This window comes from Carcharodon carcharias, chromosome 3 (assembly GCF_017639515.1).
Source record: "Carcharodon carcharias isolate sCarCar2 chromosome 3, sCarCar2.pri, whole genome shotgun sequence".
In the NCBI taxonomy this organism is placed as follows: Eukaryota; Metazoa; Chordata; class Chondrichthyes; order Lamniformes; family Lamnidae; genus Carcharodon; species Carcharodon carcharias.
Window position 1 is genome coordinate 144,673,788 of NC_054469.1, and position 72,089 is coordinate 144,745,876.

The following is a 72,089-nucleotide window of genomic DNA, read 5'->3' on the forward strand; positions in this document are numbered from 1 at the left end:
GATGGTTAAATGAAAATTCCCCATCTCAATTCTTGTCCTGGCTCCTGTTGATCATTTTAAACTTCTTCTCCCTGCCTGGGTTCTCTCTGATTTTAAAATTAGTGGCAGCAACTTGGACTGAAGTTAGGAGTTAGAGCTGCCATAAAGCTAACACATCACTAATGGAGTGGAGCAACTGCTGACAGTAACACTTGAGAAGAATTCAGGAACATAAGCATCTTGCTGGCCATCTCCAATGTTAAATCAGCAATTGAAACCAGGACCCATTTTTTTTCATTTGTTCATGTGATGTGAGTGTCGCTGGCTAAGCCAGCATTTATTGCCCATCCCTAACTGCCTTTGGGAAGGTAGTGGTGGGCCACCTTCTTGAACTACAGCAATCCATTTGGTGTAGAAACACCCACTGTGCTGTTAAGAAATGTATTCCAGGATTTTGGCCCAGCAACAGCGATATACTTCCAAATCAGGATGGTGTGTGGCTTGGAGGAGAACTTGCAGCTCGTGATGTTTCCATTCATCTGTTGCCCTAGTCCATCTAGTTGGTAGAGGTTGTGGGCTTGGAAGGTGCTGTTGAATGAGCCTTGGTGAGTTGCTGCAGTGCATCTTTTAAATGGTAGCCACTGCTGCCACAGTGCATCGGTGGTAGAGGGAATGAACATTGAAGGTGATGGATGGAGCGCCAATCAAGCGGGCTGCTTTGTCCTGGATGCTGTTGAGCTTCTTGAGCATTGTTGGAGCTGCACTCATCCAGACAAGTGTAGAATCTTCCATAACACTCTGACTTCTGCCTTGTAAATGGTGGACAGTCAAGAGGTGAGTTACTCTCCTCAGAGTTCCTAGCCTCTGACATAGTCTTGTAGCCACAGTATTTGTACGGCTGGACCAAATCAGTTTCTGGTCAATGGTAACCCCTAGGATGTTGATAGTGGGGGATTCAGCGATGGCAATGCTATTGAATGTCATGGGGAGATGGTTAGATTCTCTATTGTTGGAGATGGTTATTGCCTGGCAATTGTGTGGCACAAATGTTACTTGCCATTTATCAGACCAAGAGGGTTGTCCAGGTCTTGCTGCATATGGACATAGTCTGCTTCAGTATCTGAGGTGTCATGGAGGGTGCTGAACATTGTGCAGTCATCAGCGAACGTCCCCACTTCTGACCTTATAATAGAGAGAAGGTCATTGATGAAATAACTGAAGATGGTTGGGCCGAGGATACGACCATGAGGAGCTCCTGCAGCGATGTCCTGGGACTGAAATGATTGACATCCAACAACCACATCCATCTTCCATTGTGTTTGGTATAACGCCAAACAGTGGAGAGTTTTCCTCCTTGATTCCCATTGACTCCAGTTTTACTAGGGCTCCTTGATACCACAATCGGTCAACTGCTGCCTTGATGTCAAGGACAGTCACTCTCACCTTGCCTCTTGAGTTCAGTTCTTTTGTCCATGCTTGGACCAAGGCTGCAATGAGGTCAGGGCCTAAGTGGCCCTGGGCAACCCAAACAGAGCGTTAGTGATCAAGTTATTGCTGAGTAAGTGCCGCTTGATAGCACTGTCGAGGGCATTTTCAATCACTTTTTTGATCGAGAGTAGACTGATGGGGTGGTAATTGGCTGGGTTGGATTTGTCCTGCTTTTTGTGTGCAGGGCATACCTGGGCAATTTTCCACATTGCCAGGTAGATGCCAGTGTTGTAGCTGTACTGGAACAGCTTGGCTAGAGGCACAGCTAATTCTGGAGCACAAGTCTTCAGTACTATTGCTGGAATGTTGTCAGGGCTTATAGCCTTTGCAGTATCCAGTACCTTCAGCCATTTCTTGATATCACATAGAGTGAATTGAATTGGCTGAAGACTGGCATCTGTGATGCTGGGGACCTCTGGAGGAGGGAGAGTTGGTACTTAAATATCTTAGTGCAGAAAAATGAGAACACACTCCTTTCAGTTGTTGACTACTGTGATTTTTAATGATAATTGTCTCCTAACCCATAACACCAGCCCATTCCCCTGTAGCCGATTTTAAAATAGAAGACAGCCAAGCAGAATGAATATTAACCACATCTAATACAATTCATAGGAATTAGGAACAGGAGTAAGCTATTCGACCCCTCACGCTTGCCCTGCCATTCAACTAGGTCAAGGCTGAACTTCTACCCTCTCTGCCATTTTCCCACATTATCCCCATATCCCTTGATAGCTTTAATATCTGAAAACCTATTCATCTCACCCTTGAATATATTCAATGACTGAGTGTCCACAGCCCTCAGGGGTAGAGAATTCCTAAGATTCACCACTCTCTGAATGAAAAGATTCCTCCTCATCTCAGTGCTAAATGGCCTACATCTTATTCTGAGACTGTTTTCCCCAGTTCTAGACCACCTGACCAGGGGAACTATCCTTCCTGCATCTACCCTGTTGAGGCCTATAAGAACTTTGTATGTTTCAATGAGATCACCTGTCAATCTTCTAAACTCTAGAGATTACAGGCCCAGTTTCCTCAATCTGTCCTCACACGACAATCCTGCCATCTCAGAAATCAGCCTAGTGAACCTTTGTTGCACTCTCTCTGTGGCAAGTATATTCTTCCAATGGATAAGGAAACCAAAACTGTACACAATACTCCAGATGCGATCTCACCAAGGCTCTAAACAATTGTAGCAAGACATCTTTACTCCTGTACTCAAATCCTTTTGCAATTAAGGCCAACATACCATTTGCCTTCCTAATTGCTTGCTGCCCTTGCACGTTAGCTTCCAGGGACTTATGAACAAGGACACCCAGGTCCCTCTGGACATCAACACTTCCGAATCTCTCATCATTTAGGAAATACTCTGCATTTATGTTTTCCCTACCAAAGTGGATAACTTCACATTTTCCATATTATATTCCATCTGCCATGTTCTTGTTCACTCACTTAGCCTGTCAAAATCCCCTTGAAACCTTTTTGCATCCTACTCACAACTCAAATCCCCACCAAGTTTTGTGTCATCAGTAAACTTCATAGAATCATGGAAAGTTTATGGCACAGAAAGAGGTCACATGGCCCATCGTATCTGTGCTAGCCAATAAATGAGCCATCCAGTTTCATCTCACTTTCCAGCATTTGGTCCATAACCCTGCAGGTTACAGCACTTGAGATGCATATCCAGACACCTTTTAAGTGAATTGAGAGTTTCTGTCTGTACTACCCTTTCAGGCAGTGAATTCCAGACCCCAAGAACCCTCCGGGTGGAAAACAAAAATCCTCATCTCCGCTCTGATCTTTCAACCAACCTTACAAACTTTTTAAAACTCAAAAAATTCTAAAACTTGGAAATATTACATTTGGTCCCCACACCAAATCATTGATATAGATTATGAATAGCTGTGACCCAAGCACTGATCCTTGCAGTACCCCACTAGTTACAGCCCGCCAACCTGAGAATGACCCTTTATTCCTACTCCCTGTTTTCTGTCCATTAACCAATTCTCAATCCATGTCAGTATATTACCCCTAATCCCTAATTTTGCTTATTAATCTCTTGTGTGGGACCTTATTGAAAGACTTCTGAAAATTCAAATCCACCACATCCACTGGTTTCCCCTTAACTATTCTGCTGGTTGTATCCTCAAAATTTGCCAGCAGGTTTGTCAAACATGATTTCTCTTTCATAAGTCCATGACACTACCATTATTTTCTAAATGTCTAGTTATCACATCCTTTATAATAGGTTCTAGCATTTTCCCTACTACTGATGTCAAGCTAACTGGTCTGCAGTTCATCATTTTTACTCTTCTTCCTTTCTTAAATAACAGGATTTCATTTGCCACCTTCCAATCTGCTGGAACTGTTCCAGAATATATTAAATTTTGGAAGATGACCACCAACGCATCCACTATCTCTACAGCCATCACTTTCAACACTTTGGCACGTAAATCATCAGGTCCAGAGTATTTATCAACATTCAGTCTCATTAATTTCTCCAGTATTACTTTTTTACTAGTACTAATTTATTTCAGTTCCTCATTCTTGCTCGTTCTTGGTTCTCTAATATTTGTGGTAGCTTCCTCTGTGAAGACATACATGAAGTATTTGTTTAGTTTTCCTGTCATTTCCTTATTTTCAATTATAAATTCCCCTGTCTCTGCCTGTAGTGGGCCCACATTTGCCTTTGCTAATCCCTTCCTTTTTACTTATCTATAGAAGCTTTTATAGTCCATTTTTATGTTTCTGGGTATTTTACTTTCATATTCTATTTTACCTTTCTGTATCAGTTTCTTGGCCCTCTTTTGCTGACTTCTAAAATGCTCCCAACCCTCAGGCTTAATAGCTTTTTGGCAAATTTATAAGCCTCTTCCTTTGATATGATACAATTTTTAACGCCTCCTGTTGGCCATGGTTGGATTACTTTTCTTGCTGGGTTTTTGTGCCTCAAAGGAATGTAAAGCTATTGTAAACTTTGCATTTAAAGAATGAATACTAACTACAGCCTGTCCAAAGTCATACTTTTTAGTATAGTTTTCCAATCTACCACAGCCAATTTGCCCCTCATACCTTTATAGTTTCCTTTGTTTAGATTTAAGACCCTAGTTTTGCATTGAACTGCATCACATTCAAGCTTAATGTAAAATTCTATCATATTATGGTCACTCTTTCCTAAAGGCTCCTTTACAATTAGATCATTAATTAGCTCTTTCTCACTGCATTATACTAGTTGAAAATAGCCTATTCCAGAGTTGGTTCCTCAATATGTTGTTCTAGAAAACCATCTCGTCCACACTCCAGGAATTCGTCCTCCACAGCATTAGTGTGAATCAGGTTTACCCAGTTTTTAATTAGATTGACTACTGTATTACCCTTGTTATGCGCACTTCTAATTTCCTGATTTATACCATGCCCTACATTACCACAACTGTTTGGTGGCATATCAACATTTCCTACCAATGTTTGCTGACACTTACTGCTTCTTAGCTCCACCCAAATTGATTCTACATCTTGATCTTCCGATCTATGATCCTCTCTTCCTTTTTATCTATCCTTCCTAAGTGTCAAATACCCTTGAATATTCAATCCCCAGCCTTGGTCACTTTGCAGCCACATTTCCCTAATGGTAATTAGATCATACCTGTTTAAGTCCATTTATACCGTTAATTAATCTATCTTGTAGAAATGCTGTGTGCATTCAGATAGAGTACCTTTAATTCTGCCATTTTCTTATTTTCACAACCTCTAGCCTTATTTGCTGTTGCACCCTTAAGTTTGTACCCTCGGTCCCTTCCTACCACACTCAGGTTATCAATTCCCTTTTTGCTACCTTGCTCTCTTGTCGTGTCCTCTCATGTTCCCTTACTTGATTCCTCACCCTCACTAATTAGATTAAAGCCCTCTCTAATGCCCTAGTTATACGACTTTCCAGAACACTGGTCCCAGCACAGTTCAGGTGAAGGTCATCCTGATGGTTTATCTCCCACTTTCCCCAATACTGGTGCCAGTGCCCCATTGTATAAAACCCATTTTTCCCACACCATTCTTTGAGCTACACGTCTAACTATCTAATTTTATTTCCTCTGCTCTTATTTGTTTGTGGCTCAAGTAATAATCCAGAAATTGTTACCTTTGTGGTTCTGCCTTTTAATTTAACTCCTAGCTGCTCATACTCTCTAAGCACAACCGCTTTCCTAGTTCTACTTACGTCATTGGTACCTATGTGAACCATGACAACTGGATCCTCCCTCTCCCACTGCAAGTTCCCCTCCAACCCAGAGCAGAGGTCCTCAGCCCTGGCACTGGGCAGGCATCATAGCCATCTGCACTCTCATTCTCAGCTGCAGAGAATTGTGTCTATCCCCCTTATATTGTCCTCTACTACTATTATATCTCTGTTTCCTCCCCCTGCTTGAATGGTTCCTTGTACCACGGTGCCATAGTCAGTTTGCTCATCCACCCTTCCACCCCCACTTTTGTCCACAGAAGTTGCAAGAACCTCTAACCTGTTAAACAATTGCAAAGGCTGAGGCACCTCCAGTTCAATCTTCTTGACCCCCCCATACCCACTTCACTCACAGTCACACCCCCCTGGCCATGATCATGAATCAAATCAGACAACTCTATCATAAGGGGTGTTACTGCCTCCTGCAACAAAGTGTCCAGGTAATTTTCCCCCTTCCTGATGTGTTGCAGTGTCTGCAGCTTGGCCTCCAGCTCAATGACTCTGAGCTAAAGATCCTCCACCTGCAGACACCTACTGCAGATGCATTTGCCCTGTATCACACTGTTTTCCACAAGCACCCACATTCTGCAGCCACCTCACCTCACCGGCCCTCCTACTTTTATATTAATTATTTTACTGATTACATTTTAATTAAGGTCTCTAGTCCTGCCTGTGTGTGTATTCTTATTATTTCAATAAATGTTCTACTTACCTTGATTGAAATTCCCTGGTTAAGATAAATGGAATATGCTTACCAGTCAGTCTAATAAGATTTACTACTATTAGTAAACCTTACTACTCCTAATAAAACCTTCCAATCACTAAAATTTTGAATGGAAAATGTGAAAAACACTCAGTAACCAATCAACTTTGATTTTTCTCAGAACGTGGTTGCCCTGGGGCCATGGATTGGATAACTTTTTTAGGTGCTCCTGTTTGTCTCTGGGTTTTCCTCTCCCCAACTCTTTTAGCTGCTGCTTTCTGTCTCCAGGCCCTCCTCATCAAATTCTGGGCACCACACTTTAGGAAGGATGTGAGTACATTAGATGACATTAATAGTTCCAGGAATGAGGATCTTCAGTTACTTAGAAAGGTTGGAAAAGTTGGAATTGTTCTCCTTGGAGAAGAGAAGGTTGAGAAGAGGAGAGGTATGGACAGAGTAGATAGAGAACAACTATTCCCATTGGTGGAAGAATCAAGAGCCAGAGGAAATGGATGGAAATTGGCAAAAGAATCAATGGTGACATGAGGAAACACTTTTCCATGCAGCGAGTGGTTAGGATCTGGAATGCACTGCCTGAGCGTGTGGTGGGAGCAGGGTCAATTGTAGCTTTCAAAAGGGAATTTGATCATTACCTGAAAGGGAAAAATTTGCAGAGCTATGCAAAAAGGCAGGGAGTGGCACTAGGTGAATTGCTCCTTCAGAGGGCCAGTACAGACATGACAGGCCAAATGGCTTTCTTCACTCTATGATTCTCTCCCGACTTTTAGCCTAAACTAAGGGTTTCCATTTCTCTTATTAATTACTTGATGAGTATATGCCACACCTAACTTCTGTAAAGTTTAAATGACATTCCAACGTAGTGGGAGTCTTATCAAGGTGACGAGGTCCAAAGTCGCCTGCTAGAGAGCCGACGAGAAGGGAAGGCTGCATCTTGATCCATGCAAGCATTTGACAGGCCAGCCTTGGGCCTTCTCCTGGAATCAAGGGCCTCTGGAGACAGAGGTCCCATCTACTGAAAACTGCTAGTCAGTCAGAGGCTGGCAGCTCTATTGAATGGCAGCGCCACTGGGGAGCAGTGTTTGCTGCCAGTACGATACCCTCCCGAGCCTGAGGATCATACTCGGATCTCTGGCCAGAGGTGAGTAATGGTGGTGGGGTGTCATGGGGGAGTGAGGAGGGAGGCAGGCCGCAGCAAAGGCAGAAGGCTGGCCCTCAGCGGGGCCTCCCCCTTCCTGATGCTGGGTACCCCGATCAGGCACTGAGTGCCTTTGGCATCCCCTCCTCCAGGAGCCCACAAGCAACCTCACACAGATTTGCTTGTTATGCTCCCCAGAGGTCGAGCCCCCTGCCCGCTGCTGGGTTAATATCAGCGAAGGTAGAATGGGACCCTTAAGTGAGCATTCATTGGCAGTGGGGTGGCAAGGCCATCTTCGGGCCTTCCAGCAAGGGACTTAATTGAGGTGGAGGTGGGGAGTTGGTGGGGTTTCCACTTGCCACCCACACGCCTGATTAAATGCCTGCCACACCAAACTTGCCATAGGGGACGGATAATATTCCACCTGCAGCTGTTACCTCTTTCTCATCCCCTGACAAAATTCCACTTATCCAGTTTATCCGCTTTCCAAACACTTAATCTTGTTGAAATCTTGCTACAAGTGTAATATTTAAAAACGGGCTCTTAGTTCAGACATCAAGGATTCTCAGTTATGGTTGGTTAATTCCCAATGTGCAATTGTTAATCCACTATCAAATTCCACCTGGTGCACTTACTTTTTATGTAAAATATATCTTCCTGCTAATTGCATTCTGGCGTTACCTTTTAAATATAGTGAATGAATAAAACGTGCACCATAACAATTTCCTAGTTGCTTATTTAACCTTGGTACACAAGATTAACCTTGATTCGAGTGTAATATTTATTGACAGCTCTGTCTTTATTAGAATTTTAACTGCTCACCCAATACAATCAGGCCAATCAAACATTTGAAAAGAGGCCATTCATAAAGATCATCAGACTTGTTTGTGTTTTCTCATCAGCCAACTTATTTGTGGAATTGTGATCAATATGGTGATGACCATATAGTAATAAAATGCACTTTGCTTGTCCAAGAGACTCTGAATTGTTTTTTTCATGGTTCCAATTGTACCCACTTTTTGCCACTAGATGGGGTATTGGATGAAAGCAGAATGTGGCATCTCCTGGAGGAGGAAGAACTGAAAAGACCAGTAACATCCTCCAAAGTTTCCTGTCAACTACTGAAACAGTGTTGAAGGCTGCTTGTCGCACTTCTTTGAACTGAAATAGAAAACTCAAAACTGGAAGCTGATAGCAGGCAACTGGGGGCAGTAGCAAGGAAAGAGTTAAAAGAAATTCTTGATAATAAAAATTACTTGATTTGAATGCGCATTAACATTCTATTGAATTTCATTCAGTGGCTGTTCAGAAATCTGTGTGGTTGTAAAAAAAACTTTACATTTTAATGGTATTTTACAATCTGATAACTTTGTGAGGAAGTAGTTGTAACACTTGGAGTTAAAGATGTGATGATTATTAAGTTAGCTGATGCTCACATACTGCACAAGCCTACTGGGATTCAAGAAAAATAGAGAAACACCAGACAAAATATTTCTCAACCTCATAAAGCACATAAATGTGAAGAAGGTCAATGGGATGTGTGGATGTAAGGTATGATTGACAAGCACACAGGAACACAGCTAAGCAACATACATATGCATTGACTTTGAATCCCAGTACGAGTATTTGCAAAGTAAAAGAGTAGATTTATGTGTAAAGTTGAGCTACAATATGTATGTGAAGTGCGGAACTTCAACTCCCCAAAGTGACCTCCTCTAAGGTTAAAAAATGATTTATACATGATTTCACAGAAATATGTCCCTGGGCCTCTTATTAAGACTTGAAACCAGTCAGTCTGTGCCATTCCCCAGCTCCTTTTATTTCCACATGAAAGTGATTAGAGATGTTTATCTGGGCCAGAAAGCTGGGGGCTGGAGCTGCTTTCATCACTGAAACCATGGAGATGTCAAATACATCAGAAACTACCAGAGACTCAAGCCATTAACCTGCCTCCATTTCACTTGGTACAATTGCATGCATTTGTGAGACAGGAAATAAAACTTCCAGATTAAAACATTATAAAAAACAGGAAACTCATTAACTCATAATTTGTAGCTACAGGCCAAAATATGAGTAAACTCCATTGACGTTGACCATGTTCTCACACTTGTATCCTGTTAGTTGTTATGAATGATCACGGTCAAATCATAAGATCCTATAGTGATGGTTCACAGCCATTGGATACTATAGGCAAGAATAGCTTTAAAAGAACCTGTGAAAGAGACCCCTTGGGTAATCAAATCAATGGTACCCACTGGCCTTCTGGACTTCCTTCAACTGTCAAAGACTTTGAAATCTAAACGGCACAGCCTAAATCTTACTCCTACCTTCTAACTCATAAATAACAAAAGAATATATTTATGCTTGCAAGTCTTTTGATGTTTGCTTTCTAATATGAAAAATCACTGACCAATCAGTGATAAATATCCTCAGCCTGAATCAACTCCCTCTGTCCATCCATTCCTTCTGCCCTTTTCCTTTTGAAGTACTTACTCAATAAAGGTGCCAGTGCTACCATGTTGAGTCGCAGATATTTCTTTTGGTACTCATTACGGCTACTACTGCCATCTTGAGGGAAAACTGAAAACCCAACGGTCTCAAGTTGTCAGCTGGGATCTATGAATAATCAATTATATTCTCGAAGATGCCATCAATCTCTCAAGTGGCTCTGCAACCATGATATTGAAAGCAGTTTGTTCACCACCCCCCAACATTTTAGTATCTTGAGCATATAAAGCTTGAATTTAAAAAGATGGAGCATCCATTCAAAGTAAAATATGAATTCTTATTAAATTTTATAAATGAATCAGCAGCGTAGCATAGTCTAATAGTGTCATATAATAGATTATTAAGTTTCATTGCAATTAACCAAACTTGACAAATTAAGCTTCATGATGAATTATGATTTGATAAACCCTTCTCATTTAAATGTATGAAAAATCATTATTATCTAAATAGATGTTTTAAATGTATGGTATTATATGAGGCATGCACACATACACAGCTTCACTTTCCAATTAAAAAAGCTGATGTGATGAGAATAAAAAATGAACCACCCCTTTGCTGCTTCTTGATATCTTCACAGTGGCATGAGGGAAAATGTGTTAAAAAGATATGGATCAGACAAGAATCACCCAACTGACGAAAAATGAATGTGCACTTAACTAGGCTTCCTCAATGCTTGTGGGTGAATTACAGAAAGAAACACTTGTTATCACAGAGGTAAAATATGGTCCTACAGTGTGGCTAGTGCCTTTTATAAGAGAGAGACAAAGTATCACATTTACTGCTTCATGGAGTAGGCATTATCCACACTCCTCCAGTTCAGGCCTTTTAAGCCTCCCCAATTTTAATTGCTCCACCTTTGGCAGTCATGCCTTCAGCTACCAAGAGCTGAATATTCTGGGAGATGGAGTTGCTGGGGCTGACCCCCGCTCCACCCCACAAACATAAAGCGTTATGGCCAGGTTAAACAACGGCCGAGTGGGACTTCCAGTTCTCACTGGGATGGAGGTCCTACTCTCAGGAACTGCAGTCCAATCCGATTGGCTGGGAGCTCCATTAATCACAGGACTACAAGAGGAGGGGGAAGAAAGCCCAAGGGTTCCCAGTAGCAGGTAGGTCTGGGGTCTTGGACAGGGACAGTTTGAGAAAGTCAGGGTAAGGGGGATTGGTTTTAAGGCTGTGGGCAGGTAGGAAGAAAGTGGGGGTTCTATCTTAGGTGGGCGGGGTGCACCCCCGATTGGCAAAGGGCAGTCCCTGAAGATGGAATCCCCCCCTTCCTTCCTGCCCTTTGAAGAGGTTATTTAAAAAAACAGACATTCCACTCCTGTCCAACTGTCCATGAAACATTTTATGGCGTGGGCAGTGTATTACCAGGGTCAATTGGCTTGGTAACAAGCCTAATTAACCCTTGGTTATCTATTTAAATATGGCAGGCAGGCCACCGATTTCTGTGCCTGCCCACTCCCTGTATTATGGGTGTGAGCTTGGGTGGAAAGGTGATGGGATAGGCACCCGCCCTATTTTACGTACCAGCCCCCCTCCAGCCCCCACTCAAAACAGGCCCAGCAGAGGCATGTAAAATGCAGCCCCAAGACCCTAAGCTCTGGAATTCTCTCTCTAAACCTCTTTGCATCTCTTCCCTCCTCAGCCCTTAAACCTTAACTCTTTGATTAAGTTTTTAGTCAGCTGTCCCAATATCTCCTTGTCAAATTTTGTTTGATAATGCTTGTAACATGTTTTTTGAATATTTTACTATGTTAGTGTTGTGTATAAACGCAAGTTGTTATTGTAGTTGACTGTGATGACTTCTTCCCCTGACTGATACATAGGCCTGAATTTGCTGAAGATTTGTACTGTAGCGTGCTTATCACATGTGCCATTATTATTATGCAGAAATGTTTGGTGATTATGGTGTGGGTGACTTATGCCATTTCGTGCACTATGCTGCAATTTTCTGGCACTTTGGCACTGCTCCAGGTCTCCAGGGTGACCATTGCCCAAAATATTAAACAACTAATTTTTATGACTTTTCTCACTATTAAAGTCAATGGAGAGATCGAGTTCACTAAATTAATGCCACTGTGATCACTATAGCCACTTAGACCATTGTAGAATGACACTGGAAAACTCAGAATCAGTAAAGCATTCAATCATTCATCAGGTTGCCACAGGGTAACCTATTCACTGACTTGTTCTGGGAACTTCATTGAGAACTTGAAACTTAATTAAGTAATAAATTAGGTGTTTCGACAGCCAGGCATTTTCTGATTTTCCCCAACTGATATTTTTATATTAATATTTATTGAGCTCAAGCACTAAGCATGAATTGCAACTGTAATGAAATATGGATAGAGATCCCACAGAGTTTGGGAGACAACCCTATGCATGTGGGTCTCTTCTTAAAGCCGAGTTATATATTAATACATTGGTTTCAGTACAACCTCATTATTCAAATGAAATCTGACCTCGACATTCTGTTCGTCCATACTGCGACTCATTCCAGCAATATAAGATAGGAACCTTTGCCCTAAATGCATCTCTGTTTTTTATTTAACTTGTTCTGCTACAATAAGGAATATTCTCGTTGGAAACTGGAGGACTTCTGCATCAGTTACAACATCGGGGCATCAAGATCAGGTATGACATGAAGTAAAAGGGAAATTCTGCAAGTGTTAAAAATATGAAATGGGAACAGAAAATACTGAAATCTGAATCTGACCATTCTTTTCTCATTACTGATGCTGACTAAACTGCTGCTTATTCCTAGTATTGTCTGTTTACATGGCGTGAGACATGTGTGATGTAAAGCTTCTTCAACATTATCATGACAGTATATTCATCTCAGAACAATACACCAGAAGATGTTTCCCATTCAGCACTGTATATTATTATTGTTGGGTGAAGTAGATGATCAGTGCTTTTTGTGATGGTGGCTTTGTGCTAAAGGCCCATGGACTAAGAGAGCCCAAATTTACTTAACACGTTTAATATGTATTGGAGAGGAGACTGTCATGAGGCATTAATATTGGATTTTAACCTAGCTTTGGAAACTGTGCAAACAAGCCCAGTCTCTCACACAAATTTCTAAATAATCTTTCATAAATGTACAGTACTAAACTATTTACAGCAGTATCTCCATATATTTCAAGGCTGCTACTGCTTCTTGAAGTCTATTTTGCCCTCCACCAAGTGGAATCAATCCTTAATATGGTATGCACTGTTACACTATTGAGATTTCCCCTGAGCAGATCCCTAAAGAAAGCAGGAGTGTTTTTAAATAGATATTTACATTGATTGGAATCTATTGATAGATGTAGTGGACAACAAGATAAACAGATTCTCAGTAGCCTTTCTAATTGCAGCTGGAGTCTGTGTGCATTAGGGGAGTTGAGATAGATTTATTGTTGGCTTACATTCCCGATAAAAGCCTATGGTGTTACAATTGCATTCTTCCAAATTCGTACTGCTGTAAAGGTTACTGCACGTTTTCTTTCATTTCAAAGTTGTTAGTTGCCTTTACTCTTGGAAGCTAGCTTAAATAGTTGATTCAAACTGCTAACAAGTCCAATGCTTTCAATGTGTGAACAGAACAGACTGTGAATTCATAAACTCCACCCATAATCTCTCATGACACTATTCATGTTCTCCTAGGCCTGGACCTTTGCAATGGGAAGAGCCTCTCCATTGTTGTGAAAATGGTGGAAGAGTCCCGAATCTGGAAATCCTGCCCCCAAACACGACACCTGTCAATTTCGTGGGAATGTGCCCTGATCAGGATTCGTGCACACGTATTTTGTGAAGGCAGCTGCTCATAGAAATCAGCAGATGCCTCCAGAAAATGGTGTGAGAGGTGTCTGAAACCAGACATGCACAGATTAAGCTGATAGGAGCAGGTCTGAACTTCGTCAATTTTTTTGGATAGCTTCTTGGAGAGGTAAGGCACCCCTTTGGATATGGACCTGGGTCACCTTTGGGAGAGGTCAGGTGCCCTTTGGGAGAGGCTGGTTTCCTTTTGTAAAGGCAGGTGCCCTTTGAGATTTCTAGAAGTAGGAATGAATGTGTGTAATAAGTGCATAAACTTATTGGAACTGTGAAACTCATTGGTCCTGTCAAAAACAACTGTCAATAGTGTCAAGATGAACTGATGACAGCAACTGTCAAGCTGTCAAGACATTTAAAACTTATGTCCTTTAAATCTTTAAAAGAACTTCCTGGAGTGTTAAAAATAAATAATTGCTTGCTATTTCACTCTATTTCTTGATAAAAAGTCTTAGGGCTACCATTACCGCTCACAGGTGTCATCAGCCACAGCCTCTGTGGGTAGCCCTTGTCCCCGAGGAGCCAACCCTGCAGCCTCTCTGGACCCTGGAAGATGTCTGGGATCTGAGGCCTGCTAAGGATGTAGGAGTCATGGACACTCCCTAGGAATTGTGTGCAGACCTGTAAGATCGGTTTGTGGTGGTCACACACCAGTTGAACATTCAGCAAGTGGAAGCCCTTATGCTTGATGTAGTTGACTGTTGTTGCCATGGAGATCTAACTGCCACATGAATGCAGTCAGTGGCACTCTGCATCTGTGGGAAACCTGAGGTCTGCGCAAATCCCAGCGCTCTTGCTTCCTGGCTTTCCTGATCCCAGTGAAATGCACAGAGATCTGTGCCTTTGTGAAGATGGCATCCGGGGCCTCCTGGATGCACCTGTGTGTGGAGGCTTGCGAAATCCTGCACAGGTCACCTATGGAGCCCTGGAAAGAGCCACTGGCATAAAAATTGAGCACCACGGTCACTTTCATGGCCACTGGTAGTAAACACCCTCCTTGTCCCCATGGCGCCAAATCCTGCAACAGGTGGCATATGTGAGTGACCAGTTCCCTAGACATGCGCAGTCTTCGGTGACACTCGTTCTCGGTCATCTGCAGGAATGACAGACGCAGTCTATAGATCCTGGGTCTAGTGAGGCACCAATGAGCGATGGCTCATTGTGGATCTTCAGCTGTGCGTGCAGCAGGCCCTGTCACCCCTTCATCTTGAGGGAGATGCCCCTCTCTTTGCCAGGCCAGATGCCTCCACCGGTCCCTTCTTCTTCTCTGGTCTCTATAAGCCATAAGGCAGACCACTAAATCTCCAGGCTCCAATGATCCTGATGCTCTCCTCCTGCAGAATCAAAAAGAGAACATCTTTTAGTTAAGTCTGAAGGCCTCTTCACACATGCAGGAGAGTGTTGGCCACTGCTTGGATGGCCAGTGTGTAGGCTGTTCGAAACCCCACTCCACTTGATCTTTTGGCGGCAGCTTTGGTCACTGGACTGTGCTCTCAGCTCAGGCCCAGGCATTCTCCTAACCCGCACTGCAAGGCTGCACTGTTAGCTTGAAGCATAACAGATACTGGACAAAACCTTAATAAAGACATTGCAAGAGACTGTGAGGCCTCCACCAGTGACTGCGCCATGGCCTCCTCTCACAACTTGCTCAGTTGTTCACTTGCTCTGCTGCCCTCTAAAACGCACATTAATTTGCAGTGTGCGCCCGAGGGGTGAAAAGTTCTGGAGCATTTAGCGGCATTTTCATGCTTTTGCGTTGCCTGAGTGGGCAGAAAAGCTTCAGGGGCCCAACTCCAAGCATGTCAATGGAGCTGCAGCTGAACAGTCTCAGCTTGGGAAGTATGCTCATATTTGACCAGCTTTTCCAAGTGCAATGCCACTTCCCGCACCAATGCGATGCCAACTGTGCCAGAAAATTCTGACTGATAACTCTATTTCTCTATCCACAGATGCTGCCAGCCCAGCTGAGTTTTTCTTGTATTTTCTGTTTTTATTTCAGATTTCCAGCATGCACAGCATTTTGCTCTTATTTTAGGGCTGTATGTTTTCTGTTTTGTTTAAAAACTTTGATCAGTGCCGGAGCACTGTGCTTGAGTATTTTCTTCAGCCTGTGGTGCCTTGCCCTGCACCCCCCCTCCCCCGCCACCCCCACCTCATGGCCTGACCTCCCACTGGAACCCTTGTCCCAGCTCTGTACTGAAAGCCAGACGGGAAAAACCGACTTGCCTGTGCTCCCCATGAATGCACGTCACCTCTTGATGTCCTATGCGTGATGCTTACAAGCAATGTGCAATGTTGTGTGCACTCTCCAACTGCATGCCTTTTAAAGGCAGTCATGAAGCACACCATTCTGAAGTCACACCAACATGAGCGGTAAATTTGACATGGGGGGGTTGGTTCTGGCAAGTAGGGCTTATAATTTGATGCAAGTAATATTAAGATGATGTTCCCGATGTGTGACAGTGGGAAATGTGGCCCGCCATTAGCAGGTGGAGCAGACGATCATGATGGCGTAAAACCAATTTTTTGGCCTTAACACCATATTGGCCCCCCCACTCCACCACCCTCCACCAGCCATGACATCCGATGCCAACTGTGCCAGAAAATTCTGACTGATAACTCTATTTCTCTATCCACAGATGCTGCCAGCCCAGCTGAGTTTTTCTTGTATTTTCTGTTTTTATTTCAGATTTCCAGCATGCACAGCATTTTGCTCTTATTTTAGGGCTGTATGTTTTCTGTTTTGTTTAAAAACTTTGATCAGTGCCGGAGCACTGAGGTAGGCCTAGCGCCCAGCCTGCCTCTGCACTTGTTCCAGGGTCACCTGGTCTGAATCCCAGCGAACCCTAAAATCCCAGAATGAGAAGGTACCTTTCCAGGCCACTCTTTCTCGGGTTGGGTTTGTAGAGCCAGGACGTGATCCAGCTCTGTGCTCCCGATCCAGGAACAAAAATCCAGGCCCTAGTGTCTTGGCTGCCATTCCACCCTCAACTACCAGATACAAATCAACAACTCAAACACCTTATTGTTGCTTGTGGGATAATGCTTTGTTCAAAGTGGCTGCTGTGTTTGCTTATAAAACAGTCACTGTACTACATAATTAATTGTTGTGCAGAAATTAATAAAGTGCTTTATAAGTGCAGGCCATTCTCTCTTTCTCGGCTCCATGCATAATAATTCTGTTAATCTGAATAGGCTGAAGATATCGGCTTCATTCCTAGTTCAAGTTGGCCAAGTGTCCAGCAAAAAGGAGAATAGAGTCCAACACCACCCAGACCCCTTGTCCCAGCCCAGGCTACAAGTTTTTGATGCAGCCTGTTTGGGTGGAACCTCCATTCACCTTGAACATGATCCATGATGTCACAGAGAGCAAGGCAATGGTGAAGATATTTCCACAACAAGCATTTCCTTGACAGCAGCATCTCTAACACTGAGCAACCTGGACGCTGGGATGACTCCAGGTTACAAATTCCTTCAGTGATGGAAGTGGGGGTTACCTGAAAGTTCAAGTCTAGACCATCCTAAAAACCCTTCAACATTATAAATGGGGCCAAATGGGGCAATTAACCACGTAGTATCATCACTAGGCGAAAGAGCCAATGCTACCTTTCCTGCAGTTCCCTGACCCTCCCCAGCAAACACCCAAAATATAGTGATGTTAGTGATCACTACCATTTAAATTAAGTGGCTTCACCCTGAACCCAGATCTGCCAGCCTAGTTAGAAGGCCAACAGCACCTTCTCTGCTGCGCTTTATCTGGTGGAGCTGGGCCAAGGATTTCTGAGGCCTGTATTGACAGCCTTTATAAATTTCAGTAAGTTCTTCCTCACAAATGGGAAAATTATTCTTGCTTGGGTTCATACAATATACGGAAGCTTATAAGATGGAAATTTAGGATTGGAAGGAGTGGGGTCCACTTATAGAAACTGTAATTAAATTGTTGAAGGTAAAAATAAGGCAGAAGAATACCTGAAGAGCAGATATCAAAGAGGCATATTTGTATTAGCAAGCAATTTCCAGCTGGCTCCTTCTAGGAACTCTCAACTCATCAGTAGATTCAGTTCTTTACTTGTATCTGAGCAAGCATTACATTTATAATAAATTTCAGTAATTTGACCAAGAATTAGCTTTTGATTCCTAATTCTTTTTGAGCTTTAAGTATCATTCCAGATTTTCCAGTCCTTGGTCTCTTATTTTAATTACATTTAAAGACTTGAAGAGAACCACGTTTCTGCTAAACATTTGAGATCTATCATGTGTCTTGCCTTGCACAATCCACACCTGAAAAGCATTGATTGTCTGACAGTCATAACAATACACTTGCTGAACACTTTTGCAATCTTACTGTGTGTATTGGATGCATAACCATCAATTTTTTGGGGGGAGGTTGAATTTCTACAGGAATTCTCCCACTTGATGGTCTGGACTTTCACCAAGTCACGATGGCTCAGGAACCCTTGAAAATGGTGGGCAAGGCCTGATTCCAGGATTTCCGATCTCATTCCCAAGCTGTGCGATTTTCTGCAGATCCTTTAAATTATGCAGGCTGGATCTGGTCATGAGCCTGCACCCAGCACTCTCGACCCGGCCAGTTCCATTGTGGGGATAGGGATGACCTGTTCCTCCACAACATTCATAGAATTAGGCCAGGGTTTTAAACAGCTGCAGTTCATAGCACCTCAGAGTAGCCGTGAACCATAGTTTGCATGAGTGCACCTTTTAAAAGGTGAGTTAAAAAGGTCCTCCTCATGCTCCCTATGCCAAGTTATGGCCCTCCACCAACACCCATGGTCATTCATACCCCTATGCCAAGCTATGGCTCTTCCATGCCCATTCACTTACTGTACACTGTATAGAACCAGTGAACCCAAAAGTGATAATAGGATGTGTAATACATTTTATTTTTTAAAACAACAGCTATTAATTTATTACTTTTCACTATGTTAAAAAAGTCCTTTCACTACAGTCCAATTAAAGTGTCAATCATCCAGACCTTTTAAAGCATCAATAACAGAACTTTAAACCTCTTAGCCTGTGTAAATAAACATTGTGAAATTGACAGAAAAGATCAAAGAGCTGGAGCTGTCAATCTCATAATGTTTTTCTGGGGCTCAGGTGTTTCATCTGAATAATGGATTCCAGCCAAGCCTCATTATTTATGCTTGGCTGAAAGCCCTGAAACTCATTGCTCTGATGAAACACCTGAGCTCCAGAGAAACATTGTGAGATTGACAGCTCCGGCTCTCTGATCTCTTCTGTCAATGTCACAATGTTTTCCCTGGGGCTCAGGTGTTTTATCAGAGCAAAGAATTTCTGGGCATTCAGCCAAGCATACTGTGAATTTTGTGCTTAACTTTTATGATCTTTTGTAGAAGGACATTTTAGTTAAAAAGAAGTGTTATATAAAAAACCTGCCAGTAGGGTGTGCTAAGTCCTGGATGTATTGCCCTCTGGTGTCGAAAGAGGAACAAAGGAACCTTCTGTTTTTTACACAGGAAGCTGGGGTTCAGAAGCAGATAGCTGTGTATGTATTCTTAATTGTTTAGAAGTGACAAAACACTTCAAATGATGACAAGGGTGGGATCATCATTATTTGATGCTTTAGAGGCTTTTGATTCAGTTACTATGGATTTTGTAGTTTATGTTGAGCAAATGGAACAGTTTTTCTTTGCAAATGCGATTGAAGAGGAAAAGTAGTCCCCGCAGTCATCGGAATGAAAAATTTCACTTTACTGGGAAATCTCATTGCTCATGACAAGCCAGCAGATAAAAACTTTAAAGAGCTTATGAACATTTAGAAAAAAGCCCCTTGATCCCAGGCCTGCAATTATTGCCGAGAGATTCAAGTTTCACTGAAGAGAGCAGCATGACAATTGAGTCAGTTCCCCAGTTCCTGGCCAAGTTGAGGAAATTAGTGGAACGCTGTGACTTTAAAGGTTACCTGGAAGAAGCGTTGCATAATCGCTTGGTTTGTGGACTAAGAAATGAATGAATTCAGCATAGATTGTTAGTGGAGCAAGAGTTGACACTGAAGAAAGTCTTCAAGATTGCACAAAGCATAGAAATGGCAGAGAAACAAGCTGGAGATTTGAAAGTACATTCGAACAATGCCAAAGTTAAAATAGTAAAGTCAGGGTATACTTGCTTTCAAACATGCTACTGCTGTAATGGAATAGGGCATAATGAAGAAGCCTATAAATGGAAAATTGCTGATTGTCACTACTGTGGAGAAAAAGGACACATACAGCATGCATGTAGATCAAAGACTGATCACAGTAAAGCAGTACCACCAAGAAAAGGGCATCATGAGGAGTACACAGACAAGTCACGCTTGAAAATAAACAGGCAGTTTAAAAAGACGCACCACTTGGAAACAAAATACAAAAGTAATGTGAGTCCAGATGAGACAGAAAGTGAATCTAACAGCGACAATGCAGAAAAGCAATTGTATTGTACTCAGTCTGACCTGAAACTCGGTAAAGGACTAAAAGTTGGCATCGCCTTATATGGTAAAATGGTTGAAATGGAGGTTGACACTGGAGCATCTGTTTCTATTGCTTCATAGAAGACATGGGAGAAAATTTTCAAGAAATGCCCATTGGAGAAAACCTTCCTCCAGCTTAGCACCTACACTGGTGAGCCTGTGAATATATTTGGAAAAATATCTGTTCAAGCTAAATATGGAGATCAAATAGCAAGATTGCCAATTATCATTGTGAAAGGGGATCATCCATCGCTTATGGACAGAAACTGGCTAAAAGAAATTCGGCTAGACCGGAATAAAATAAATAAAAGTGCATTGCAACCTTATGTTGCAGTGCTTGTTAGACAAGCACACTGATGTCTTCAAAGGTCGTGGAGTTATTAAAGAGATTGAAGGCAAACTTATTGTGAAGGCTGAAGCCTCTCCAAGGTTCTTCAAACCACATTCAGCTTCTTACTCAATGCGACAGAAAATCAAGCAGGAACTAGAGCAACTTGAAATCTTTCAGATAACTGAGAAAGTTGATTGTGCAGAGTGGGCAGCTCCAATAGTCCCAGTAGTGATGGATGATGAGTCTATCGGAATATGTGGTGACTATAAAATCACCATTAACCCTTTCCTTGGAGTGCATCAGTACCCACTACTGAAAATTGTGGACCTGTTTGCTGTTCTGAATGGAGGTGAATTATTCACAAAGCTTGACCTATCACAGGCATTTTTTCTAATACAGCTGAGTGAAGATTCCAAAAAGTATACAAGTATCAGCACACACAGAGGTCTATGTCAATACAAACAACTAGCATTTTTCATCACGTCATCACCAGCCTTATTCCAGCAGGCCATGGACAAAATACTGCAAGGCCTCCCTGGTGTAACCTGCTTCCAAGACAACATGCTTATCACCGGGAGAAACCACCCAACTCATTTAGAGAACCTAGGAAGGGTCCTGCGTTAACTTGAAAAATATGGCATCTGCTGTAAGAAGTCCAAATGCTCGTTTTTGAGGCCCTCAGTGGAGTACCTGGGACATGTGATCGATGAAACTGGTTGCTCAACCTCACCCAGAAAGGTGAAGGCAGTGATGAATGCACCTCAGCCCAAAAATGTTGAGGAGCTTTGTTCATTTTTGGGACATGTGAATTACTATCGCAAGTTCATTTCCAGTTTGGCTGCCAAGGCAGCACCACTGAATAATCGGCTGAAGAGGAATGCAAAATGGGATTGATCCCAAGCCTGTCAGGAAAATTTTAAGGAACTCAAGCAAGAGCCCACTTCTGCTAAAGTCCTGGCACTTTTCGATGAAGCTTGTCAGCTTGGCTTGTGATATTTCTGGATATGACGTTAGAGCTGTCATTTCCCACACATTTCCTGCTGGCAGTGAAAGGCCCATTGCATATGCCTCACACACATTGTCCAAGGCAGAACAAAATTGTGCCCAAATTGCAAAGGAAGCTCTTGGACTAATCTATGGAATAGAGAAATTCCACTAATATTTGTATGGGTGTAAATTCACATTAATTGCAGACCACAAGCCTTTGACCTGGTTGCTTAGCCTGAAGTCACAAACCCCGACACTTGCCATTGCACACCTACAAAGGTGGGCACTGATCTTATCTGCTTACCAGTACAAAATTACATTTCACTCTACTAGGAATCATGGAAATGCAGATGCATTTTCCAGACTTCCATTACACCACAGCTCTACAACCCAAAGTGAAGTCAACACTGCTTTCAGTGTGAACCAGATAGACATGTTACCTGCTGAAGTGGATCAAATTCAACTTGAAACACAGAAGGATGCTATGCTGTCCAAAGTTTACCTGTACACACAGAAAGGTTGGTGTGTACCTCAAGAAGTAACTACTGAGCTTAAGCCTTACTGCATGCATAGATTGAGCGGAATCTGCAAGACAGTTGTTTGTTATGTGGAATCAGAGTTGTTATTCCTCCAAAATTCCAAACATAAGTGTTAGAAGAACTTCACCTCAGTCACAAGGGAATTGTCAAAAAGAAAGCATTGGCTCATCTACATGTGTGGTGGCTGCACCAGGATAAAGACATTGAAGGCATGGTCAGTGGTTGCCTTCCATGCTGAAAAATAAAGTCTTCTCCTGCACCCGCCACATTACATCTGTGAGCTTGGCCTGACTACCTAGGTCAGAGACTTCATGTGGGCTTTGCCGGAGCACTTCTCGGACACTCCTGATTATGGTGGATGCCCGCACAAAGTGGCCTCATGTTATATCCTTGAAGTCAACTGCTTCAGCAAAGAGTATTGATGCTCTCCGGAATGTATTCACTACTTTTGGATTGCCGGAGCAGATTGTGTCTGACAATGGCACACATTTCATAATATGTGAATTTCAAACATTCCTGAAAAACAAGGGGATAATCTCGCCTTACCACTCATCCTCAAATTGTGAAGCGGAGTGCTTTGTCCGTGCATTCAAAACAGCCATATTGAAGAGGAGGATGCAAACAGGTTGGAAGTTGAAGCTGAAGAGCTTTTTGATGATGTATTGTCACACTCCACATTCAACAACAGGCATATCTCCTGCTAAGCTGATGTTTGGAAGACAGCTGCGTACCAGAATGGATTTGCTGTGTCCGGATTTGAAAGGGAAGATTGGTTCAAGGAACCTGATTAGAAAAAGGTCACATGACACAAGTAAACCAGCTTGTGAGTTTAATCTGGATCAGTCTGTTTGGGTCCGAAATTACTGTGGGACACCAAAGTGACTCCTGGGAAGAATCATCAAGCATCAAGGACAACTGACCTATGATATTGAATCTTCCTGTGGAATTTGGAAGAGACACACTAACCAGATTAACGAAGCCAAATCCAAGGAACCAAATTCCCAGGGATCTCCAGTCACAGTGGAAAATTTCTGAGAAACATCTGCTCCAATTGGTGAAATCCGACTTGATTCAGCTGATAAACCTGTAGCATCTGTAGCTGCAACTGTTGAACCTGAACAGAAACAAATGGAACAACAGAACCTTCCATTTCTAAGCAAACAAACTGAGGTATCTGAGCCAAAACTCCTCTCTAGACCAAAGACAATCTGCAAACTGCCTACCTGATTTGTTCCTGGCTAAAGGGGAAGGAGATGTGATGTTTGTGCTTAACTTTTATGATTTTTTTGTAAAAGGGCATTTTCGTTAAAAAGAAGTGTTATATAAAAAACCTGCCAATAGGGTGTACTGAGTCCCAGATGTATTGCCCTCTAGTGTAGAATAAGGAATAAAGGAATCTTCTGTTTTTTTATACAGGAAGCTGGGGTTCAGAAGCAGATAGTTCTGTATGTGTGTGTGTGTGTGTGTGTGTGTGTGTGTGTGTGTGTGTGTATTCTTAATTGTTAAGAAGTGATAAAACACTGCACATACACAATGAGTCTTGGCTGGAATCCATTAGTCAGATGAAACACCTGAGCCCCAGGGAAAACATTGCTTTATTGTCAGCTCTAGCTCTCTGATTTCTGCTGTCACTTGCACAATATTTATTTAGCTTGGCATGGGGGATATGAGGGGATATGGGGTGTGGGGGCATAGCCTGACATGGGACCATGAGCGGCCTGAATGGGGCATGGGGGGTTTGTGGCCTTTGAGGAGATGTGAGGGCCTTTCTGTTTTTATTTTAACTGGGACAAATTCCCACAACACTGCGTTGTGCCTTTTAAACATCCTGCCTCCACACCTGGCAGCCTCCAACCTCTTTCCTGGGTCGGCAAGCCCGACAGAAGCCCGCAAACTGCCCACTTTGTTAATGAAGATCCCGCCTTTGCAGGTACATTCTCCCGAGGCAGGCGGGCTACCGCTACCCACCACAGTGATGATAACATAGGCCTTTATGCCTAGCTTCAGCAGAAGAACTTTGGAAACCCTGGCTAAACCATGTTCACACAGTCTTTCTGGTGTTTGTGTGGCTCTTCAGCCAAAGTGATGTCAGACAAGTGGGAGAGTTCCAATGGAAATGCACCACTAGGTTTGAATATTTAAGTGGATTTGGCTTCTGGAGATCTAAAAATCTGAACATTCCACTTCACAAATCCAAAAAGCAGCAATGAAGCAAACAAGAAAAGTAGAAAGGGGAGGAGAGTTCATCCAATCAAGCCCACTTCATTCCATGGATTATATACAATCGTAGTACTTTTTCTTTTTCACAATTTAAAATATCTGGGTCTCCAGTCAATCCATTCTCTATTAAAACCAACACCAATTCCTCACATCTCTCCTGATAGTATAAAGCCGCCAATATGTTCTCTTCAAGTATGCTTATACTGCATATTTTTAAAATTCTTACCCAGCCAACAAAGTGCCACATCAGGAACATGAATTTTCAAAATTTACTCTCGTTTAAAAGGAAGTAATTAAAATGAAAATAATACAAGTTGAAATTTTAGTTGTAAATGAAAGCTAAATCCACATGTGGAATGCAAAGCAGTTCCGGTCAGTTTGCAAACTAATTTTTCTCACAGGAACATCTGTTCACCATTGTGGCATTGTCATATTTTGGGATTTTTGACCATTTCTCCACAAAATGAAAACTGGGACATAGAATTACTTTAATGCTGCGCTTTCAGAAGTCATGATCAGCAAGTTTATAAAAAAGGCTTGGATCTTAGGCAGTTAAGGTTCTCATCATCTAGTTTTGATGAAGGAAAAACACTTCACAGAGAGAGAAATCACAGGTCCACTCTTGGACGTGAACATACAATGAGAGCTTTATGGAATTACCGGTTAAGTGCCTTCCTTGTCTTCATTTTATAAACATATTACTAAACTGCAACAAAATGTTTTTTTGAGGCAAAAGGAAACCATAAAAAGGTAGCTGGAAAATATTTCTTAGATCATATTTTTAATCACTATTCTTTTTTGCATCTGCTCCCTTAAATGCTTCTTAAGAATATTTAATAGGGCAGAATGAACCCCTTGTCCCGGGTGGAATTTGGAACTGGTAAACCAGACACCCATTGCCTACATCCCCCAGCTGGGCTGAAGGCAGTGCAGAGAGAACATCACAAGAAGCGAAAAAGGTCAGATTCCTATCCTTAAAATAAAAATAATTTATAAAATAAAGATCTGAGAAGTGAAACTCATGGGCATGAATCTTGCACCCATCAGGTGCACGCAATCAGGAGCGGACACGAAATGCGCTTCCGGCCATGATCGGCTCCCAAACGCAATTTCATGCTGGCTGCCCAATTAACAGGCAGCCAGAGTGAAAAACCCACTGAGAAAGGTTCGGTGCTCCTGGGGGTGGGGGAGGTGGCAACAGGAGGAGCGCGGGTGCCATCAAAAGTGAGGGTGTGAGTGAGCACTTCTAATGAGCTCCCTGAAGGCTGACAGCTGCTGCAGAGCTGCCTCAGGGAGCTGCAGACCTGTACAAATTAAAGAAGAAGAAAGAAATGCAGCAAACTGTGTCTATGTAGCACATTCAAGCACCTGACAGCAGAACTCAAAAAACCTCAGTCACTAGATGTCTTGTTTTATTACCTTTCAACTCAGACATTTCATCCAGCCCTGATTGAGGTTGTAGCAAAAACATGAAGCCTACCAGGCCAATTGGCCCGTGCGCCAACCATAAAAGTGGGCAGGCCGCATAAAATCATTTTTATTGACTCCTTAACTGATGAGGTAGAGCTGTCCTGTTGGTGCAATTGTACTGCAAGTTCATGTATATGGCTTAATAATTCTATGATATGCTTAAGGATCTATAAGGAAATCAAGTAAAATGTAAATAAACAAGGCCTAAGTATGTCAGAAGCATCTGAATCTAAACTTTGGATTTGATTTTTTTTTCCCGAAATGGATTTGTATTTCTTGATGATAGTTTCGCAGTATAATTTATCTGCTATTTGTTATGGCATCTCTCCCTGAGCTTAAGTGGGATGGGCAGAAATGGTATCCAAATTGAGTCAAAATGGGAAAACAAAAGCAACATAAAAATAAATTGGCCTAACATATTCATGGGCCAGATTTTCACTGAGTCAGGCCCACTCCAGAGGTCTTTGAAATTGGCAGGAGGGATCCAATTCCAAGATTGCCACCCCCATTCTCGGCCCGAGCAATTTTCACTGGCACAGGATGAGGGTGTGGTAGCAAGTCCAGACCGTGCACACCTGACCTGACCTGACTGGTTCCATTACGGGGATAGGCATCTCAAACCCCAGACCCACAAACAATTTTCATGAAATCCAGCCACTTCTCAATGACTTGTAGTTCATTGCTTTGCAGAGGATTTGTGAACTATAGTCTGGATTTGGGAACCCTCTGAAATTGATGATTAAAGGTCTTATCATTGCCCCTTCCATTCCCTCGCTATGCCCCTTCCATGCCCCTCATGTCCCCTCCATGCCTCCTGAGGTTATCTGGAGAGACAGATGTCTGGCCATATATTTCCCTTGGTACAATTGCTGGGTGGCCTCATTATGAATGCTTGACTGAGTTCCAAGGCTCACTATTGAATTCGCTTAACAGGGGTTTGTGTAAACAGTCTGAAGTGGAGTTTTAGCCTTGATTGCCCTTTTAAAAAGTTTTCAGAAAATGGCCTGCCACTCTCGCCTGACTGCCCATGCCATACATATTACGGCATTGGCAGTGTATTACTGAGTCAATTGCCTTGTTAACAAGCTCATTTAACCCTTGATTATTTATTTAAATACAGATATAATTAAGTACAGATCGTGGGCTGCCGATGTTGGTGTCCAGCCCCACCACCCCCCACCCTGGTATTATGGGTGTGAGCTCATAGATGGGTGGGAAAGTGGTAGGGTTGGTACCTGCCCTATTTAATGCTCCCCCCCCTCCACTCCAAAAAACACCAGGCAGAGGCATGTAAAATCCAGCCCATTGTATGCAGGGGCCATTTAAATGGAGACGGGTTTGTCAAGTCAGGAAATATTTCAAACCGAACTTCCCACCTCATTATTGAAGGTCTGGCTACATGTCTCTCTCAAATAAGCAAGATGGCAATTTTACATTTATATATAAGATAAGCAACACCAGAGGAAACTGACCACCTTCATAAATAAGCCCATTCACTCACTTAGAAGCATGTCCAAATGCAGAAAGACATGGACAATATCCAGGCTTGGGCTGCCAAGTGGCAAGTAACATTCGCGCCACACAAGTGCCAGGTAATGACCATCTCCAATAAGAGATAATTCAACCATCGCCCCTTGATGTTCAATGCATTACCATCACTGAATCCCCCACTATCAACATCCGGGGGTTACCATTGACCAGAAACTGAACTGGACTAGCCATATAAATACTGTGGCTACAACAGCAGGTCAGAGGTTAGGAATTGTGCAATGAGTAACTCACCTCCTGACTCCCCAAAGCCTGTCCACCATCTACAAGGCACAAGTCAGGAGTGTGATGGAATAATCCCCAATTGCCTGATGAGTGCAGCACTCAAGAAGCCTGACACTGTCCAGGACAAAGCAGCCCACTTGATTAGCAACACATCCACAAACATTCACTCTCTCCACCACCGATGCATAGTAGCAGCAGTGTGTACCATCTACTGGTACTGCAGGAATTCACCAAGACTACTTCAACAGCACCTTCCAAACCCACGAGCATTACCATCTAGAAGGACAAAGGCAGCAGATAGATGGGAACATCACTACCTGGAAGTTACCCTCCAAGTCATTCACCATCCTGACTTGGAAATATATCGCCATTCTTTCACTGTCACTGGGTCAAAATCCTGGAACTCTCTTCTTAACCGCACTGTGGGTGTGCCTACACTACATGGACTACAGCGGTTCAAGAAGGCAGATCATCACCACCTTCTCAAGGGCAGCTAGGGGTGAGCAATAAATTCTGGCCTAGACAGCGACACCCGCATCCCGTGAATGAATAAAAAAAAACAAATTAATGTACCTGCTTGAAACTTTTGAGGAGGTAACTAGATTGGTGGTTGAACGTAGCCTTGTTGATTTTGTGGTGTGGATTTTAATGTGCAGATGCAGAGAACACAATGGAAAGGCAGAGAACGGAGATGGTCCTCCTATCTTTTCTCATTCAATGTCTGCAAAGGAGAAGGTGTTAGAACTCAATGGAGCCATGGCATGACTGGCTGTCAGAGATGGGAGCATGCCAACTACCACGTGACAGAATTAAATATCAGGCAGTAACATGGCGGCCAACACTCAGGCATGTTGAGCAGATATCAATGCCGACTGAAATGTGATCATGTGCACAATGAATAAGCATTCTTATTTCACAGTATTCATTAATTTTTATTTTAACCAGGACCCTCACATACTTAGTAATCCAAGTCGCCACGACAATGGCTTCTCAAAGGAGTTCACTCCCTTAGAGGGTGCACCATCACAGGCCTTAAGCAGTTCAGGTACTTGCACTTCCCTTTGAAGATTTATGGAGAAAGTTGCATTTTTACATGGTAACTTTCATTTCATGACTGAGGAAGAGCATAAATTGGAGTAAGGGATAGCAGTGGAGCATATGGTCTGGATTTTCTCAATGATAGAGAGCCTCTCCGTCATTTGAAAAATGGTGGAAGAAGCTGAAACCCAGAAGTCCGGCCCCTGAACACAGCACCTACCATTTTCGCTGGGGGTGGGGGGGTGGGAGTGGGCCTGAATCGAAATTCGCATAGGCGCATTTCGTGGAGGCAGCTGCCCACGTAAAACAACAGCTGCCTCCACTCATGTCTGATTGTAATTAGCCGGGAGTGGGAAACATGACATGTGCAGGTTAGAACTGGTAGGAGCAGGTCTAAACTTTGAGGAGCTCTCTGAAGAGGTAAGGTATCATTTTGAAAAGGTGGGGTATCTCTTTGGATATGATCCCGGGATACTTTTGGGGCAGATCAAGCATCCTTTGCAGGATGTGAGGTTCCCCTTGGGAGAGGCAAGGTTCTCCTTTGGATTGTTAAAAGTAGGCATGTAAAAAGTACATTAACTTATTAACTGTCAAGCTCATTAGAACTGTCAAAAGTAACTGTCAGAAGCAACTACAAAAAGTGTCAAAATGAACAGTCGAAGGCAACTGTCACACCGTCACATCATTTAAAAATCCTGCCCTTTAAATCTTTGAAAAAATTCTGGTGTATTTAAAAAAATAATTGCTTGCTATTTCACGGCATGGATTTGTGCTGCATGACTGATTTTACAACCTTCCATTATCACAGTAGGGTGCCTTCCATTTCATAGTTGACTGACATCTCCAAGTGGTTATAGACCTTTTGAAGTGGGAGTATGAATTCCAATATTTGTTTTGATAAGGGATTAAGCACTTGAATCAAATGTTTATTTTTATAAGGATGTGGTTGAGGAATCTAAATGTAGTGAATGGGGTTTTATGAATGACAATGTTTTTTAAAGTAAAATCTGCAATAGACACTTAGAACTTTATTTTATCTCAGCATGGTCCTGAGGTCTGCCCATGGTGGAAACTTGGATGGTATATGTAAAGGCAAAGAACGATGGGTGAGGTCATGAGTTGGTATAATTTGGTACCTAGTTGGCATCGATGCTTTGAAGGACCCATTGGGGCTGGGTAGAGGGGCATAGGTTGGTATGGAGGGTATGGGGAGGCCATGGAGCAGTGAAGGAGCATAATGTGCCATGGGTTGGTATGGATGGGGCATGGGGAGCATATGGGAGTGAGGAGGTGTGAGGGCTGAGGACTGGGAGGCTGTTTATTGTTTTATTTCATTTTTCAAAATACTGGATGCAGTGCCGGAACACAAAGGCAGGCCTTCCGCCTAGGCTGCCTCCATACATGGCAGCCTCTGCACTCATTCCAGGGTTGTGGCGGTGGGGGGAAGGGAGATGCGGGGGGTGGGGTGCGGCAGGCCTGACTCCCAGAGAACTCCACCACCCCAGAACAAAAATCTCAACTTCCGGAGCACTTTGTCCCAGGTTGAGTTTGCAGAGCCGGGAATTGTCACAACTCTGTCTCCCAACTCAAGCGTGAAAATCCAGGCTTATGTGTCAGAGGGTGAAGTCCTCTCCAAGCTCTGCTCATCTAGATACAGGTGCTGTACCGCAAAGAGGAAGCTTCTTGCTCAGAAACAGAGCATGTGCAATGTACTGACAGGCATTCCAAGTGCAGGATACCAGAGATATTGGAGGAGCTCACCTCAAGCCTGAATGGAGTCCAGCCACAGGACTTTGTCTGCTTCCATGACTTGAGTCAAACGTGGCGATGACATGATTGCATGCAGGATTTCACAAACAACTTGGCCACTCAGAATATCATCTTAAAAAGGATGGATAAAGTTCTAGCCCCATTGACTTGTATCAACGTGTGCACTATTACATTGCAAGCATGGAAGTGTGGTTGGGCCATGAGAGGGATAATGCTGAAAGGGGATGTGGGAGTGGGGACTCAACTCAAAGCACTTTCACTTCTCACCCATTGACCCCACCTCTAGTTCCACATGCTGCCTTGTGTCTCAATGGCTGAGTCTGCCCCTGCACAAGTGCAAGTGGAGCAGTCTTTGTTGGGGCTCTCATGGGGTCCAAAACCCATGTTTTATTATGTATCTTCAGTTTGTTTGATCACACATCTGGTGATCATTGGGCATTTATATGAAGCTCCTGAGGTTCATTCATCAGGTTTCTGAGATGTCAACAGCCCACTTTTAAGTCAGTACTCTTTGTCTTCAAGCAGCCACTCAGTAACTCTGCTTTGAGGTGGGAAAAGATGAGGGAGGCTGGACTGCTGCAGAATAAAAGTATCATAACTGCTGGCTGAGAATCTTGCACACACTTACATAAAGATCGTTTTGTGGTTGCACACCAAGTCCGCATTGATGGAGTGGAAGTCCTTGAGATTGACAAACACTCCTGGGTGAACTGGGGGTGCCTTTATTGTCACATAAGTGCAGTTGCTGATGCTCTGCATCTGTGGTAAGCCAGGCAGGGCCACAGACCAGAGTGCTCATTCATTCTGACTGGTATCATTGCAGGTAATATTGGCAAAATAGGCAAATAAGCCATCAGTGTCTTGTCTTATGCATTAGTAGGCTGCCAACAATGAGAACCTGCACAGCCCTGGAAAAATTCAAAGGCAAACAGGTTGCTTGTGGTGTTGAGTTTGACAGCCACTGGTAAAGATTAGCCACCAAGCCCAGTTGGCAGTAGGTCCTGTTCCACCTGATGTGAAAACCTTAGCTGGCTGAGACACTGGTGTTCAGGTATGTTGAGGAAGCTTATTCTCTACCTGCGGAAGCTGTGTGCTGGGTATGGCCTTCTGTGAGCTGCACTTCTCTGCTGATTCCCTCTCTCCCGTGAAGTGCATAAGCAGCAGGCTGCTGCTGGTGTGGTTACTCCTGCTGCTGCTGGCATCTTGGTTTGTCATCTGAAGTCCAACCTAACACAACATAAGTGACACCCACGCTGATCTGATAGGTCAGAGCTCCAAAGTGCAGATTGGAATTCAAACCTCCAGAATATAGATGTCACCTCCAGGGGCAGCGAAAAATCTCTCAGCACAGGAACTGTGAACAAACCCTTTCACACAAGCAGCTGTTACCTAGTATTTATTGGCTTCAGACCCTCAATTGCCACTGTCTTCTGGCTTTGTTTTCACTGGTGAGTTGCAGGAAGCCAGGGAAAATTGTGAATCCAAAGTTAAATTGCAAAACGCATGAGAGCTTTACTCCACTGAATGATTAACATGTTGAAATTGGCAATCTGTGTCTCCTGAGGGAGTTGTACGCATATGCAGCCTAACACACTGGAGTAAAATATGGAAGCCGAAGAGTTGGAGCCTGCTCTCCGATGCGCTCATATTTTTGACGGATTTTATCCGCCATCTGCACCCAACCCACTCACACTTCCAGGTTAAAATCTGCAAATTTATGACAGGTTGCTGCAAAGCAAGTTATGTTAAAAGGTAATGACCAATGGGATTGGAGGGCAAATCTGGGATTTTGTAGGGAATTAATTGTGTTCTCATTAGTTACTACTGGTGGAAATGGTTCTGTGCGGAGATGGGTTACTAACCATGTCCAGCAGAGATCCTCATTCAGGTTGTTGCTCTTTACAATCATATTCATTATATAAATGAAGATGTTGCAAGTACTGCCCAAAAGCTTGCAGATGGCATCAAGAAGTGTGTTAATGTTATGACCTTCTTTGAAGAACGAAAAGAGTACAATCTGATCTTGATCTAATGGGTAAATAGAACTGCACCTGGCAGAAGCTATTTAATGTAAATAAATATAGTGTTACAGAATCACAGAATTGTTGCAGCACAGAAGAAGAACATTCGGTCCATCGTTTATGCACTGGCTTTCCAAATGATGAATTCACCTAGTGCCATTTCCCTGGCTTCTCCACGTAAACCTGCACATTCTTCAAATAGTAGGACAGAATGAGAATCTCTGAACTACCTACCCTAATTACAGAGTTACACAACTTAGAGCAGGATCTGAGGTATGGGCCATGGGAAGTTGGAGAGATCCATTCTGTCACATTTTGTGCTCCAGGGCCTGAATTTGCGCTCCCAGTTTGGGACCACAGAGTCAGGTCATTTCCCAATTCCACAAACCCGACCCATGAAAATGTGCCCTGGAAGTTGAGATTTTCATTCCAGGGTGAAGGAATTCTTTAGGATTCGGGCCAAGCAATCCAGGAATGAATGTGGAGAATGCTGGTTGAGGAGGCAGGCTGGGCGGAAGACGAGCCTCAGTGCACCAGCATTTTGATAAAGATTTTTAGAAAAGCATTAAAACAAAAAATCAGCCCTCCAGTCCTCATCCTTTACACCCCCTCACAGACCCCTTGCCCCATCTATGCAAATCCATGCCACCTCATCCCCTCTACCAACTGCCAATGTCCCTCATACCCTCCCTGCCACCTTATGCCCTCTACCCAACCCCTTGGCCCATCATACTCTTCATGGCAATCTATGTCCCTCCACCCACACCAATAACCTCTCATACCTTCCATGACAACCTATGTCCCTCCTCCCAACCATAACCTCTCATACCCTACATGCCAACCTAAGCCCTCCACCCACTCCCATGGCTCTTTATAGCTCCTATGCCAACTTAGTGCCTACTCATGTTAATCCATGCCTTAAACCCACCAACATTTACCCTTACACCTTCAATGCCAAACTCACCCAGTTTTCATCATGGGCAGGCCTAAGTAGCCATGCTGAGATTAAATAAAATAAAGTTCTAATTCTCTATTGCAGAATATATTTTTTAAAAACGATCTCTTTCATAAAATCCAATTCGCTATGTTTGCGTTTGTTTAAATGCATAATCCTATATAAGAACAAACATTTCATTGAATTGCTTAATCCCTTATGAAAAACATTTGAATTCATATTCCCACTGCAAAGAGTCTATAACCACTTGGAGCTGTCAATCAAGCTATGAAATGGAAGGCACCCCAGTATGATAATGGAAGGTTGTGAAATCAGTCATGTAGCACAAAGATAGTGCTGCTTATGTTAACAGACAGTGAAATAGCAAACAATGATTTTTTTTTAATGCTCCATGTAGTTTTTTTCCAAAGATTTCAAGGGCAGGAGTTTTAATACTTTGACAGCTTGACAGTTGCTTTCAACAATTGGTTTTGACACCTTTGACACTTCCACCTGACAGTTGCTTTTGACACTTTTGGTAAATGCTTTTAACACTTTTGACCATTCCTCTTGATAGTTGCTTTTGATAGTTCCTCTTCACAGTTCCAGCAAGTTTATACACATTCATGTCCACTTTAAACAATCACAAAAGGCATCTTACCTCTCCCAAGGTCAGCTGACCTCCCCCAAAGGTGCCCCGGGACCATATCCAAAGGAGTAACCTACCTCTCCAAAAGCAGCCCCACCTTTCCAAAGGGCTCCAGAAAGTTTGGACCTGCTCTTACCAGGTCTAATCTGCATACATCTTGTTTCATGCACCTAGGTCACAAAAATCAGACATAAGCGGAGGCAGCTGCTGACTTATATGGGCAGCTGCCTCTGCAAAATGCACATGTGCAAAATGGGACCTGCCCCTACTCCCGCCTCCACAAAACAGATTTCGGCCTCTTCCACCATTTTCGCAATGACAGAGAAGTTCTCCATCAATACAAAAATCTGGACCCAGGTGAATATGGATTCTGAAGCTTCAGGCCAATGTCACAATCTTTTGTTATTTCTCTTTTGCTTTTTAACCTTAACAACAGGGTGACAGGAAGCTGATGAAATGTTAACATCATTCTATTATATTATTGGATTATATGCAAACCTGAATTATTGCCTTGCTAGAAAAAAAAAATTCTCAGCTGAAAAATGCCAACCAGCCTGCTGTGCATTTCCAGCAAGTCTGTTTAAGTGTTTCCCACAAGATTTAACAGGAGAATGTGTCTCTATACTTTTTGAGTGTCATAGTAACACAATCTGACTTTACGATACTATCTTGCCCTCCTTGTTCAACTGCCATATTTCCTTTGATTCAGAGCCACTTCTGATTTTGTTGTGCAAACAATGACCTGTTGAGTAATTCTTCTGAAAACTTGCAGTATATGCCATGGTTTGAATAAAAGGATGGAGGCTTGAGTTACCTCAACTCTAACACTGGGGGGCTCGTACCTGGAAACTGTCAGCTTGTGTAGCTACAGAATGCCATGTCCATTACTCAAGTGAAGGACCTTTAGACCAGCAGTTACAGATTGTTATGATTAATTATTCTTGCATCACAATCATTTTGTTTGAATTGAACAGTATTCAAAATAGGTTCCAGCTGTTCTCCTTGGCCATTGTTGTGATGGAAATGATTAATTGTGGTGTGATTTAGGCCATGTGTGTGTGTGTGATTTTAAATGTTATACAAAAAAAATACAGATTTCGGGTCACAATATAATTGAGGCATTTTGACCAAACATGGTGAAGGAATTGTGCAACTAACATTTAGCAAACCCAAGTGTGATTAACTCTCATCTGGGAATGGGATTAGTTTCTGCTCTATGTGCAGGGTCACAGTGCTTGATGTCTTTCAGTGTTCAGTTTACGTACAGTCCATATAAATAAATGTATTCAGGAGCTGAGCACAATCGAGCCTTTCTGTGCTAAAGTGTTCACTTGTCATTAATTATTTCTGTCTGTGCCTAATGGCCAATAGATATTAATACAGCTGCCTTCAGAACAGATAAATATGAGAGAAAAGTTATTTTAGTTTTTAATTTGTTTAAATAGAATATAGCATGTATGCAGGTTTATATATACAAATAGTATATGCATGTTTTATATATATATGTGTGATATTTTAGCAAATTTTATATTGAAGACAAAAAGATTAATATAGAACATAAAATAGATTCACACTATGTATTTTATATATAGATAGCTACTAAATTTATCTTTTGTAACTGTTGATATATTAATTTCTAATGGATGTTACAAATGGACAAATTCAATTATTTCATGATTTAGATGAGAAAGGTTCAATTCTGAATAGAGCACAGAATGTCAATGCGTAAAATCAAGAAGCCATTTGTACTTCAGGGCTCTAAAATAGTTATTGATCCCTAATGTAACATGTAAGCAGCACATACCACAACTGATCTCGTACGCACGGACATTTATCTTAAAAAATTTATGGTTGATTTTTTTCGGTTGAGAACCATTAGGACTATTTTTCTGGCAAATTCAGGATAATCCCCTGCATTTACAAACCAAATGCTACTGTGGTCATTTAGCACTTTTCATGTATTAATTTAAGGCCGATGCTTAGTTAAGCTATGCAATGCAATATTTGATATAAATATGCAAATTGTACAGCTTAGCACCCATAAATTAATTACTTGACCTTGGCTAACAAGCTAGATTTCTTTCCTGCCGGCAATAACTGGAGCAAACAGCACTCAAGACCTGACTGAGGCACAAGGCCCGTTTCAGAGAATCAGCTTTATATTCTAGTGAATGTTTTCAAAGGAGATGAAAAAAGAACACCTGTCTACAGCAAATGGGCAACCAAAAGTTGGAAGTAAAATAGTTCCAAAAATAACATTTCCAAAACAAAAATGAATGCAGAGGGCTGCTGGATGTAGTTTAATGACTTTAAAGGGTGTCAGAGGTTGTGGTGACCCATTAGAAAAGGCTTTGAAGCAAGAGCAAGATTGGAGCTATGCCACCAAGAAAAAAACAGAAAGGGTAGAAATTTGTCTTGAGCAGTAGGGCAAAATGGGTGACACCACATGGATCACCTGTTATTGAAGCGTTGGTTGGTGACCAAAGTGATACCATCCGTTTTGTACTACCCTTTATGATGAATCCCTGCCACATACTGTTCTGAAACTTTTCTTTTCATGAAAGAGGAAAGAAACCTCTATACAGACTTCTGAGCCATCTAAGACATTTCTAGAACCTTCCAATCCCTCCTGCAGTGGGAAGCTTGGTGGGCGGGAACATTATTTGGCAGGAGGCCAAAAATCAGTTTTCCGATGGCGGAATGAACTTCGCAGGTTCTTGGGACTTTAAAGGTGGGTCAAGCTTCCCGGCAAGCAGTGAGAGGAAACCCTTTTGCATGCATTAGCATGTCACACATGCTCATTAAAAGGCTAGTTCACCGGAATTAAGATCTCCCTCAAAATTAAGTTCTTCGTCAGCAAGAAATTAGAACGTTCACATTTACGAATGCATATAAGTAGCATGTACCTGGTGAGGCTGAATTCTTCCAGAATTTTGAAGTGAGTAGCTGCTCTCTTGGCCTTCTTGGGGACCACTCAGAAATGTCAGCTCTTGATGGAGATCGGATGCCATTAGGCCAAGCTGCATGAAGGCTGGAGATGGGAGGCAGGACAAATGGGGAAGGTTGGAGCGGAGGCTGGAGATGGAAGGCAGGATCAGGGAGAAGGGTGGAGCAGAGGCTGGACAGGGGAGGCAGACTAAGAGGGGAAAGGGAGGGTGGGTGGGTGTCCAGGGAAGAAAGCCAGACTCTCCGAGTCAAGTTAGGAGGGTGTCCAGAAGGAAGCCAGATTGTCTTGGGCATGTTAGAAGGGTAAGCATGTCACGCATGCCTTGGTCCCATTGTAGGGCAGTGGAAGACATCTCTAGACAGTGACCATCATAGAGCAATGAGGCTAATGGGCATAGTCCATTCAAGTCTTAGGATGTCCTGGAATGTGGCTGCACACATCTGCCAGCTTCTCCATGAAGACCTGTGTCCAGCCTTGGAGGCACTCCCATGCTGGTGGGATTAAAGGTCATTGCTGCCCTAAACTATTTTTCCAGTGGCTTCTTCCAGGGCTCCACTGGGGTCCTGTGTGGCATTTCCCAGTCAGTGATGCATAAGGCAATCTGGGAGCTGGCAGATGCCCTGTTCAGGACGGTGTATCAATTTATTCAATTCTGCCTGGATCCTGAAAGCCAGGCTGAAAGACTGCTAAATTTTACAGAAATTGTGGATTCCTGCAAGTGAAAGGGGCTATTGACTGCAAACATGTAGCCTTGAGAGCACCCTTGCATCAGCCAGTCACATTCATCAGTAGAAAAAGTTTCCACTCTTTGAACGTGCTGCTATCTGACCACAGAAGAAAAACCCTGCATGGTTGCACTTGGTTCCCAGGGAGTTTTTGAAAGACCTTGGTGATTGCAAGACTGGTTTATTGGGAACAAGGGACACCCCTGAAGGCCTGGCTGATGACACCAGTTCACTGTAGGCAGAGTGCTGCTGAGGAGAGCTACAATGCTGCACATGCCTCCAGAAGGGTCATGATTGAGCAGACGATAGGCCTCCTAAAGATGAAGTTCAGATGCTCTGACTGCTGAAGCAGAGCATTCCAATACTCCCCACAGAAAGTGTCCAGGATTATTGTTGTCTGCTGTGCCCTGTACAACCTTGCACAACAAAGGGAGGATGTCTTGGCTGAGGGAGACATGAAGGACCGAGATGTCCCCTCTAACAATGAGGACATTGAGGGGGATAGTGCTGATGAGGGCCAGGGTGTCAAGGAGGCACATGTTCAGCTGCATATGTAAGTAGAAATTAGATATTTCTCATGATCTCACAAAGACCGTAGGCATGGCACATTAAAAGCGACATGAATCTTACCTCAGCAAGGATGCACTCATGTCACCCTCAGACCTGCTCCCAACGTGGGGGGCAGGCCTTGCAGACAGGTCTTTCCGGCAGAACCAGAAATATGGCTGCACAGTGAAGAACAACATGAGTAGACCATTTGCCCCTTGAGACCACTCCTCCATGCAGCTTGATCAGGGAAGTCCTTGTTACTGGTGCTTGATCACCAATTTCCCTCAGCAACTCCATATCCTTTGACATCTTTATCATCCCAAAAAGTTTAGAAGTTACTTTGGACTCCACTCAATAACAATGCCTTACTGCACTATGGGATGTTGAGTACCAACTACTCATGACCTTCCAATTGCAGAGACTCCTACACACCTCAGCCCTAGATGCCCTTACTATTACTGCAAGACCGTGATCCGTCACTCTGGACACCCTAGCCGAGTTAAACATCTTTCCTGCATGTTCCCTGCAGAGCTCTGTAAGAGCTCTTGATGCGTCTCATGAATAGTCTCACAGCCCTCTGCCCCATTCTATTCACTCTCACCTGATGGGATAATTCCCCGGTCCTTCAATGAGGTCCAGTGCACTTTGGTTGCAAATCCTTTATGCAAGGTCTATTCCTACACTTGCCGAGGAGACGAGCAGGCCAAACAATTCTCCATGTGAGGTCTCACAAAGGCTTCTGCCAACTGCACATACTCCTCTGTAATCCTATCCTCAGCACCTTTTGCAGCCAAGGCTAATTTGCCCATTTGCCTTCACCTGCATGTTAGCTCAATATGACAATTGAACAGGCAGGAATGATTGGACATGCACACCCCATCATTCTCCTAACACCTAGGGAAGCCTCTGGTTTTCCATTATTAAGAACACAGTGCAGAACTACACTCTTCCAACCCTCCAACTGCATCTACAATGTTTGTTGCCACTCAATTAGCCTGTTTAACACCCCTGAGGACTCTTTGCACCATCCACAGCTCACATCAGGTCAACAGCAGCAGGAGATGCAATGACCTTGCTGCACACTCTACGTATACATCATTCTCAGAGCTCTGAACCTAGTGAGCTGCAAATCATGGATTGCATAATGCGTGTCCAAGCCGCAAACTCACAAATGATGGTCAGTGCTTAAGCATGCACATGTGGGATTATTGAGCAATCACAATATTGATAATGTGAGAGAATTGACTCTATAGGAGGACATTATCGGACTCTAATGAGGGACCAAATTCCACACCCTAAATGCCTAAGACCATTGAAGCAACAAGCAGTAAGATGAGGATCCAGGACACTTTCAAACTGTGCAATCGAACATATATTTACAAGTGACAAAACTATGTACAATGTGCCACTTGTGCGCCTTCAAACTCCTTTATCTTTCTTTTCCTATTACTACGTCTAGGTGCAGCCCTGACATCCACAGCCGAGATGAATGCAGCCTATTTACTGCTCTGTTCTGTTGACTGTGGTGACTTTGGTAGGCATCCACTTGTAGCCAAAGGCCTGGAGAGCCCTGGCCTTCTGAGGGTCTCTTGCTCAGTAGCAGGTGCCCCTCCTCGGCCTGACCCGCTGAAGGTGAGGTGAAGTTGAGCAGCTGGGCACCCTTGGAGTGTCGTAGGATGAAACCCCCGGGTACCTCACTGGTGCTCCTCCTCCCTGTCATTGCGTGATTGCACCTCCTGTCTCGATGAGGAACAGGGGCACCTGGAGGGAGGTCGAGATGCCCTAACCTCCCTCACCTAGCCACTACTGCACTGAGCCTATGGCTAGAGTGACAGAGTGCAGGTCCGAGTGCATATACAACAGCCATTGTACATTCTGCTGGCCCTGGGTCTCAAAGGCAGCCATCACCCCTTCCGTGGGGGCAGCCAAGCATTCACATGCTGGAGCCACGACATTAGACAGAATGTGGACGGACTCCTCCAGCCTTCGGTCCAGTCTGCGCCTGGCCTCTGCCATCTCTGCCTGATGTTCACCTGCCTGTCTCCGCATCTCCATCAGGTCTCTTAGGGCCGAATCCAGAGGCTCAACAGCTGCAGGGGGCTCAGCAGGTGACTGGCTTCCAGCAGTCCTCCGAGTGTCAGAGAGCTCGGCAGTCATTTCCTCTGCCAGCAGTAGACAGGTGTCTGTGATGTGCTCACCAGCTTGTGACCCCGAGCCTACTCTTCAATGTGTACCCAGCTGAGATGAATGTCTCTGCGCTGGTGGAGGTTGTAGGTGAATGGAGTGACAGTGCATTCTCTGAGGATTCTGAGGCATTATCCTCGGGGGTAAGTTTGGAGCTGGAGCTATGGCTGGTCTCCCTTCTTTGCCTCCTCCTTTATTTTCTGGCGCCTCGAATGGAGAAAATAAAGATTTAGTGGATGCCTGAGCAGGCTCCTTTGTCTAAACAATGGCTAGGATTTTTCAGTGGGTGTGTGGGGGTGGGCCCCACACGCCAATGCATAAAATGATGCGCTATGACACCAGGCATGTGTCCAGACATCATCGCACTGTCTCACGATGTTTCGCTCGGTGGGCACGCGCCTGCTGATATTTGATGGGCCTGTTAAGGCCTTTAACGATGTAATTAATGTAAAGCTTACACTGCCTGTCCAACCTTACGGTTGGCGGGCAGGCAAAAAAGGCCAAGCAGCCTTTACAATTTTAAGAAAACTCATCCACAAATGGGATGAGGTTTCTTAAAGCTTTTACTACTTAAATAAAAAGTTTATATGAGAAATAAAAACATATCCCATCTCATGTGACACAGGCATGCATGAAAGAGCACTGGCCCCTTGGGCCCCTGCCCACACAGGTAGCACACACAACTGCTTGCATATTATGCTGGGCAGGCCTTAATCAGCCCACTCGCGTAAAATGGCGGTGTGGAGCCAATCAAGGGTGGCGGTTGGCTCCGTGACCACCCCTGCCCACTCCTGCCGAGTCTGCATGATGCGGGAAAAAATCAGGCCAATATCTCAGTCTGTGGGCATATCTGACAGCTGCAGACTGGATGCATCATCACTGGTTTGTTGGGAGAGTCCTTCAGCACAGACACAGTCCTGCTCCTCCCCGCTATTTCTTAGGCCTCCCCTTTGAAGGTGCTAAGGATTCTAATATCTGGAAGGCGCCACTGGTCTTGGCCTGCTGCCTCCTGTTGCATACATTCTTGTCCTGCAGACAGATAAAAAGATTGACTGTCATCCCAATGGATGCATGGGCAGTCTAGGAGCAGGCATGCCCACGCCAGTTCCTGAACCCTGCCCAGTAAGTGATTAACAAGCAGGATGCCCTGCAACTGATAGAACAGTGAGAGCTTGAAGCAGCTGGCACACATTCAGTGCACACGTCCCATCTGCTGCGCACTCACACACTTACACTGCCTGATGCCCTTATTAATGTCACTTTGCAGTGAGTAGAGAGTGCCACTTACCTTGATGTAGTGCAGCAAATCATTCATCCTTTTTCAACACAGCTGAGCTATTCTCTTGTGGGACTCACGGGTGCTAACTTCCACTGCAACCTCTGTCCAGGCTGCCATGGTCAGATGGGAGGGCCTCCTTCTGCCATGCCTGGGAAACCTACCATGCCAGGTGACCTGGAAGAGCACTTGCAGGGAGGCTTTGCTGAGCCGTGGGACCACATGTTGTCTGCTTTGCGACATTCTGTTATCCGCAGTAGGTCTCCCCCTCTGGAAGGACAGTCAGACTGATGCTCCTGGCTTGCAGTGAGTGAATAGCTGTCCTGGTGCCCTTTAAATATGGTGCCAGGACCTTCGACGGTAACAGTGAAGATGGCGATTTCCTGCCCGCCTTGCAACAAGATTTGCTGTGCTCTGCACGCATGCATACGTAATGAGCTGAACAGCACGAGATCACGCCTGGCCAGCTATCCCACCCCCAAGTGGAAATCACTCTCATTTCTGCTCCCGCCAACCAACTTATGCTCAAGGACAGAAGATACCATTCATGCTTTACTTCATGCCTTTTATCATATAGCTCTTTGTAAGAAAATAATGCTGATATAACATGGGTGTCTAAAATAGATAACAATGTAACCATACATTTGCCTAGCCCATGGATAACTGCATTTTATAAAGTTAAATGCTTTATATAGCAACCTTTGTAGAAGAAAAAGAGCTCTATGATTGGTATGGAGTCTAAATTCACATCAATCGTGCTTCCACCGAAATGTTTCTCGCAAATTCCAATGAATCTACAATCCACCGCTACAACATAACTGTGACACAGAGTGCCACATCTCGAAAGGATGAAATCATCTTTCACTTGACCTGGGAAACCTGAGGGAAGCGTCAGCTAAATGGGTCTCAAGTTAACTCCCCAACTCCTCCCATACTGCTATTTGATGCAACCACAATAGAAGATAGTACATTGAAAGCTAGGAGCAATAAAAATGTCTTTGTTATGTTGGTTACTGTCAACCAGCTGTATTGGGATATTGTATCCTTACATGACTGCAGGTCAGGGCATATTTAGTTGAGCAGGTAGGCTCCCCTGTCAATGTACTGTCTGTCCATTTGATGACTAGCCCCATGGTATTATCTGCATGCACAAGTAAAATTAATCTGTGTCTTATGCACTTATGATAAATCAAGAAAACAAAGCTCCCTCCAGAGGAGGCTCTCATCACTGTCAGCTCCACTGCATTGCAGACTTATAAAAACAAGCTTCACATTTTATAGCTTTCTGTATTGCAGGTCTGCAATTTACAGGCAACCTGAAAAAATTATGAGATAAAAACAAAAAACTGCGGATACTGGAAATCCAAAACAAAAACAGAATTACCTGGAAAAACTCAGCAGGTCTGGCAGCATCGGCGAAGAAAAGAGTTGATGTTTCAAGTCCTCGGGATCCTTCCACACCATTATCATTTTCACTTTATCATTTGCAAAAATACATTATTTTAAGTTTTCTTCAGTACATTGAATTTTACACATTTATTTCATTTGTATCTTTCCATATTAATTACTTCCTTCAGTGTTACTAGAATGACCTGCCTTTATCTTGGAATCTCTTTGCATCGTCCCTTTAGATTCATTACCCAGTTTCTGATCTGATATTGTGCATGTGAAATTGATTTTCAAGAGCAGTTAAGCATGTATTATGGTCTCAATTGACTACCTCATAGGAAAGTTCATCTTTCAATCATTTATCCTAGTATGTGTTAGTCATAGTGGCAAAATATGGTTCTGATACTGGTTATTCCCTCTCCATCTTTACATTTTTTTCTCATTCTCTTTCTGTTACACAAATTAATGATTTTGATTTCCACTTTCAGATCACAAATTAATGCCTTGGTAGATATCAGGAAGGAAAATTGACTAAGGACTGTGGGGGAAGTGGTGGCAGAGTAGTATTGCCACTGACTAGTATTCTAGAGATCCTGGGTAATCCTCTGAGGACCCAGGTTCAAATCCCACCATGGAAAATGGTAAGAGATTGTTGAAGATGGATAAGGAGGCTGTTGAATTCAGAGAGGTGGTTTAGACACAGATACTAGTTCAGGTCCTATAATGTCAAAAGACCCTAATAGCATTTTAACTGGGGGCTTAAGCAGGACAGCAACTGGTGGGAAGAATAAGGGGGTCCTTGAGGTAAGTCAAAAAAATTCCTGAGGGACAGGAGTGTTCCTTGGGTTCCCCATAAGGACAGTTGCTGCCCCAATCTCCCCTCCCATGCATCCTTCCCAAAATTCCCTCCTCAATGCTCATCTCTGTGTGAAGTTTGGTCCAACTGAATTCTCTTTTAAAATAAATGTGCTCCCATTTACCGACAAAAAGTTTGGTCTCTTTGGTACATTACAAACCGCAGCAAAAGGCTTTCATCCTAGGAGACTGATGCAGTGAGTCAGCATACTGAGAACTGGGCTTGAAACCAGTTCAGTCTGATATCACAGAAGCCTCTTTTCTCTGTTGGCTGTAAGGATCCAGTGTCAAAATAAGTCTGATTGGCCTTATCCCTGCTCCTGGTGGCATATGTCCAAGAATAATTTCTAATCTGGAAATCTTATTCAGCAGGATGATGATGTGGGGGCAGTAGAAAATAGCACATTGTTGCAATAAAAGATGCTCTTCTGATGATGGGCTCAATATTGTGATAAAGTAGAAGGTGATGCTCTACATCTAACCATTTGAACTTCTTTAGTTCATCACCCTTGGTGATGGGACGAGTTACTTGAAATAGAGAAGGACAATACAAAGAGCATAGAAAGTTAGCATGAAGGTATTGTAAGAAATTAGGAAGGCAAATTGTATGTTGGCCTTAATTGAAAGGGGTTTGGAGTACAAGAATAAGGAAGTTTTGCTATAGTTGTATAAGGGCTTTGGTGAGACCACACCTGGAGAAATGTGTACAGCTTTGGTATCCACGTTCAAGGAAGAATGTACTTGCCTTTGAGGCAGTACAGCGAAGGTTGCCTAGATTGATTCCTGGGTTGAGAGGGTTGCCCTATGATAGGAGGCTGAGTAAGCTGTGCCCATAATCTCTGGAGTTTAGAAGAATAGGAGACTGACCTGCCTCCTGAAAGCAGGTTGGGCATCTGGCCCTCATTCTGCTTCTGTTAAAGCTGGAAGTGACCGGGTTTAAGGCAGGTTGTGCTCCTGTTTCAGTTTTTTAGCTTATTAATTTCCTGCCCAGATCAAACCTATCTGTTTTGTGGGTTAAAATTATACCAAAACAGGAAGAAACAGAGATTGGATTAAGAGAGGGCAAAGGAAAAGGTAAAAAGGAAAAGTAAATACAAGATTCTGAAGAAGCTTGACAGGTTAGATACTGAAAGGTTGTTTCCCCTGGCTGGGGAATCCAGAACGTGGGCACAAATGTCAGGATCAGGGATTAGGACTGAGATGAGGTCAAAATTTCTTTACTGAGAGGGTTGTGAATTTTAGGAATTGTCTATCCAAGAGGGCTGTGGATGCTCCATTATTGAATATATTCAAGGCTGAGATTGACAAATTTTGATCTCCCAGCGAATCAAGGCAGTAGATGGGAAGGTAGAGTTGAGGCAGAAGATCAGGCATGATTGTATTGAATGGCAGAGTAGGCTCGAGGACTCCAGCTTCGATTTCTCTTGTTCAATGTTTTTAACTTGTAGGACCTGGAAGAAACCCTTCTGCATTTTCTAGCCCACAAGCAGTGCCATAAAGGCATTTAGCTTATGAGTTCAGCTCTTCTCAATTCCTTTCACCTGCCAGGTGTCCCAAGACATGGGCACCCAGCCAACCACAGTTAAAATGGAACCTTGTAAAACTGGAGACTCACAGCCTCCTTAAAAAATTGCAATGACTGACCTGCCTCCTGAAAGCAGTTTGGACATCTGGCCCTCATTCTTTTTTTTAAGTTCATTCATGGGATTTGGGCTTCATTGGCTGGGCCAACATTTATTGCCTATCCCTAGTTGCCCTTGAGAAGGTGGTGGTGAGCTGCCTTCTTGAACCACTGCAGTCCATGTGGTGTAGGTACATCCAAAGTGCTGTTAGGGAGCGAGTTCCAGGCTTTTGACCCAGCGACAGTGAAGGAATGGCAATATATTTCCAACTCAGGATGGTGAATGACTTGGAAGGGAACCTCCAGGTGGTAGTGTTCCCATCTACCTGCTGCCCTTGACCTTCTAGGTGGTAGTGGTCATGGATTTGGAAGGTGTTGTCGAAGGAGCCTTGGTGAATTCCTGCAGTGCATTTTGTAAATGGTACACACTGCTGCTACTGTGTTTTGGTGGTGGAGGGAGTGAATGTTTGTGGATGTGGTGCCAATCAAATGGGCTGCTTTGTCCTGGATGGTGTCAAGCTTCTTGAGTGTTGTGGGAGCTGCACTCATCCAGGCAAGTGAACAGCATTCCATCACACTCCTGATTTGTGCCTTGTAGATGGTGGACAGGCTTTGGGGAGTCAGGAGGTGAGTTACTCGTCGCACGATTCCTAGACTCCAACCTGCTGTTGTAGCCACAGTATTTATATGGCTTGTTCAGTTCAGTTTCTGGCCAATGGTAATCCCCAGGATGCTGATAGTGGGGGATTCAGTGATGATAATGTCATTGACCGTCAAGGGGCGATGGTTGGATTCTCTCATGTTGGAGATGGTCATTGCCTGGCATCTGTGTGGTGCAAATGTCACTTGCCACTGCTTCTGCTAAAGCCGGAAGTGGCCGGGTTTAAGGCAGGTTGTGCTCCTGTTTCAGTTTTTTAACTTTTTAACTTCCCACCCAAATCAAAGCTATCTATTTTGTGGATTAGGATTGTACCAAAATAGGAAGAAACAACGATTGGATTAAGAGAGAGCAAAGGAAAAGGTAGAAAGGAAAAGTAAGAAAGAAAATTAAATTTAAATTAAATAATCCCTACCAACAGGTTACTTTCTGTCAGAAGGAGGTTGAGTTGTTTCCTTTCTGGGCTGCAGAAGAGATTGAGTGGCATTGCAGGAATATAACTGTCACCATTAAAAACTGGTAAATATCAGCCTTAACTTTGCCTGGTGAAGTTAATAGGAAATTAATGTCCAAATGCAGCAGTTTTTTGAAACTCACAGTGGGATTAAAAGCGATCTCCCACTTTCATAAAGCCAACAGCAGAGTGGCTTAAATCATCCAGCAATTTGTGGTGATTCACAATTCATGAGGCATTTCTTCCTCGTCACAAGTTGCTAGCTGATTGACAAACAAATAATAATGTGTGCATTAAACTTCCCATTACTTTGCCAGCAAAATATGGCCCATGCTTTTATTTTTTTGGAGAGTAAAGGGTAGTTCTGGACTTGCATACACTGTGTTATATTATCTGCAAACAGTAAGTCTACAATGAGAGCCAACCCTCTCACAAGGAATCTTATAGAACACAGCATCAGTGTCCTCATGCAATACCTCCGCTGGTACAGCCAGTACAACTATTCTGCAGATAGATAAATAGGATAAAGGCTACAGTTAAACAAATAAATAAATATCTGCTTATAAGATAGGAGAGCTGCTCCATATTTTTAACATGTATCTATGGTGTGCTTGTTTACGGTGAATATTAAGATAGGGCCCAGAAAGTTGCAGAGAGAGGTGCAGCACACCTCTGCCGCTGACTTCATCAGGCTCTGTAGGTTGGAGAAGTCACCTGTCAGTGCTGGGATTTGAGAGAGGACACTTGCTATTCCATTGGCCAAAGGCCCAAGAAAATTAGATGTATCTGTGCAATTGCTCCCTCATTAGAATTCACCTAACTCTAACAGCAATTGATCTCTCTGGGATTGACTGACATTTGATTTACTTCCACAGAGTGGAAGTAAAACCCCAACACTGCTCACCCCACTGCCACCCCCATTATTATAATTGGCCAATGCCGTTCTGAAGGGAAGGAATTTGTCAGAGACAAATTCCATCCCAATTTGCAGCTTTTCTATTTCCTGGGATAGCTAACTTCCCCTTCAAGTTGGAACAGAAATTTTAGGCTCTTTTTCAAATCTCCACCAAGCTAAATTAAAGAGTGTGCATTAAATAGCACGTTTCAAAAATAAGGACAAAAATGAAGGGAAAATAAGTATGTAAAAAACTGTTTTAATAATAGCAAATCTTACTGCATTGTTCACAGTGAGTCAAAGGCTATGCTGTTGTAATGAGCGATTGCTGGAATATGGAAGTGGGAAAGGATTGATTTTACAAACTAACTCTGACACAGTAATTTATAATACAAAAAGTTTTACTTAAGCATACATGTCTAAATCAGCCTCCAAAATAAACCAACAGTGCAATGCTTCTAGAACTTGTTACTGTTTATATGAACCTTGATTGATTTTATAATTGTAATATTAATAAACAGAAGTAAAAGAGCTGCAGCTAGCATTTAAAATATGTTCAAAATATATCAAAGGTCACCTTTTCTTATTTTTGTGCCTGAACATATTTGGTTGCCTAGGTGTGGCTCGTGGAGAAAAATTATATGGGAAGCAATGCATGCTAGTAATGGTGTCCGCCAAAACATTTAAATTAATGGATGGAAAATTGGGCCTGCACTTCTCACCATTCAACTTTCCTGCTGCACCTAGGTGATCCAGTACTCCCAAGCCTTGCATCTAGCACATGAATACTTCCTGTACCATGATCTATTTACCAGGTTTTTCTGTCAAGCCTGGCAACATGGATGGGTGTGATGCTGATATGACTTTTGACTGTAAGGCATTTGTAGCTGCCTTTCAGTCCTTTCAATCCTGATGGCATTGCTGCTAGTTCAAGGTCAGTCTCCAAATCCATTGTGTTAAGTACATTTAGGTAAGTTTACATTTTTAAATTAAATTTTAACTTCTTTCTCCCTGCAAAAAATATCTACCTTATCAACTGAAGATGGTCTTTGAAGTAATGAGGCCTATAAGGAAAAGTATAGTAGGGATTTCATATGTTCCAATTACACTCACGCACACACACACACACACACACACACACACATGCACACACTCTATTTACTGGAGCCTCATACATAGCAAACTTGCACAACCAGTCTCAGCACGTAAACTTATCATCTACAGCCTGTCTCATGTTCTGCCCCAACATTAGACAGTTCCCCCCTTTTAGTGCATAAATTAAAACTGCTCTGTGCACACTTGTCCAATCTCATGAATTTAGAACATTGTTCACTGATTTTGTCTCTTGTGAATAAGTTTAAACTTTCCTAAATCTTAATAGTAAAAAATGAACTCTATTCAATTCCATGAGCTTGAAGTCAATGCAAAATATAATGGGCAGAATCATCTCAGAATTGCACTAAGTGCAGTACGGAGTGGGAAAAACGATATTTTACCCGCCAGCCACAATGGCGGCTTCTCACGCTGTATTATCCCAATCTCGCCGCATTAATTATGCATTCCCGGGAAGCACACTATTTCGAAGGCGGGTGAACACTGATTCGCCCGCCATGCCCTCACCCTGCTGCTTCATCACACCGTGTGCCATACTTAAAGTATAGCTGCATGCACACCTCTCAGTGCTTTCAGCCCAGTACTGCTGCAAATAAGACATGGCCCTGAAAGGCAAGGAGACTGAAGCCCCCCGGTTTAGTGACACATCCTTCGATGGCCTTTTGGATGCCATGGATGCCTGCTGTGTTGTTCTTTGGCCCTGTTCTGGCTGCAGGAGGGGCAGCAACATTAGCACTCTGGCTTGGTAGGCGATGGCAGCGGTGGTCAGTGCAAAGCTGCACAGAAGAGGTTGGCCATCCAATGCGGATAGAGGATGAATGATTTAATTTATGCTGCCAGGGTATGGCAACCATCTCATCACTCTAAACTCACACACTCAGGCCTATCACACATTTACTGGCATCTCACTCACTGCCAGCTTAAGGGGCATCACACTCACTCTCTCACACTCACCCTCACATCTCCATCTGGCCTCATCTCCTCTGAAGATTGCCTCATCAGCTCTCATCTTGAGGACACTTTCACAGTTCACCATGTGCCCACGCACACCCTGGGATACCCCCTTCCCCGGTACAGACCTCACCCTGCAGCCTCTTCCCTTGCCTGAGGCCACTTCTCCCCTTACCCCCAAGCAAGACCTAGCCCTGCAGCCATTGAAATGCCACCCACACCTTATGGCTGGTCTGGTAGGTAGAGCTGCTCCTGAGCCCCCCTAAAAGTGATGTGGTCCTGTTTGTAAAGCCTGGCACTGATGACTGTGGTGCTGCACGAAGCAAGGTAGGCAAACAAACCTTGAAGTACTGAGTGAAGTGTAGCCCACCATAGCACCACATCACTTTTAGGGGGGCTCAGGAGCTGCTCTACCTACCAGACCAACCTTAAGGTGTGTAATCAAGCCGACATGCTTGGACGATCCAGTGTGGGGGATGATTCTGGCAGGATGGGCATATAATGATATGCAGATGTATTAAAATGAGGTTCCCAATGTCCGATGGTGGGAAACGCAGCCCAACATTGATGGGCAGAGCGGACAACTGCAAACTGGTTTCATGACCTCGTGAAACCGATTTTTGACCTTCTCACCATATTGTCCTCTCATGCTGCCAAACATGCCCAACGCCAACGGGCGTGGAAAATTCCATCCAATGATTCTAACTGTTTGATCTTGCCAACATTGTTCTTAACAAAGGTGAAGGAATTATTTCATCTACAGAAAACTAAGCAGCCAGGTTCAGTCCTGCCTAACCTAGTTAGATAATTGTAGGAAGTGAAGCTTTCTACTTGAATTCACTTCAAGTCTTGGGCTCAATGTGCTGCCGATTGTGAACTGTAGCCTCTACCTTTTGGCACATCAAACAAAGACTTCAACATAATAGAGGATCTATTTCCAGCCACAAGCTCTAATCTGAGCTTGATTCCTTCTTACTGTTGCTTATCTAGTCAATGACAGATTGAATTTGATCAACAGCTGAACGGAAGGGAAAGGCAAAATACATTACTTTGGCTGGTGTGGCAAAAATTGGTTGAACTTGATGTTGATTCTGCTGTTCATATGGAAATTTATTTCACAGCAGGAAGATTAAAATTGGCCTGCAATAGAGGCTGGGAGCCAACCTACTGTCATGTTGCATAACCCGGACAATGGAACACTGGCCCTCCATTTCAGCACTGATAATAGATTGTATTTTACTTTTCCTTCAATGACAAAATAAAGTCTAATTTCTTTATTATTTGTGTAGATATAACGATCATCACATGTGTCCTGATAACTAAGGTCAGGTTGCAGGTGGTTGGGTCAAATGGTGGGCCTTGCACACATTCTGCTTGTATTGTAATATTTTTAATTGTGAAGTTTTATTTTTATTCCTCTTCCTATTTATTGACTTCACCCTCAACCCATTAGGTTTTTGAGTCATTTGTCTTTGTCCAACTAAAAGCAATCTTTAAGGCATGCATCAGAAATCTAAGAATGGTCCTTCTTTCCATTTTCTCATCTTATCCTCTTCATGACACTTCAACGCAATAGATGAGGCAGGGAGCTCACTATGTGGGGAATCGCGTGCAAATATGCTACCTGCAATGCAATACAGACCTTAAACAAATCACTTTTTCAACTGGCATATTGATGGTGGTGGATTGATGGTGGTAAAGCAAAAAGGTTAGAGATTTCACTAACAACAATGACAGTTCTGGCATATCCTGCCTTTAAACTAGAGCACTGTATGTTTCAATCTTTTATGATTACACCGCCCAGTGGATTATTTGTAGAAGATTAATTCGAACATGATATTTACTTTCACTCCTCAAATTGTGCAATTCATCACATCATGTCACACACATATTGTATAAGACGACCCTCCCTACCTTTCAGCTAAAAAACCCTGCAAAATCTATGAACTGCTTATGAAACACCCCATTGTCAAAGAAAGTGGGAAGATTGATTTTAAAGTAGACTTACTGTTCTTTGAGCTGCCACCACTATACACAGAAAGAAGGAAACCAGAGACCTGAGAAAGAGAAGTGGGAGACTGGGAGCTGGAGAAAGATGAACAAGACAATAGGGGAACAGTCTTAGGACCAAGAAGAGATATGCCATCTCCCTCTGATAGACTAGAGCATAATCCATTATAAAGGCTCACAAAACAATCTCCAAACAGTGATTTCACTTTCTCACCCCCTACACGTAGTCATGATAATAGTGCATATATGACAATGACAATGTTTAAAACTGATCTTCATTGTTATAATTTTAAACAATGTGCAATGGTATTGCAGACAGCAAAAGTTTTGCTGGTAAATGCTCTCTAACTTTAAATTTGTTTTTTTCCCCTGCTATTTTCTAAGATGTTGTGCATAGTAGTCAGCCCAGCTCTACTAAAGTAAAAAAGTACCTTGTGATCCAAACAGTGTGCACAGCAGCCTTCTATAACAGTAAATACTAGATTTAAAATGTTCTCTTAATTTTCCTGAAGTAACTGAAATTAACACCCCTCATTCGCCAGATCCTGTACACTTTTGCCATCTTCAATTCACTAAAATCAGAACCGCACGGAATGTAGCACTCTAACTCATTCTTTACCATTATTGCAAACCCAGGGCACTTTCGTCTCCCTCAATATTTCCTTTCTTCTTTTAAAACTCAAAGCTTGACATTAATAACTGGGTATTATTACTTCTTGATTTCTCTCCTACTGTTTTCAATATTGGTGGTTTCTTGTGCTCTGGCCCTTAGCCCTTCCCCTGGGTTTCTTACTTTGAAGGAAAACTGAAATCCACTGCTAGAATTGTTGAAAGTATGGCATAAATAAAATACACAGGAGGGGTTTAGAGTAAGGCCTGCGCAACTTACCCATCAAGCTCTTCAGTTACCATCCTGACATTGTCTGTCGATTTATTTTGCAGTAACACTGTAATTTCCCATGATGCACCCTCAATTTAAAACTTTGGAATCTTCAAGCTAATGCAAAAAGAAAGAAAAATATCGCAAATAATGGGGAGGAAAAAGGTAACATCCACATGTCTCTAAAATGTAGTGCTATTGTGCTATTTTTGATCCTTTACTTAGAAAAGTCATAGAAAGTTGAGCTGTATGTTCTACATTAAAAGATTATTAGTAAATCCCCAGAAAATATTGCAATTTCTAGTTGTGGAAAGTTCTTTCACTACCTTGAGAAAGCAAAGGCCTGAATTGCCCCAGGTAATGCAACATATGTCAAACAGTTGTTGCACAAATCCTTCTTACTATTACCAAAGGAAATGAGAGCCAGTGAAAGTATGTGTAATCCATTCCAACATAATTTTTGCAGCTGCTATGTCAGGTCAAAGGCCAGGATTGAACTTGGAGGCGCAACAGGGACAAGGCTGAAACTGTACCCTTTACAACTGAATTATCTTGTTTACATTAACTGTCTGTGTGCCAATCCTAAATTTAATTATTCTCTAAATATTTGGACATCACTTTTGAGATGAAGTGTTATTATTGGCAATAATTGTGTCAGACCAGAAAATGTATTGTTAAGAAGCCTGACTGACAGCCAACATTACGGAATATAACATTTTGAAACAATTGTTCACCTGGTGTATATAAAATGTCAAACTGAGCAAGATGTTTACTGTGACTGAGTAAATGAACTCTATTTTTCAATTTATTTTTGAGTGAGATTGTACAGATTTGTGCAAGGCCAGCTGCTACTGGGTCAGGTTACACGGTAATAACCACCCCCTCGAATAGAAAAGTGAAATGAAACGCATAAGGAGTTTGTTTACTGTTGATGGGACATATTAGGTACAAAGTGTTGACACTGAGCATATCACATAGTGGATACAGTAATTCAAGGTGTTCTATAAGTTGTCAGTGAATTAACCACAGGGGTTTTCTTCATCCATTGCTGTAAATTTGGCAGATGCCCCAGGTACACTGCATTAAAGGTGTTTCCCCCTATTTATTTACTGATGTTGCAGTGGCAATCAGGAGAAGGAGAACGTATGACAATGATCAAGTAGGGGACAGTAGTAGAGTGATTATGTTACTGGACTAATAAGTCAAAGGCCTGGTCTAATGACCTGGAGACACGAGTTCAAATCCCCCCACAGCAGCTGGAGAATTTACATCCAGTTAATTAAATAAACCTGGACTAAAAACCTAAGCAGCAGTGGTTACCATGAAAGAACTGGAAAAAAAATCCATCTAATTCACCAATATCCTCAAGAAAAAGAAATCTGTCCTCCTTACCCAGTCTAGCCTACACATGACTCCAGGCCCAAAGCAAATTCCCTCTGATGTGGCCTAACAAGCCATTCAGCTGGATTCACAAAGGGGGCTCTCCACCACCTTCTCAAGGGCAATTAGGGATGGGCAATAAATGCTGTTTTTTTTATTCATTCATGGGATGTGGGTGTCACTGGCTAGGCCAGCATTTATTGCCCATCCCTAATTGTCCTTGTTCAGCATTTAAGGATCAACCACATGTAGGCCAGACTGGGTAAGGATGGCAGATTTCCTTCCCTAAAGGACATTAGTGAACAGGGTGAGTTTTTAACAACAATCAGCAATGGTTTTATGGTCATCAGCAGACTTTTAATTCCAAATTTTTATTGAATTCAAATTTCACCATCTGCTGTGGTGAGATTCAAACCCCAGTCCCCAGAGCATTACCCTAGGTCTCTGGATTATGAGTCCAGTGAAAATATGACTATACCACCACCTCCCCTATTCTTACCAGTGATGTCCATATCCTGTGAATAAATAGAAATAATTGTAAAACTTGATTGGGAAGACCTGTGAACCTGAGTGGGAGAGATTATAGGGGATGGTGGTATTGTGTACTGGACTAGAAATCCAAAGGCCCAGAACTAATACTGCTGTGACAGGAGTTCAAATCCCACCAGGCAGCTGAGGAAATGGAAATTCAATTAATTAGTGAACCTGGAATAAAATACTAGCCTCATTAAGGATAATTATGAAACCTATTTGTTTCACTAATGTCCTTCATGGGAGGAAATCTGCTAATGTTTTCTTGTTTGGCCTACATGTGACTCCAGACCCACGGCAATGTGGTTGACTCTTAACTGCATTCTGAAGTGGCCTAGCAAGCCACGCAGTTGTATCAAACCACTACAAAAAATTCAAATAAGAATGTGTACCCAGATTACTTGGGCTGCAGCAGTTCAAGAAAGCCAAGAAATCCTCAAGGGCAATTAGGGATGGATGATAAATGCTGGTCTATGTCACAAGAATGAATAAAACACTCATGGAATGATTATGAAAAATCATGGAAATGAGCGGAAAACTAAATTCATTCTATCTTAAGTCACCATAGACCACAGCACATAAGTCGATCTAGCATATTCGATAACTCCAATTTTTGGTGCCAAAATCCATGCTTTTGCATATACTCAACGTGTAAGCCAAGGCTATGCTCACATTAGTAATTTTTCACGCCAGAAATGCATGTTTTACTTACTTTATACTGTCAGTGCATGGGATCAAGCAGGCAATATGGGCTGTGTTGTGAAAAAGATGTGTAAGACTTTAAGACACACTCAAACAAAGCAGAACACGTATACCATGGCGAGTGACTAGCAGAAATAGTAAAGCTAATAAAATACAAAACTGCTTTCAAGCCAAAAGTTGGAAAATTTGCTAACTCGTCAAATAAATGTGCTGCAGGAATGGTTACCAGAAATGCAATGCTTATGTATGCACTTAATTGGGTCAAATCAAGCCCTGAATCCAGCAAAGATTTCAAACCCATACCTAGCTGGTGTAGCCGCTTTATGGAACAGAACAGCCTAGTGTTGCAGCAGAAGACCAAGATAGCTCAGAGAGTACCAAAGGATCTTGATGCCAAAAGTTTTAGTTTCTAGCGATTCATCATCAGACAGTAGCAAAAACACACATACCCATTAAGTCACATTGACAACATAGATGAAACGCTCATGGAGAACAGCGGGAAGGAGTCAGAGCTGGGTGGGTCTTAAAAACCAGCCGGGGGAATAGAGCCCAAGCAGACTTCAATACATGATGTTACATGCAGGAGGGAATTTAATTTAAACAACCCGGATTTCTTGTCTCACTACCCATCCAATAATAGAAAGAATTTTTAATTTTGATCATCCCCTTTATGAATGGCGGCAAATTTTTCCCCAAACCCTTAGTTTTGATGTGATTCAATTTCGATTAATAACCCCAAAGCAAACTTGAGATAGGGTAAAATCAGAGGGTTAGTTTATTTGCACACACTCAAACACAGGAGGAAGCTGTCCTTGCTTCGTGCCAGGACCTTCTTACAACAAAAGAGGGATAGAGGACGAAAGAGGTACAGGGAAAAGACCACAGAGAAGATAAGGATTATTGTTTCATGTGAGTCCAGAGTCAGAGGCAAAGTCCAATGGTATATTCTTTCTCAAAGTCGGCAGGTTGAAGACTGATGCAGGATAATTCATTCTTCCAGTAGAGATGACTTCCACGATGAGGTGGGAAAGCAAAGGTGAATTTGCCTTGTGGGCAATGATAGAGCAGTTCAGAAATTCTAGTAGAAACAGTATAGGTAGGGACCAGGCATTCACCTTATCCGAGCCTTTGTTCTGAACTGCTGCTTGGTTAATGGAAGTTGGCAGTCTGTGCTTTGAAGCTCCACAAGACAATATTACAGCAATACTACAGGATCCACTTTGGATTGGACAAAGGATGTATATTCCTTAGTCTTAGTTCAAAAGAGGTTTCAGGCTCCTTTGTCCTTGAAGACTGGTTGTCTCTGTTGTCCAGACCTGGCCTTAGTAATGTAAATGGCTTTTGTACAATTCCTTTGGATTTGATCTCTGCAGTCACAGGGGTCATTAGCATCTCTTTAGAGATAATGAGGTGCTAGCTTTTTAGAATGCCAGAACATTCCTTTTATTTGAGCCATGGCCAGTCATGGCCTCAGTCATTTCAAAGCCTTTGTCCAGTTTTTAAAAGATTTTATAAATTACCATGATGATATATAAATAAATATATATATATATAATAAAAATATAGAGTGAGGTCTTAGCCCCCTGACAATGACATCGGGAATAAAAACTGGCATTAGCAAGGGGGAAGCTACTGATTGGTGAGTAGCTGGTGACAAGTTGTACTTTCTGCTTTCTAGTTTCCAGTTTATAATAAATTGTCTGTAAAGTAAAGTTAAGGTATGGCATGTGGGAAATCATGGATGCTTCCTGTGACCTAGACAACCACATGCGCACCAGCTGCAGAAACTTGAGTTCCTGGTTTTGGAACTCGAGCAATGGCTGGAGTCACTGTGGTGCATCCACAAGTTTGAGAATTTTGTGGATAGCACGTTAAGGAAGGTGGTCACGCCACAGGCTAAGACAGTACAGGCAGAGAGGGAATGGGTGACTGTCAAGTAGTATAGAAGGACCAGGCAGGTAGTGCAGAAATCCTCTGAGTCCACCTTGCTCACTAACCGGTTTTCAGTTTTGGATACTGGTGAGGACAACGGTACCTCAGAGGAGTACTGCCAGAGGCAAGTCCATGGCACCATGGGTGACTCAGCTGCACAGGGATAGAGGAAGTCGAGTTGCAAAACAATAGTGGTAGGGTATCCAATAGCTAGGGGAACAGACAGGCATTTCTGCAGCTGTATATGTGACTCCAGGATGGTATGGTGCCTCCTTGATGCTGGGTCAAGGATGTCACTGAATAGTTGCAAGACATTCTTATGAGGGAGGTTGAATAGTCAGAGGTTGTGGTCCATATCATTGCTAACAACAGAGGTAGAAAAAAGGATGAGGTCCTGAAAGCAGATGTGAGAGAGTTAGGGGAATGATTAAAAAGGACTTCAACGGCAGCAATCTCAGGATTACTCCCAGTGCCACTTGCTAGTGAGTACAGAAATAGGAAGATAGAGCAAATGAATGTGTGGCAGGAGAGATGAATCAGGAAGAAGAGCTTTAGATTTCTGAGGCATTGGAGTCAGTTCTGGGGTAGGTGGGAGGAGGAGTTACGCCTTAGCAGGACCAAAATAAATATCTTTGCAGAGAGATTTGCTTGTGCTGTTGGGGAGGGTTTAAACTAGCTTGGCAAGAGATGGGAACCTGAGAGGGAATTCAGATAGGAGACAAACAAAGACAAAGCTAGCAATTGTAGGAAGAAAAGTAGTAAGTGAAATTGGAAAGCAACAGAAACAAAGGCCAGCATCAAGTCGGTTCAAAAAATGGAAGAATGTTAAAAAGACATAGGGCAGAATTTTGCCCTCGCCGGGCAGGCTCGCTGGAGGTGAGCAGGAGCAGCCAGGAAGTCGACAGCCACCTGCGATTGGGCCACGACTGTGATTTCACAATGGTGGGCCAATTAAGGCCTGCCCACTGTGAACACCAGCTGCAGAACACCCAAGGATGGGCGAGCGGGGACAGGGGCCTTTTGGCCACCAGGTCCAATGGTGACCCGGCGGCCGGTTCAAAAACGGCACAGGCAGCCCAGGGAGGCTGCTCGTGTCGGAGTTGCTACAATGACATGGCTACAAATGAAGAAGTAGACACCAGGCAGGAGGTGAAGTTGGCTAAAGTCGTTTTTCCAATGAGTGCCTGGCCACTCTCCTGGATGAGGCGGCTGCCAGAATGGACACCCTTGTCCCTGGAGATGGGAGGAGGATGCCACCGCTCCTCACAAAGAGGGCAATGGGAGGAGGTGGTAGCTTGGGTGAGCAGCCACAGCATGATGTGACTCACCTGGGTGCAGTGCTGGAATGATCTGCTGCACTTAGGAAGGGTGAGTACCGTGTTGGCATGGGTCAGTGTGTTGAATTGCTTTGGGCTTGGCCATCACCCATTGAGCTCAAGGGTGTTATAGTCTGGGTGCCAACTGTCAATGATGCCGAAGTTGGCCAAAGGGGTGAGCCCTGGCTGCTTTAACTGAGTGCCTTGTGCCCTGAGGGCCATGACTCAGATCTGCCCTGCAAGGTGTCCCTCAGGTGGGGTTGGCCAGGCTGCAATGGTGCTGCAGGTAAAGAGTGGACTAATCAATGCTCCTCTGTCCTTTCAGGAGAAGACATCCCATAACAATATTGCAAGGTTGCAGACTGTCAGAGGACCCCCACACCCCCTCATCCTCTCCAGATAGGGAGAGCAGGCCTTGGCACTCAAGAGGCACTATGAACCTCGACCAACTAGCCAAGGAGAGGCTGAGGTGTCAGACGAAGTTATGAGTGCAGCACACTGAGGTGAAAGTTTCGGATGCTGCAAACAATCTTGTGCAGTCTCATCATTATTGGGAGCCTCCAGACTGGATTCCTCATCAATCATTGAAAGACGATGGCATTAAGATGCAGATCTCCATTGTCTCACCAGGGCGCCTGGTATGCACGGTGACAGTGTGATGACTTAAACTAATGACATGTCCTTCTTCTCCCTTAGGTCTGCCACCAAGTAGCCAATGTAAGGGCCTCCATGAGGCTATCCCTGACACCGGAGGACCACCATGCTCCAGAAGCACCGGCGTCACATCTACTCTCAGGCACCAGCACAGATACCAGCACCTCGGTGGGCATTAGTTCAGTGGCTAGTATCTCGATGAATGTTGGTGAGGGCACTTCACACTTGCTTGAGATGCAGGCAGAGGCAGAGAGTCCTCAGGTTGTTGACAGTCGGAGGACTGCTGGAGACCAGGAAGGTACTGAGTCAAAGGCTGATGATGAGCCTCTAGGGAAGTCCATTAGGCAGCAGATGCTGGAAGTTCAATGGAGTGTGTGAGAGGATCTGGCGAGATCCATGAGGGTGTGCATGCCATGGTGCCTGTTGTGGAGGAGTCCCTGCAGAGTATGAGTATTGTGTTGACTCGTGGCCGAGTGCACTGCCTCCTCCATTGAGAGAGTGGCGAATCTCATGAAGAGGCTGCTCTAGGAACAGGATCAGGGGTTCCTGGGGTTATGCTCAGACCTGCAAGCCCTCACACAGGCAATGACCTCAGATGGTCAGTGCCAGTGTGGGAGATGGATGAGGCACCCAGTATCCCAGCTAGGTTCCCCCTCCATCAATGGTGAGCAGGGAGGTCACAGCAACCTCACGCTGGTGCATGAGCTGCCTATCATCTCTATGGGCTCCTCTCAGAGCGCTCTGGGTGATGGCAGCAGCTCCTCTGCCCCTCCACCAGTGAGGCTTTGGCAACTGGGGAAATGCCAGCTGTGGCACTGGCCACTCCCTCCCAGGCGGGGCCAGCACAGGCTCCACTGGCCAGAGAACAACTGCCAAAGTTATCAAGGCCGACAAGACAGCAGAATCAGCAGGCTGTCTCCAATGCTGGTGTGAGGGGGGAATCACCTACATGGAGCACCGTAAATGTAAGTTTAAAGCACCTTAAGCACAAGAGGGACTGGTCATGGGCGATCTTTTGTTCTCTCACATTTTTTAACTTTTTTTAATGGCGTGACCATCAACACCCGATATTGTTCTGTTAAATAATCTATAATTTCCAACATTAAGTTACATTTGCTTGTGTGTTATTAGCATGTGTATATGCTTCATTTGCTTTGTAGGCGCAGGGTACACCAGTCTGTAATGCTGGGCATGGGTGGCTCAAAACTTAATTGCACAGGCACTGAATGTGTCTTGGGGCAAAGGAAAGGGTCATTTCTGCGATCAAGATGGTGACCAGGCAGCCCTGGCATGAGGCGGTAGCTCTTATTTAGCAGAAGGAATGTTGGATCAAGATGTCCCTGCCTCCCTGGAGGCTACCGAGATCTGCCTCCATGCCCTCAGCATTCTCCTCACCAGGCTCCTCTTCTGACTCAATACTGGACTCATCATCTGTGGCCTGTGCAGCTGCGTCAAGATCCTCTTCCTCCAGTGGGTCCCCCCTTGCCAGTGCCAGATTGTGGAGAGCGCAGCAAACAACCACCATCAGTGACACCTACTCTGGGGGGTAATGCAGTGTGCCTCTTAATGGTCCAGGCATCAGAGTGCATCTTGAGAAGACCTCTGCCTCTCTCTACCACAGCCCTTGTGGAGGCATGGCTCCCATTGTACCGATGCTCCGCCTCTGTTCTTGGGTGGCAGAGAGGCATCATGAGCCACCTTTTCAATGAATAGTCCTTGTCACCCAGCAGCCATCCATCCGCTCGGGCTGGGGCACTGAAGATCCTCGGCACTCAGGAGTGTCTCAGAATGTACGCGTCATGGGAGCTGCCACGGTACCTTGCACTAACTTGCAGAATCTGCGTCCTGTGGTCACACACTATCTGCATGTTCATGGAGTGGAAGCCCTTCCTGTTGACGAAAGCACCAAGCTCAGCCGCTGGCGCCTTGATGTCAACCTGAATGCAGAGGAACCCAGCGATCACTGCAAAGCCTTTGGCTCACTCAGCCTGGTTGGCCTCGTCCGTACAGAAATGAAGGAATGTCAACAGTCACCTGAACAGAGCTTGTGTCACCAGCTTGACACAACTATGGGCAGCTGATTGGGAGACTCCACACAGATCCCCCACTGAATCCTGGAAAGAGCCGGAGACATGGAAGTTGAGGGCCACTGTGACCTTCAGAGCCGCTGGCATGGGGTGTCCACCCACACAGTCGGAGCTGATCTCAAGCCTGATCACCTGACAAATGGATGGAGGTCAAGGTCTCCCTGGAGAGACAGTGCCTCCTTTGGCATTGCACATCAGACATATTGAGGTAGCTGCATTGCCACCTGTAAACCCTGGCAGCACGATAGTGGTGTCTTCAATAGCCCTTTCCGCCTTGGACTTCCTACTGGCCCTACGCCCCTTGTGTCTGTGCCTCCCCTCCCACAGGTCCCTCCCCTGGAAGCTGCATTAGGACACGTGGCCTTGTCTCCCTTCTGTCTCTCTCTTCCATTTCAGAGGTGGCGCCACCAGCAGAGAGCACAATCCCAATTACCAGAGTAAGGGAAGGCTGTCTGATACTTGGAAGGGTCCACACCGTCTGAATCCTCAGGGGGCCTTGGAGACACCTTGGAGTCCTGAAGTGACACATGGAAATGCTAAGAATGAAGCCCCGAACAGAGATTAAGCTGTCAAGTACCAATAAGCAACCAGCAGCAAACTATCTCCAAAACTCCTCACTACTCACACTGGCAATGCTGCTGACCTCTTTTATCCCACTCCTGGATGAGGTTTTGCAAATTGTTGGCTACCTGCCTGCTCATTTTGTGAAAAATTGCATGGGCAATGTTAATTCACTGTCAATTGGGTTGTCAAGGGCCTAAGTGGGCCTCTTAATTAATGATGGGCATAGTTCCGGCTCTGTAGCGTGCCTGCCGACCGAAAAATCATGCGAGTATACGATGACATCAGAAAGCTCATTTTATGTTCATTCAGGTCGAGCACGCACCTGCCCGAAGTATGGAAAATACTGCCCATAATTAAGGACACTCTATCTGCATTTACAACAAAGTAGATGAATTGACGGCACAAAAAGAAGTGGATGGGTATGATCTAATTACTATTACGGAGACATGGCTGCAGGGTTTCCAAGGTTGAGAACTGAATATGCAAGGGTATTCAACATTTAGGAAGGATAAGCAAAAAAGAAAAGGAGATGGGGTAGCGCTGTTAATTACAGATGAGATCAATACATTAGTCAAAGAGGACCTGAGATTGAAAGATTGAGATGTTAAATCAGTTTGGGTGGAGCTAAGAAACAAGAAACAGCAAGGAGCAGCAAACATTCGTGGGAGTTATTTATAGGTCGCCAATGAGTAGTGGTAATGTAAGACACAGAATAAATCAGGAAATTAGTGGTGCATGTAACAAGGGTAATACAGTAATCATGAGGGACTTCAATCTACATATAAACCGGGTAAACTTAATTAGCACTAATGCTGTGGAGGGTGAGTTCCTGAAATGTATACAAGATGTTTTTCATGTTTAGGACAGCCAACGAGGGAATGAGTTATTATAGGTCTGGTATTATGCTTGTTGTAAAGTAGTCTTTGGGGAAGAGTGACCATCATATGATAGAGTTTTAAATTAAGTTTGAAAGTGCTATAGTGCAATCAGAAACCAGGGTCTTAAATCTAAACAAAGGAGATTATGAAGGTATGAGGGGCGAGTTGGCTGTGGTAGATTGGGAAACTACATTAAAAGATATGATGGTAAACAGGCAATAGTTAGCAATTAAATAATTAATACATGGTTTACAACAAATATACATTACTTTGAGGCAGAAAATTATAACATGAAACGTGATGCAACCATGGCTAACAAGAGAAGTTAAAGATAGCATTCAATCAAAGGAAGAGGCATATAAAGTTGCCAGAAAAATACTAAGCCTGAGAATTAGGAGCATTTTAGGACTCAGCAAAGGAGGACCAAGAAACTGGTTAACCAGTAAAGTAAACCAGCCAGAAACATAAAATTGGACTGTAAATACTTCGATAGGTATGCAACAAGGGAAAGATTAGCAAAGACAAATGTGGGCCCATTACAGGAAGAGACAGGGGAATTTATAATGGTAATAAGGAAATGGCAGAGAAAGTAAACAAATACTTTATGTCTGTCTTCATGGAGGAGGATACAAAAAACTTCCCCAAAATACTAGAGAACCAAGGGACTAGAGAGAACGAGGAACTGAAAGAAATTAGTATTAGTAAAAAAGTAGTACTAGAGAAATTAATGGGACTGACAGTTGATAAATCCCCTGGATTGACATGTTAGAAGAGGTGGCCATAGGGATAGTGGATGTATTGGTGGTCATCTCCCAAGATTCCATTGATTCTAGGAAAGTTCCTGCAGATTGGAAGATAGCAAATGTAACTCTACTATGTAAGAAAGCACCTTAGGAATTTTGCTGGCCCTCCTGCGGCCAGAGCAGGGGCAGAACTCCCCAGGCGTCCAAAAGGCGCTCAAGGGATATCTCATTAAATCGGCGGGGTGGAGGGTGGTGGAGGTTTGCGGCCGAGAAAAAAGGATGTCCTACCTGTCGGCCACAGTGGCGACTTTTCATGCCATATCATCCCAATCCCGCCTCGTGAATAATGCATTCCTGGGAAAAAGTCCATTTCGATGGCGGGCATACTATCATTCACCTGCCATGCCATCACCTCACCGTTTCATCATGCTGGGTGCCATATTTAAGTGCAGCCGCACTCACACCTCTCAGTGCTTCCAGCCAGGGCTACTGCAAAGCAGACATGGCCCCGAAAGACAAAATGGCTGCAGCAAAGCCCCGCCACCCTCTACCCCACCAAATTAACGAGACATCCCTTGAGAGCCTTTTGGACGCCTGGGGATGCCTGCCCCTGCTCTGGCTGCAGGAGGGCCAGCAACATCACCAATGTAGCTTGGGAGGTTGTGGCAGCAGTGGTCAGTGCCAATGCCCTACAAAAGAGGACAGTCACCCAGGGTAAGTCACTGTTCTCATCACTTCCAACTCACACAGTCACAAACCCATCACACATCCACAGGAATCTCACTCACTGCCAGTTCAAGGGACATCACCATTCACTCACACTTACCTTCATTGTCCTCATCACGTCCATGGGACTACTTACCATCCCCACATGCCAGGCGTACTTTTCATCTGGCCTAGCAGGCATCCCACTTAAACCCTCCCCATCTGTATTCATGCAGGACAGGCTGGCACACAAGTGGGAGAGGTCATAGACTGGTGGAGGAATGCCTGAAACCAAGGTCCTCGTGGACTTTGAAAATTAAGGATCCAGCTGGCCAGCGAAAATCTGGACCATTTCCTGTGCTGACAGTGAGGTCGGCGCTGATCAACCAAGTGACGATCCAGCAGTGCAACATCCATCAGACAACTATGCTGTGAGTCACTTGCCCTGTTCCGCAGTCCCCTGCCATTCACTAACTATCTCCCCTTGCTTTCGCAGGCACATCTGGGAAATAGCTGACGGAGTCCATGACCTAGGGCCTCCAATCAAGCCTCAAAGAAACGTCTGAAGAGGAATCTGATGGCAACTTCATAGAGGACCTGGAACAGTGCTCACCCACACCCTCCACAAGTGCAGACACTTCGATGGGACCTAGCTTTAGAGTAACCTCAGGATCATAATCTAGTGAGCACATTGCACTGCCTGATTCACTACAGTTGGTGTCAGGGACTTCCCAGGTGTCTGGCCCTCAAGGGCCTGCTGGAGACCAAAACTCTGCGGAGTCTGAGTCAGATGATGAGCTTCTGGGCTCAGTCATGTCACAGTTGCTGGAGCTGCAAAGGCAACAACAGGAACATCAGGAAGGGATGTCCGCTGCACTCCTCAGATTGCAAAGCACAATGGAGGATCTGTCTGTCTTCAGTGTGAAGTGATAGTGCCGGCATGCCAACACACCAAGGTCAACACTGGTAGGATGGCAGCTGCCATGGAGACCTTGGTCCAGGGCTTTGCTCCTGCACTGCTGCGCAGGCTGAATTCTATCGCTGACGCCTTGTTGACCTTCAACAGTGTATGCATGAGAGGGGAGCAGGACAGCTCGATCTCACTCCAGCTTCCCCTTCTCCTCAAGGAGTCAGCCAGGGGCCCTTGGGCACCCTTAGGGAGGAGGACCTGCAGCTCAACACTGGACACATTATTGATGCCTGTACCTCCATGGTGCTGGTCATTGCTTCAGAATGTAGTGGGCAGGTATCACAGGGTTCCATCATTCTCTCTGTGTGCTCTCAGCTCCTTTAAGGTAGGGCTGGTCCCCATCCCTTCAGCATCTGTGACCAGTGATATTGTGCACCTGAAGGGGTCATTTGCTGAAGGCGGATAAAGAATCAGGTGCAGTTAAAGTATCACCACTGTGTCTCCAAGATATGACCCTAATCACAGAGCACAAGTGAGCTGCCCTCAGCCAGACAGGAGTCAGAGGTTCACAGACACTATGTGAAGATCTATGACATATCCTCCTGTAATCTAGTGACTATTAGGTCCTTTGCTGTGTATTCATGACTCAAGCCTTATCACAGAGGGTATGTGTGCTGCCGTCAGCCAGACTAGAGTCAAATGTTTGCAGATGCAATGTGAGGATCTATGGTGTCTCCTCATTAGATGTCATCATCATCCTCCACAAATCTAGAAGCTATGAGGGTCTCCTGGGCACGCCTGCCTCATCTGTCCAATGTGATGACCTCATTGCCTTCATAGCTGCAGGACCTTCTCACCCTCATCCTCATTGAGGTCCTCATCATCGAGGAGACGTCCAGCTCCTCCATCTCCTCCTCAGCCAGCTCCTCTCCTTGTTGCAACGCCAGATTGTAAAGGGCACAGCAGATGACGACGATGCGTGGTACCCTCTGTGGACTGTATTGCAGGGCTGAATCAGACTGGTACAGGCACCAGAACCACATTTTCAGCACCCCAATGATTTGGTTTGAGTTGCAACATAAGCATCACGTGTGTCATCAGCCATGGCCTCTGCTGGTAGCCCTTGTCACCGAGGAGCCAACCCAGCAGCCTCTGTGGACCCTGGAAGATGTCAGGGATCTGAGACTGACTGAGAACGTAGGAGTCATGGACAATCCCTGGGAACCATGCACAGACCTGCAGGATGTGTTTGTGGTGGTTGCACACAAGCTGAACATTCAGCGAGTGGAAGCCCTTGTCGTTGACATAGTTGACCGCATATTGCCATGGAGATCAAAGTGCCACATGAGTGCAGTTAGTGGCACCTTGCACCTGTGGGGAACCTGAGATCTGGGCAAATCCTCTTGCATCTTGGTTTTCCTGGTCCTGGGCGAAATGCACAAAGTTTTGTGCCCTCATGAAAATGGCATCCATGAACTCTTGGATGCTTTTTTGGGTGGAGGCTTGTGATATCCCACAAAGGTCACCTGTGGAGCCCTGAAAGGAGCCATTGGCATAAAAATTGAGTGCCGTGGCCACTTTCACAACCACTGGCAGTGGATGCCCTCCATGTCCCTGTGGTACCAAATCCTGCAGCAGGTGGCAGATGTAACTGACCAGTTCCCTAGACATGCGCAGTCTTTGGTGACACTGGTTATCTGCATGAATGAAAGGCAGCATCTATAGACTCTGGGTCTAGCTCGTCCCCGACCAGCAATGGCTCGCTATGGCTTTTCAGCAGAGTGTGCGGGAGCCCTAGCTGCCCTTTCTTCCTGAAGGCGCAGCTCCTCCCTCCGCCCAGCCAGGTGCCTCTGTCACCCTGTTCTAATTTGTCTCTGCTCTCTGTAAGCCACGAGGCATACAGCTAGTTCACCAGGCATCATTCTCCTGATGTACTACTCGTGCAGAATGAAAGGGAGAGACACATGGGTTGACTTGGGTGTACTAAGAACCTCTCTTGGTTATGTCTGAAGACCCCTTAATGCATGCCAGAGAGTGCTGGCCACCACTTGGATGGCCAGAGTTTAATGCGCTGCATGGCTGCCCGAAACCCCACCCACCTCCGTCCCACTCCACCTGACCGATTGGCGGCAGCTTTGCCCACTGGATTGCATGCTGTGGTCTCAGCTCAGTGCAGGCATTCTCCGAACCCACGCTGCAAGGCTGCACTGTTAGTTTGAACCATGGGGTAGACTGATCCAAACTGGGATGCTGAAATTGCAAGGGGCTGTGAGCACCTCCACCAGTGACTGCTCCATGGCCAGCTTTAGCGAGGAGATTGTACAATGTGACCAGTCGTCCAACTGTTCTGCAGTCCACTAAAATACTCATTAGTTTGCAGTCCGTGCCGAAGGGGTGAAAAGTTCAGGAGCGCTTGGTGGCACATTCATGCCTCTGCTTTGCTTGAGTGGGCTGATAAGCCCAGCTTCAAGCATATCAATGCAACTGTGTCTAAACTGTCTCAGCTGCGAAGGAATGGTCACTTTATACAAAGTTTCTCTAATGTGTGGCCACTTCCTGCTCCCCCCTCCCTGTGCGCGCTTGTGCTCTTCTATCTACTTTCCACCCCCCCAAGTCACCTTAATAGCAGTGCAGCCCTTGTCCCCACATCCGTACCAGTGGTTCACATTGTATATTGATTGACACATAAGTCAAATCCCAATTTTGGAAGGATTTTTGAAGGCTTCAAAGGTCGACTTATATGCCGTGATCTACAGTATATGACATCTCTACAGGAGTTTCAAATGCCATGTAAAACATTTTCTTACTATGGAGCGAAAGGCATTCTGGTAACGCCTCAGTTATAATCTCAATAAATACCTTATTTTACAGTTTGTTAACCATTTCCATCAGGTGATAAAGACCCATTTATCTTTTTATAGGGCAGTCTGAAAGTTTGACTCATAACCTCTGCCTAGAACTTGGGAAATACCAGGCAATTTGGATCTCCACTGACTTCTCAGGGATATCTGATAGCGCCAGCAGTTCCCACACCAAAATAAGTAATAGCTCAACACAACCGGTACAGAGAAAGAGATTAACAGCCTCCCTGAGCCTCACATTGTGGCTCAGGCCACTGAAAGGGCTGAATTTGTCTGTGGGCTTGGGAACTCTAATGTCCAGGTCAAACAGGAATCCCGAGCCTCCACTTATTGGCAGCGTGCCAGACAGCGCAATTTTCTCAGGCACGGCCACCTAATTAGATGCCTCCATGTTTGCTATCCTATTTAGGATGCCGAGCAAGCTCTCGATACGCCAGGCCACAGGGACAGGTGGGCGTTTCTGAGGCTGGTTGGGGATTGCAAGGATGCTACAACACGGAGGTTCCCTCAGAGGCATGAATTTCAAGTTAAAATTATTCGAGGCACAGCCTTTAGGTACCAGAAGCAGAGGGGAATCCTCTGGGGAGTTTCCTACGAGCAGGAAGAGACCTGGACTAACTGATGCACCATGGAGGCAGGCATCCGATTAGGCTGATTACTAATCCAATTAGACCTAATTTTGCACCATCCCACTGCCTCCCTCCTGCCCCACCCCCACCACCGCTCCTTCCGGAGGCTGCCATCTCCATGGAGACCTCACCCCTCACACCCTTCACTACACACTATGTACCCCCATGCCCATCCATGTCAACCCATGTACCCCACACTCACCACCTGGCCTTTATAGCCTCTATGCCAACTTATTGCCAATCCATGCATCCCCACACACTATCTTTGCTCTGACACCAACCATGCCAATACACCCAGGATCCACCATGTGTGGACCTCTCAGGAGCTACGCTAAGATGAAATAATATAAAGTTCTCTCTTTTGCAGAAACAATTTGAAAAAATACTCCCATTCATACAAACCCATTGACTACATGTACACTCCTTCAACTACATAATAAATGAAAAAACATTTCATTCAAGTGCATAATCCCTTATAAAATCAAGCTTTGGAGTTCATTGTTCCACCTCAAAGGGTCTATAAGCACTTCAGACTGTCAGTCAAGCTGTGAAATGACAGGCACCATATGTTGATAATGGATGGTTGTGAAATCAGTCAAACAGCACTAATCCAGTAAAGGTAGTCCTAAGGCTTGTGTCAACGGACAGAGTGAAATGTGTTTTTAAAACCTCCAGGTATTTTTCTCAAAGATTTAAAGGGCAGACGTTTTTAATGCCTTGACAGCTTGACAGTTGCCTTTGATAGTTTGTTTTGGCACTATTGACAGTTAATGAGTTTATGCTCTTTTTACACAAATGCTTGCTTACTTTTAACAATCCCAAGGTGCAGCTGACCTCCCCCAAAAGGCATCTGGCCTTTCCAAAAGGTATTCTGGCACCGTATCCCAGTTACTCTACCTCTCCAAAAGGGTACCTCACCACTCCAAAGGGCTCCACAAAGTTCAGACCTGCTCCTACCAAGTGTAACCTGCACACATTGGGCAGAATTTTCCCATTGGCATGTGGGGTTGGGCCTCTCATGCCTACGCATAAACTGATGCACGGTGACGTCAGGCGTGCGTCCCAATGTCACCACGCGCCATCACGATATTTGGGAAGACGGGCACGCAATAAGTTCGAATGCGCACCCGCCATCAATTAATGGGCCAGTTAAGGCCCTCGAGGCAGCCCGAAAAATTTGATTTTTCACAGCCTGTATCTTCAGGGTGTCGCATGGGTGCAACGGTGAGGCGGGTAGGAGACATTTGTATAAACCTCATCCACAGGCAGGATAAGAGAGGTGAGTGGAGTTGCTAATGTGATGTTTGAGGTATTTAAGTGTGAAAGTTACTTATACTTACCTGTGTGAGCAGGAGTACTTCAAAACTCATACCAGCTGCTAGGACAGGAGTAAAAAGCTTGGTCAGGACTGCATAGTAAAGATCATTTTTGGGGCCTGCAGCTTTCAGGAAGTTCTCCCTTAGCCTAGGAATGGGAGCTGAACTCTCCACTGGAGGCAACTTCTTTGAGGAGGAAGGGAGGGCCAGAGGGGGAGGAACCCAGGAGTCCACATTCAGTCTCCAGGGGAGCCATCTTTGGGAGGGGAGGTGCAGGCACAAGGGGCGCAGGGCCAACAGGAAATGCAAGGCGGAAGGGGCCACAGAAGACACCAATATCCTGCTGCCAGGGTTGACAGGTGGCGAAGCAACTACCTCAATATGTCTGAGGTGCAGTGCCAAAGGAGGGTCCATCTCTCAAGGGAGACAGTCATCTCCATCTGTCAGATGGTGGACCCTGAGATCTCCACTAACTGTGTGGATGGACGCCCCATGCCAGTGGCTCTAAAGGCCACAGCTGCCCTCAATTTCTATGCCTCTGGCTCCTTCCAGGGGTCGATGGATGATCTCTGCGGAGTCTTCCAATCAGCTGTCCACACTTGTGTCAAGCAGGTCACAGCTGCTCTGTTCAGGTGTGGATTGATCTCCAACCGCTGGGGCCAGGCAAGCAAGACACTGCGAGCCAGGGGCTTTGCGGTGATTTTTGGCTTCCCCCACGTCCAGGGTGCAATAGACTGTCCACATGTGGCCATCAAGGCGCCAGCAGGTGAACCTGGTGCCTTCGTCAACAGGAAGGGATTCCACTCCATGAACGGGCAGATAGTGAGTGATCACAGGATGCTGATTCTGCAAGTCTGTGCAAGGTACCCAGGCAGCTCCCTTGAAGCCTACATCCTCAGACACTCCCAGGTGCCAGGGCTCTTCACTGCTCCAGCCAGGCCGAATGGATGGCTGCTGGGTGACAGGGACTATCCCCTCAGAAGGTGGTTCATGATGCCTCTCTGTCATCCAAGAACAGAAGCTGAGCAGGGGTACAATGGGTGCCACGGCAACACAAGGGCTGTGATGGAGAGAACCATCGATCTTCTCAAGATGCGCTTCCGATGCCTGGACCGCTCAGGGGCGCACTCCAGTACCCCCCAGATTGTGTGTCACTGATAGTGGTTGAATGCTGCACTCTCCACAATCTGGCGCTGGAAAGGGGTGAAGCAGTGGATGAGGAAGACAGAGACGCAGTTGCTCCGGCTGCACACAATGAGTTCAGCAGTGAGTCCGAGGATGAGCACACACAGGAGAATGCTGAGGGGGTAGACGCTGACCCGGGCATACTCCAGGAAGGCAGGGACACCCGGGAGGCTTTAATCCAAAGAACCTTCAGCTAGCACACCACAGATGGACCTTCAACAAACGCCAGGGCTGCAGGCTCCACACTCGATACCTGAGTGCTAAATCTGCCTGGATAGTAACATTAACTAAGGCCCTTGTCATTAAACCTCAATGTCAAACAACTCAGTCATAACATCATGGCTTCCCATCCACTTGCAGGAGAAAGGAATCACCCTGAGCCATGGCAACATTGCAAAATTTATTGAGTGAACAAATGTAACTTCATAAAGCAAAACAAAAACTGTGTTGGACATCACACCAAGTCTTCCACAAAGCATTATGGGCTAACATGAAAGCACCAGTGAGAAACCAGTAGTGTGCCTAAGGTGCCTTAAATTTACACTTACAGGTGCTACATCTAGGTGCTGTCCCCTCGCTGGCACTGGCACCTGAGACAGCCTGCTCACTGTGCTTTCCTGTTGGCCTCGATGACCTTGGCGGACGTCCTCTGGTCCGTCGAGCATTTGATGGCCCTGCCTAGGAGGGAGCAGCCAGTTTCACAGCTGGCTTCTCCCCAGTCACCGCAGCCTCATCAGATGCCTTGGTCACTAGCAGAGGGGCAGAGGACCTGCTGCCCTCATCCAGAGCGCCCTGAGAGGAGCCTGCAGAGACGACAGGCAGCTACTTTGCCGACGAGAGGTTGTTTCGGACCTCCCTGCTCACCGTAGATAGATGGGCACCGAGGTGGGACACTTGGTGCCCAAACCATCTCCCACACTGGCACTGACCAGCTGTGGCCAACGCCGCTGTGAGGTCTTGCAGGTCCGAGTGCAACCCCAGGAGGCCCTCATTGATCTCCTGGAGGAACCTCTCCATAAGAGTCACCACTCTTTCCATGGAGGAAGCATGGCGCTCAGCCATGAGACTCATTACATTGGTGATGCTCCACGTGGACTC